General features: G+C 39.4%; 3 protein-coding genes across 3 annotated transcripts in view; all 3 read right to left on the reverse strand.

The window, feature by feature from the left end:
* The window catches only part of LOC104237615 (uncharacterized), a 4,034-nt gene extending 3,880 nt beyond the window's left edge, over nucleotides 1–154 (reverse strand). Inside the window, exon 1 of the mRNA XM_009791789.2 lies at nucleotides 1–154. This exon is cut by the window's left edge and continues 29 nt beyond it. Within this exon, the coding sequence (XP_009790091.1) occupies nucleotides 1–54 (54 nt within the window). The 5' untranslated portion in view covers nucleotides 55–154.
* A 21,737-nt stretch (nucleotides 155–21,891) lies between these two features.
* Nucleotides 21,892–25,958, reverse strand: LOC138868679 (uncharacterized). The gene is made up of 2 exons (XM_070146245.1): nucleotides 25,302–25,958; nucleotides 21,892–22,026 (listed from the first exon to the last, which is right to left on the reverse strand). The coding sequence occupies exons 1-2, from the start codon at nucleotides 25,956–25,958 to the stop codon at nucleotides 21,892–21,894; spliced, it is 792 nt and encodes a 263-aa protein (XP_070002346.1).
* Nucleotides 25,959–71,854: 45,896 nt separating this feature from the next.
* The window catches only part of LOC104233195 (uncharacterized), a 720-nt gene continuing 485 nt past the window's right edge, over nucleotides 71,855–72,089 (reverse strand). Inside the window, exon 1 of the mRNA XM_009786551.1 lies at nucleotides 71,855–72,089. This exon is cut by the window's right edge and continues 485 nt beyond it. Within this exon, the coding sequence (XP_009784853.1) occupies nucleotides 71,855–72,089 (235 nt within the window).

Here is a 72,089-nt window from a genome sequence, read left to right on the forward strand (position 1 = left end):
TAGGAGGAAGGGATAGAGCGGATGCGCTTTCCATATGAATACGGCTATACACATGCTTTCTTGCCAACTGACTGCACTTTCTGTAATTGCAAATCCTAGTCAACTCTCCACGAAGTGGCAAGTGAGACCGACAATATTTCTATAGAACGCCACGTTTAAGTAAGAGTAATTTTCTTTTTCGGCTAAATATATATTTGTGCTACGTTAAAGATAAGAGCGACAAAAATGAAATGTTTAAAATTTAATTATTTCCAAATATAGTAATGTGTTACTCCCTCCGTTCCAGTTTACGTGAACATATTTCTTTTTTGATCCGTTCAAAAAAGAATAACCCCTTTCTAAATTTGAAAACAATTTAGCTTAAATTTTCAATTTTACTCTTAATGAAAAGCTTTTATAACCACACAAATATTCTGGGTCACTTTGACTTGTTTAGGACCGCAATTTCCAAAAGTCTTCATTTTTTCTTAAACTTCGTGCCCAGTCAAACAGTTTCACATAAATTGGAACAGAGGAAGTATTTGTTTTGTACAGATTAATAAGAAAAGTGTGTTATTTAAATTAAAACAGAGGGAGTATTAATTATATAACCATCTAACACTCCTCTCAAGTCGGTGCACACAAATCATATGTACTAAGCTTGTTACATATGTAACTAATACGAGAATCAGTGAGGGACTTGGTGAAAACATATGCAAGATGATCATTCAATTTTACAATCATGGTAGCAATATCTTCTAAGAGTATCTTTTCTTCACAAAATGATAATCAATCTCAATATATTTAGGTCATGTAATATAAAAGGTAGCTTGATTATTACACAAGTTCCAATTAGCTGATCTCACCAAATTTCAACTCCTTGAGCAAATGTTGATCCAAACTAGCTCACATGTAGTCATTACTTGATAATCTGCTTCTGCATTGGACCGGGCAACCACATTATGTTTCTTGCTTTTCTAAGACACTAAATTACCTCCTACTAAAGCATAATTTCCAAACGTATAACGTCTATCAAAAAGTGATCTTTCTCAATCAACATCTGAGTATCACACGATCTGCTCATCGCCTCAATCCTCAAACAATAATCATTTACCTAGAGTTGATTTTATACATAGAAGAATGCGGACAAGTGCATCTCAATGATGTAACGACCCGATCGGTCATTTTGAGTGTTAGCATGTCGTTCGGCGATTTGAGACCTTGAGTAGCTTCACATTAGGTATTATGACTCGCGTATGTGGTTGGTTTTGATTTCGAGAGATTCAGAGTTAATTTGGAAGAATAATTCTCAATTCGCAAGCTCTAAGTCGGAAGAGTTGACCAAGGTTTGACTTTAGAGCAAATGACCTCGGAATCGGGATAAGAAGGTTCCTATAGGTTCGTAAGGTAATTTTATACTAGGGCGTATGTTTGGGTTGAATAGCGGGTGGTACGGGAGCGATTCAGCACTTATTGTTGAAAGTTCGCTATTTGAAGATTTTGGCAACTGCAGATTTGCCTTCGCGATCGCGGCTATGCTTCCGTTATCATGTAGAGGAACGAGTGGGCAATGTATAAGTTGCAAAATCAGGACTTAGCTCATTTCATCTCATTTCTCTCACTTGGAGCCAATTGTGAGGTGATTTTAGATGGCATTTTCATTATCTATCACAAGGTAAATAATTCTTACTTATTGTGTACCAATAACATGGATTATATATGGTTTTAAATATGAAAATTTGTAGAAATTGTGAAATTTTTGAAAGAAATCCTAAAATATTATTTTTGAGTTTTGACCATGCAATTAGGCATGGAATTAAGAATAAATTATATATCTAAGTTCGTGGTTCTATGGGTAATATTTATCTTCGAGAATTTTTGGAATCCAAGCACGTGGGCCCGGGGGGTTGACTTTTATTGATTTTCGTGTGGGGTTGAGGAATTATCTCTAATTGTTAAACGAGTCTTTGAGTATTTTGATTGGTTTGCACATTCTTTGGCTAGTTACAGATTGTTTGGCATTTGTTTGAGATGTTTGAGAGGCGTTGGAGCCGATTATCAAATTTCAGAGCAAGATAAGTCTCTTCCCTAACCTTGTAAGAGGGAATTTACCCTGAAGGGACTATATTTGCTACGTTCTATGTGTTATAGGAGTTATGCACGTATGAGGTGATGATCATCCATGTGTATGCTAGATTCTTGATTTGTTCTGGTTAAAGACTTAGACTCACACCATGCTTTAACTATACTACTTGAGTTATTCCTACTTGTTTAAATGCTTTAATTTATGTGTTAGCCTAAGACTAGACTTGCATAGAGTATTAAGACTTATTATTTAGGCGCGTTGTACTTGATTAGCCAAGGAAAATTATACTTGCTCTTACGAATTACTCCCGTGTTGTACTTATTTGTCCGAAAGATTCTTGATTTCATAACTCGCATATATATATTCGTGAGTTGGTTTGATGACCCATCAAAAGTTTCACTATTCTTATGGGATCAGGCTGAACGCCTCATCACTACTTTTATGGATTGGGCCATACGCCCTCGGCAGTATTATGAAATATCTCTATGGATAGTCTCGACAGTATTATGAGATTCATCTATGGATCGAGTCATACATACCTCGGCGATATTATGGGAGCGATCCGTACGACCATAGCGAGATATTGTACAATCACTCTTAGGGATCGGGCCATTTGCCTCGGCATAATCATGCATAATATTTCGATTGGGAGTCGATGCATATATGAGTATCTTGACTTAGATTCTATGACGTTTACACCTAACATTAGTCATATATATTCCATTCGAGGTAGTATTCGATATTTGAGGATTTCATATTTATTCTTCTTTTGAGGATCATGTTATACACATATATCTATTTTTGTTGCTTTTTTAGCTATGCTTGATCCTAACTACTTTTATTGTACTTTAATTATTGAAACACTAGTAAGTGTTGTTATCGACTCCTCGTTACTACTTCTTCGAGGTTAGACTAGATATTTACTAGGTACACATTGATATTCATACCCATATTATACTTCTGCACTAATTGTGCAGGTAATGAAACATGTACATTTGATGGTCACGCGGGCGTGTGGGCGCAACTGCTGAGGAGACTTTGTGATGAGTTGCTCTCTATGTTATGATCCATATCACAAAGATTTTCCGTCCTATTTATGTACTGTATTATGTCCATTTTTTATTCTAAACAGTTATTGTAGTAGTAATGTTTATTTCAGTAGATGCTCATGCACTTGTGATACCGGATTTTGGGAATTCAAATTTTTGTTCTTGGTTGCATTTTTGTTATGATATCAAATTTATATTTCGACCACGTTCCAATATTTAAGATAATATCAGTAATTTACTATGAAAATTGAATAGTTTTGCTTATTTATTTCATCACTTGTACTAAATCTATTATGGACAATTGTTAAGCATGTCAATTAATTGTTGGCTTGCCTAACAGCAGCATTAGGTGCCATCATGGCCTATGGTGGGAATTGAGTCGTGACAGCTTTGTATCAGAGCACTAGGTTCACTTAGGTCTCACGAGTCATGAGCAAGTATAGTAGAGTCTTGCGGATCGATATGTAGACGTCTGTACCTATCTTCGAGAGGATACAAGACTGTTAGGAGAACTTCCCATTCTTCATTCCTTATCATGCGACTTGATTTTGGTTGAAGCTTATATCTTTAGCTCCATCCTACTCATTCAAATGCGATATGGAGCACTTGATATCAGTTGGGCATCGACGAGTTGATTCTACAGGTGTGGTTGATGATGTTTTTCCCTGTGCTATAAGGGTAGACTACTATCATTTCCTTGTAAAGGGTTGTTCAATCATTTTGTCACAATGTTGGCGTTGCCCACGGGTTCAAGGCTATACATAGTGTATTGCAATAATTCACGTATTGTTATCGCACAGTGTTGATGTAAATGGTAGGGTGTTTATTGATGTGTCGCGGTCATGAATGCTTCAACAGGAGGATTATTCGGTTCACGATTGGGAGGTTGGTGTTTATTCAAGTACGGGAGAGGCATTTGGGCTATTAATGTTCCAGCTTTGGTCGACAAAGTTGCTAGATTCGGCATTTTTGAATTTGGTAGAGTTCTTTCTTGTCTTGTTGTGTAGTTGTCCTTGTTCGATCGCACTAAGGCTCGTCACTATGATTTCTTGTCCTTGGAGACACGGCATGGCGAGGTGGTGCATAAGGAGAAAATATCGAAGATGACGGTGTGTTGCGACTTCAGGGTTGAATCTGTGTTCCATTTTTGATGGTTCAAGGGAGATGATCCTTGAGAAGGCTTAGAGTTAATGACATTCTATTTGTTTGGGTGCTACGGAGATGGATAGTGGTTTGAGGCTGCATTATTGGTTGCAGAGGATTAAAAGGATGTTGTTGAATGTGTCTCGTGATGGTTGAATTATTAGCAGATCGAGTATGAGGAGCATAGATCGAATAGTTGCCTAAGAAGATGTCTAAAATGGAACGAAAGTGGGAGCGTATCATCATGGATATTGTGGTAGGATAGCCACATGCTTTGAGAAAGCTTAATGTAATTAGGGTCATTGTGGACAAATAACTAAGTCTATGTATTTTATTCTGGTAATGACTTGTACACTTAGAAAGTTCGAATACCACGTAAATAGTTTGCTTGGAACGCAGAGGAAATGTGAATGCTTATATCCTTTTAGAGTGCAATATAGTCTCGAGCTTTGAACGCGTTGATGTGCCTTCAGTTTATGTTAATGGAATGAATGGTTTCTTACAACTGGTGGACGAGTGTGGACTCGGGAGGATTAACGAATTTCATAGTGGATATAACTATGGAAATGTTGTTGGAGGATGTCAATATAAGGTTATACACAGGTGGGATATCTCCTATGAGAGTTTGCCTGATTTCTTATGAGGTTCCTATAAAGAGTTTTACCTTCTATCCAATGAGAGGCATGTACTACACTGTGTGTCCGAATCGCTTGAGGAAGATGGCGTGACTGTCATGAGGTCGAATGTGTATTTGGGAATGATAACTTGGATTATGTGATTATGGCTTAAGGCCAAGTGGGGGAGCCTACTATCAATATTTGGGTCGCATGGTCTTATGTGGTTGTAGTTTCAGAATTAAAGGACGCGGGGTGGATTATTTATGACTTTGAGGATGATTTGAGCAAAGAATTGGTGGGTGCGTGTTATATTTTACCTTATTGATTGTGGAGTTTGCAGGATGACTCAAATTTGATATTCCTTGTGGATGTGATGTGCAAGAGGAAGTATTCACTTGGGTGCTTCTTTTGGAGTATTCATGTGCTAATGGAGCATTAGTTATTTGCTTGTTTGTTTATCTATTCAGGACTAGCTTACAGTGACCGACTCTCAATAATGATTTTGTGGGTTCAAGATTCAAGGTGTGGTACCTAAGGATTTTCGAATTTGTGTGTGACTAAAGGTTCGGAATTTGTGTTGGTTTGTGAAAGATACTTGGAGTATTTTTATATTATTTTGGGGTCTGTGAGATAGTGTTAGAGAGATGGAAGAAACAACTTCAGATTCACAAAAGGTATCTTCGTAACGGATGTATTAGTTGGAGGTAATATTGAGTGCATGAGATGGTATAAAATGGCTTATGGTATTGAGACGACGTGGTCTTTCGATTTGGGGTCACTCAAGGTGAGTGTTGATTGAGATCCAACATGTGCTGGTAAAAAGAGGTGTTATTTTTAAGGCAAGTCAATAGTAAATCAGAAGAAGTAGTGTCACTTTGGTAGTGGCTTCGATTAGCATAGTAAGGGAAATGATCGGTTCTTTTAGTATGAAGGCTATACATGTGCTTCATAGCAATACTTGCAGGCTTGGAAGTCTCCATGATTTGGTTGATTTAGAGGGATTCAATCCTGATGGTTTGATTACGTGCAAATGGGTCCCGAAGAGTTATGTTAGTTTAGATCATGACTTGAGATTGGGTTTTCTGCGGTCATGGCAAGTTGGTTACTTGTTGCAATTTTTCTCCTAAAATGAGTTAAGTGAAAGGTTTCTAACCGATGGAGTGATTATTCTACTTGTGATTAAGAATTTATAAAGGTATTCTCATATTTTCATATGATAGCATGCTGGATGCAGTGAACTGTACAGAATTAGGATTTGAGGGGTCAAGGTTGTGGTTCAATTTTGACTGGAATGTCATGAGTTCAAGATAGCAGGGGAGATTTCAGATGTTCAGAGTATACTAATACTATTTAGTATCGCTTGATAGTGGTGTGTTTTGTGGAAGATGCATTGTGTATTGATTTGTGGATGCTTGGCTTGTACTACAGAAACTTCATGGTTGGTGACCATTTATGTCCAGGTTCTGCTACTTGGTGTAGATGGTTTTGGGAGTATCTCCTAGGGGATGGTTGTGTATGCGTGACATGTCAGTCATTTAAGTGGGAGAGTTTGAGATCAGGTATAGAGATTTTGGTACTATCGCAGATTGGAGAGTTTATTTCTAAGAGGTAGGCTATTCCTCTAGTTGCGGACTATGGAAGTTTGTTCAAAATTTGACAGTTGATTTGTATGTATCATGGATAAGGTCACTGTGGACTTATGGAAGGTTATTGACCTATTTTGGTATGATCCGAATCGGTTTGGAGGCCCATTGGTAGGCCTAAGGTGAAGGTGTATTCTATAATAGCTCGAATCTGTTTATTCACCGCAGTATTTGTCTATAGAGGAGTCATCAGGTATAATGGACGTTATTCATGCCATCATGTGCTGTTGATACCCAATTTTTCCCTCATATATTTTAAAATGCATATATATTTTCAAAATAGTGCATGAGCATCAACCAGTATTTTTTCATAATTTTCTGTAATTTTAAAAGAATTCTAATTAATTTATTCCAGCATTTTATTATCTAAATAATTACTAATTGCATAACAAATAATTTTATAATGATTTATTACTTGATATTTATCATTTATATTTATATTAAGCTTTAATTATTTTATGCATAAATATATTTCTATCTTTATGCATAATTACATTATTTAAATGGAAAATGACTTTTTATATTTTTATAATATTAAATAATTATTTTAAATCATTTTCATGCACAAATGACATTTTTATCATTTATAAGCTATTTAAATTAAATGGGTATTTAAAACATAGCCCTTTTTAATTAAATTTTCGGACCTCCCAACCCAATACTAGCCAACCCAATAACCTAACCCAATTACCCTACCCGTCTAATTAAACCCACCCCAGCCTTAAATTGATCTTGGTCGTTGATCTTAGAAGATCAACAGTCCAGGATCCACCTTCCTTTTTTAATATATCAAAACCCCCCAAACCCTATCTCATTTCTCCCAACCCGCCGCCTCTAGATCCATTCTCTCATCTCTTCTCTCTCTCAAACCCCTCTAACCCTAGCCCGCCGTCACTGATATCCCCCTTGATTCATGGGGTTTTCCTTCGATTTCATGCCTTATTAGGCCTCACCTCTCTATTGGTTATACGATTTCTATGTTTCCTGATGTGAATCTCAAGAGACCCGAACCAAATCTAGTTCAAAGTCTCTTATTTCTCGATTATTCCGTCTATTGTAACGACCCGACTGGTCGTTTTGAGCAATTGCGCCCGGATCGGCAGTTTATGGTCTCGAGCAACTTCATAATATGTGTATCGACTTGGGTGCGTGGTTGAATTCAATTAACGGATGATTCAAAGTCAAATTGGAAGAAAGAAACTACTTTTGGAAATTTAAACGGTGAGAATTTGACCGGAATTGGACTTTTGAGAAAACGGCCCTGGAATGGGTCGTGGGTGATCTCAACAGCTTCGTGTGGTGATTTTGGACTTAGGCGCACATCCGGATTCGGATTTGGAGGTCCGTAGGATAATTTGAGGTGTTTCGGCAAAAGTTGGAAAAGTTGAAGTTTGAAAAATGGACAGGTTTGACTCATAGTTGACTTTTGTGATATCGGGGTTGGAATACGATTTCGAGAGTTGGAACAACTTCATTATGTCATTTTGGACTTGTCTGTAAAATTTGGCATCATTCTGAGATGATTTGATAGGTTTCGGCACGAGTTTTGGAAGTTGGAAGGTTTGGAAGCTCCTAAGTTCGATTCATGGTGTGATTCATCGTTTTGGCATTGTTTGATATGTTTTGAGATCTCGAGAGAGTCCGTGTTAGGTTATATGTCTTGTTTGTGTGTTTAGACGGGGTTCCGGGGGACTCGGGTGTGTTTCGGGTGTGTTTCAGATTATTTTGGGCTACTTTGGATGTTGATTATCTTATATCTGGTGTTGTTCTTCGCGTTCGCGAGGAGCCTCTTGCGTTCGCAAAGAAGAATTTGGCTTCTGGAAGTTTATTTCATCGTGTTCGCGAAGAGACACTCACGTTCGTGAAGAAGGAAATCTCGGTTGAATAGGTGTGACTTCGGAAGCTCATATCTCACAATCTATAAGGAATTTGGAGATGATCCAAAAATGAAAGTTGTAGCCCTTTTTGTCCAGCTTTCAGAAAGATAAATGAATTGGCAATTAGATTTGTGTACAAAAAGTTATGGTAGTTAAACTATAGGCTGTCCGGGAAGAGTTCGAAAATCTCTGATGCACAGGGTTGACTTTGGAAGCTTATATCTCGCAATGTATAATGACTCAAGAAATGAGAGACCTATGAAACAAGTAGCCCTTGGTGTCTAGTTTTCAGAATATCAAACCATTTGTCATTTGGGGTTGCGTGCAAAACATTATGGCCATTATACTAAAGGCTATTTGGAATGAGTTTGGAAATCGCTGGCGAGGAATTTACTCATCACGAATGCGAGATAAGGGTTGCGAGCAAGAAGAACAGCCCCTGGGTTGGCAGAATATATTCCCAAATTGAGGGTTAGACCATTTTATTCATATCTTGACTTGTGGAGCTCGGTTTTGAGCGATTTTTGAGGGTTTTTTCTTACAAATCGATTGGGTAAGTGTTCTTCATATAGAATCTAATATATTCCATGATTTTATCTTCTTTTTTATCATTTAATTTGTGTTTTGGGTTGGGAGAAATGTTGGTTTTTGAAGGAAATTTCAAAAATAAAAAATCATGATTTGAGGGACCAAATGGTATCGGAATTTGATAAATTTTGTATGGTTAAACTCGTATCGGAATGGTATTCAGTTTTTGTAAAATTTGTCGGGTTCCGAGGTGCGGGCCTAGGGGTTGACTTTTGGACCAATTTTTGGATTTTGTGAAAGATTGAGGCTTTATGATCCGTAATAGTTTCTTATGTGTTTTATTTGTGATTTGAAGTTAATTTGGTTAGATTTCAGCCATCCGGAGGTCTTTTCACACGAGAAGTGCATTTTAGGGTATCGGTTTATCGTCTTTGAGGTAAGTATCTTCCCTAACCTTGTGTGAGGTATTTCCCCTTAGGATTTGAGTCTTCTATGCTAATTGTAGTCCGTGCATGCGAGGTGACGAGTGTATGCTCGGACTTATTTGTAGGAAATTTTCTCTAGGGTTCTTAGGTCCTTATGTTCATTATGTGGAAAGTATCCCGTTATGATTGAGTTTAATAATTTCTTAAATTGCCTCTATATGCCCCATATGATGTTGTTAGCTTTCCTATAATTCTTACGTGTTACATTGACCCTTAATTGCCTTAATTGAAGTGATTGCCTTCCTTATTGTTTGATACTTCTTGATTGTGAGTTCTTCTATGACTTCGTACAAATATGTTACATGTCCAATTATTGTGGTTACCTGTGTAGTTATCACGTGCTTATTATGTCTTGTTGTTTTGTTGAGGTTATCATGCTTCTTGGTTTTTCCGTGTCCCTTGTTATGTACTTGTTGATTCCCTTGGCGGGATGTTATTGCTTATGATATTGTTTCCCTTGCCGGAATATTCTTGTTATACTATTGTTCCCTTGCCGGGATGTTATTGCTAATGAAATTGTTTCCCTTGCCGGGATATTGTTGTTATACTATTGTTCCCTTGTCGGGATTCTTTTGTGATTGGTGTTGATTTGTATATTGGGATCGGGTTGCACGCCGCAACAATATTATATGGGATCAGGTTGCATACCGCAACAAGGAGTAATAAGGGTGGATAGATGTGGTCGAGTTGCACGCCGCAACATCATTATATGATTGGGATCGGGTTGCACGCCGCAACATCATTATATAATTGGGATCGGGTTGCACGCCGCAATAGTATTATATGATTTGGATCGGGTTGCACGCCGCAACAAGAAAGAACAAAAGTGAATATTGATTGCATGGTAAGGATTGAGAGTTAAAGCATGAAGGGTGATGTTGTGCACTTTCTGTTGTTGTGTTTATTTGTTGTTATCAATTTAAGTGTTCTAACTGTTTAAATTCCTTTATTGTAGTGATTCCTTGTATTGGAACCTACAGTGTTTTAAATACTGCGCTGTATTTATATATATACATTCCAATACTTCAAACTTCAATAATTGTTACATTTTTAATTCAATTAGTTTCTCAATTATAACCCCTTAAACAGTCTGAGGTTGTATTTTACTTATAAAGGAATTTTTACTAAGTTTTAAGTTATTAACTCCCATGTTAAAGGTAATAATCCATTCGATGTTGTATTTTAATTGAAAGGGGTACTTTCTTTACTCAAATGATTTCAAAAGAAACAACCTTATCTTTTCTCGCTAGCTTTCCTAATTAGTTTAGAAATTGTAATTTACTTATATTAGTTAAATGAGACTTCTTAAACATCTTCAGTGCATTTGTACGGACATTATGTATTGTATAGCATGTGGATTTTGTTGTTAAAAGTGAGTTGGAAAATATGGGGGCACGAGGTGCCATGTGGGCTGAAGGCTCGGAAGTTGATATTTTGATATGAGAAACCGAGAATTGAGATGGTCGGGATTGTATATTAGACATGATGTGATTGATTGAGTTGGCATCACCTTCTTTATTTGAATACATTCTTACTTGTCTCTGTTCTTGTTATGTCAGTGTTGATTTACATGGTTATCTGATTTAATTGATTATCTAATTTACTTGGTTATTGTTCATTACTACCCGTGTTCTCCTTGTATTGTTCCTACTGTTTGTATTTTTTATTTCTTTCCATTGTTGATATTACCTCGTTATCTTTATGTCGATATTTATTATCATATCCTGTTCATTTCATTTGACCAGTAGGTGTCTTGACTATTCCTCGTCACTACCCCATCGAGGTTAGTCTTGATACTTATTGGGCACCGCCGTGGTGTGCTCATACTACACTTCTGTACATTTATTTGTGTACAGATCTAGGTATTGATCGATAGTAGCTGTGCGGGTCATCGTAGTAGAGACTCACGGTAACCTGTTACTGCATTCGCATGCCTCGGAGTCACCTTCGTTTGTATTTACGTTCCATTGATTCCTTTTCGTTCTGGAACAGTGTTGTATTTATTTTGTATAAGTACTCTTAGAAAGGCTTGTGACTTGTACCACCGGTTTTGGGAATTGTGATTTATTGAGAGTTGTTTAATTTAAAGTCAGTAAATATTAATGTTATTTCAGTAAATGTTAGGCATACCTAGTTTAGAGACTAGGTGCCATCACGACTCCTTTGGAGGGATTTTGGGTCGTGGCAAGTTGGTATTAGAGCTCTAGGTTCATAGGTGCTACGAGTCATAAGCAGGTTTAGTAGAGTCTTGCAGATCGGTATAGAGACGTCTGTACTTATCTTCGAGAGGCTACAGAACTGTTAGGAAATTCCACTTGTTTCATTCCTTGTCGTGCGATATTGATTCAGCTCGAAGTATATGACTTATGTCCCTTTACATCCGCTCATGTATAATATTACGCTCTTAGCGTTCGCTATGTGCCAGTGGTTCGTGATACCAGAGATAGTCTACGAAGGAGTCAGGGATGCTCAGGCATTGTCTCAATGTGTTGTCCAGAATGAAAATATAGAGGTAGTGAGAGACTATTCAGTTGTTCGTATGAAGGCGTAGTGGTTTCCGACATCTGGTTGATGAGTGCGAGCTTGGGAAGGTTTAATTGGTTGACTAGTCGTTGCGATTATGGCAAGGTCACGAGGTGGGTGTTGATTTGGAATTGTTGGTGGTATTGGAGTACCTTGTGATTTGTGTTGTGTGAGCTATGAAGGTTAGTTTTACGGATCATCAGATGTTGTTTTCTATGGCTTTGCGTCGAGTGGAGGAGTCCAATAGCGACATTCCAATTGTAGAGTCAGATTTATATCAGTTTCAGCCCGAGGTATGTGTATATGTAGTATTGGTAGGTTCCCGGATTTGGGTTATGACCAGGGTCTGAGATCTTGGACGAGATGATGTTGGGGCTTACAGTATTTCTACGTCAATAATGGATCTACATTTCAGCATCAAGGGGAGTCAGAGGAACAACTTCAAATTCACAGGAGGTCTATTCAGTGTGGGTATCGTGGTTGCAGCAGAACTGGGTGCTTTAGAGGAAATGCGGTGGTTTATGAGCTTCTGGCTACATGGTTCGTGTTAGGATCATCTATATTAGGATTATTGCATATCGACTATCCGAATAAATGGGTTAGCTCAGTAGTGTTGGGTCAGCATAGTAATGGAAGTAATTGGTCCTTTTGAATAGGAATTCTCTACTAGCATTTGTGGCAGCACTCTGGTATTGGAAGGTTTGTGTGACTCATTTGATTTGGGGAGATACAGTCCTAATGACTTAGTTGCGTGCGAGTGGATCCTAGGGAGTTCTCGATGGTTTAGGCAACAGCTTGATTTTGCTGGCTGCTAGGGGCATAAGGAATATGTTGCACATTGTGGATTTCTTCTAAATAGGTATCAGAAATTAATAGGGTGTTGGCATTTTAACTGTTATATGTGAAGAGTGTGCATTTTTTGAAAGGACCTTGAGTTTTGGTTTGTAGTGCGTGGCTGGTAGCATGGTGATTACTGGGTTTTGAGGCTTTCGAGGTTCATGTTTTGTTACGCGGCCAGAAACTCTATATGAGTGCTTCAGTAGAATGATAGGGTGTAAGTGATATATCGGCCATTTGATTTGCAGAGTTGAGTTTGGGTATGGAAATTTTGGTATTCCTGAGGTTTTGGGGCTAGATGCCCTCATATGTGGACCATTTCCTGTTTGCGAATTGTGAAGAAACATTGAGGATGAGGTAGTTAATAGCATGTATAATTGATAGGTCGCTGTGGATTTTATAGAAAGGATATTTACCTATGTGGAAATAATCAGTATTTGGGTTGGGGGCTATTTGAAAGCTCAATGAGAATATGTATCTTGTATCAGGTCAAGTTTGTGTGCTCCTGTGAGATAGTCATTATGGTTATGTTATCAGGCAGAATGGATATTATTTGTACCCCTAGCCTATGAAATGTGCTACTCTTTTATGCTGTGATAGGCGGTGAGGTTGTATGATTATTCCCCACGCATATAGTAATTCTGTGTAGGCCTTATGGCGATGTGGACGAGATAGCCCTCGTGATATTGATTTGCTCATGGCACCTTAGTTGTGCTTGCTTCTTTCTTGTTTTAGCACTTTCATTCATTTTCCCACAGTTTTATTTGTGCACTCTGTTGTACTTGATATCAGTATTTATGTAATCAGCGAACTAGAGCATTTTGGCTCGATGAGCATTTGGGAGCGGGTTGCATGCCACAACGGATGTTATGTGGGATATCCTTTCCTTGTGTTTATTTGGTGTTGTATTTTCCCTTTACGGGACGATTTGATGAAGAACTACACTTTTGTTGTTACACGTGTTGTACTCGTTAGATAATTCTTATACTTTGCTTTTCTTTACTTGTGTTGCATAATTGAGATATTGTTGGTTTGGTGTACGAATGGTGTAATGTGAGAATCTGTGTGGTTCCGTGATGAGCTGTTAGTTGGGTTGCTTGTATTGGCTGAGATGAGGTTCGTAGACCTAAGATTAGTAGTATGGTATCGGGGGTGAGGAGCGTTTGGAAGTATGAGGGTGTTTCTGCTAAGATTTGGGTGATGGACCTTGGCGGGCGAGAGAGCTTCTTGACTTGTTGTCTTCATGGGCGGCTACGAGTTCCCGCACGTTTCTTTATCATGAGCAGTGATGTGGAGGTCTGGAACAAGGTTATATTAAATGTGAAGTGTATTGTTGGCATCCAGGATGTTATTGAGCGGCTATGGTGGTCAGAGGTTATTGCTTCGGGCATTTGAGTTGTGTGGAGCAGCATGTGATTCTATTCTGGATTGGAATATTGGCTCGGTTTAGCTTGTTAAGGTTCTTGCAGTGTGATGACGTGAAATTCGGATCGTATGGTAAATTTTAGATAAAGAGGTTTGGGGTTCTGTTATAAGGTTATGGGCTAAGAAGATGATGAGACCTTAAGTAAGTTGCATTGTCAGTTCTGCTTAGGCTGGGTGATGGGGAATCACCCTGGGTGTATGTATGGTGAGCTCATGCAGTGGTTCGAGGGCTTTGAAACGATTCCGGGCACGTTCGAGGACGAACGTAAGTTTAAGTGGAGGAGGATGTAACGACCCGACTAGTCATTTTGAGCAATTGCACTCGGTTTGGCAGTTTGAGGTCTCGAGCAGCTTCATAATATGTGTATCGAATTGCGTGCGTGGTTGAATTCAGTTAACGGATGATTCAGAGTCAAATTGGAAGAAGGAAACTAGTTTTGGAAATTTAAACGGTGAGAATATGACCGGAATTGGACTTTTGAGTAAATGGCCCCGGAATGGATCGTGGGTGATCTCAACAGCTTCGTATGGTGATTTTGGACTTAGGCGCGCGTCCGGATTCGGATTTGGAGGTCCGTAGGATAATTTGAGGTGTTTCGGAGAAAGTTGAAAAAGTTGAAGTTTGAAAAATGGAGAAGTTTGACTCATAGTTGACTTTTGTGATATCGGAGTCAGAATGTGATTTCGAGAGTTGGAACAACTCCGTTATGTTATTTTGGACTTGTCTGCAAATTTTGGCATCATTCCGGGTTGATTTGATAGGTTTCGGCACGAGTTTTGGAAGTTGGAAGGTTTGGAAGTTCCTAAGTTCGATTCATGGTGTGATTCGTCGTTTCGGCATTGTTTGATATGATTTGCGATCTCGAACGAGTCCGTGTTAGGTTATATGATGTTTGTGTGTTTAGACAGGGTCCCGGGGGACTCGGGTGTGTTTCGGGTGTGTTTCGGATCATTTTGGGGTACTTTGGATGTTGATTATCTGATATCTAGTGTTGTTCTTCGCGATCGCGAAGAAGAATTTGGCTTCTGGAAGTTTGTTCATCGCATTCGCGAAGAGACACTCGCGTTCGCGAAGAAGGAAATCTTGGTTGCACAGGTCTGACTTCGGAGGCTCATATCTCACAATCTATATGGAATTTGGAGATGATCCAAAAATAATGTTATAGACCTTTGTGTCTAGTCTCTAGAAATGTAAATTAAATGGCATTTAGATTTGTGTACAAAAAGTTATAGTAGTTACACTACAGGCTGTTCGGGAAGAGTTCAAAATATCTGCTACACAGGGTTGACTTTGGAAGCGTATATCTAGCAATATATAATGACTCAGGAAATTCTAAACCTATGAAACAATAGCCTTTGGTGTCTAGTTTTCAGAACATTAAACCATTTGTCATTTGGAGTTGTGTGCAAAGAGTTATGGCCATTATACTAAAGGTTGTATGGAATGAGTTTGGAAATCGCTGGCGAGGAATTTACTCATCGCGAACGCGAGAGAAGGGTCGCGAACGCAAAGAACAACCCCTGGGCAGGCAGAATATATTCCAAATCGAGGGTTAGGCCATTTTATTCATATCTTGACTTGTAGAGCTCGGTTTTGAGCGATTCTTTGAGGGGTTTTCACACAAATCAATTGGGTAAGTGTTCTTCATCTAGAATCTAATATATTCCATGATTTTATCTTCTCTTTTATCATTAATGTGTGTTTTGGGTTTGAAGAAATGTTGGTTTTTGAAGGAAATTTCAAAAATGAAAAATCATGATTAAAGGGACCAAATGTTATCAGAATTTGATAAATTTTGTACGGTTAAACTCGTCTCGGAATGGGTATTCGATTTTTGTAAAATTTGTCGGGTTCCAAGGTGCGGGCCCGGGTGCCGACTTTTGGATCGATTTTTGGATTTTGTTAAAGATTGAGGCTTTATGTTCCGGAATAGTTTCTTATGTGTTTTATTTGTGCTTTGAAGTTAATTTGGTTAGATTTGAGCCGTCCGGAGATCTTTTCACACGAAAAGTGCATTTTAGGGTATCAGTTTGTCATCTTTGAAGTAAGTATCTTGACTAACCTTGTGTGGGGGACTTCCCTGTAAGATTTGAGTCTTCTATGCTAATTGTAGTCCGTGCATGCGAGGTGACGAGTGTGTGCTCGGACTTATTTGTAGGAAATTTGCTCTAGGATTCTTAGGTCCTTATGTTCATTATTTGGAAAGTATCCCGTTATGATTGGGTTTAATAATTGTTTAAATTGCCTCTATATACCCCATATGATGTTGTTAGCTTTACTCTAATTCTTACGTGTTATATTGACCCTTAATTGCCTTAATTGAAGTGATTGCCTTCCTTATTGTTTGATACTTCTTGACTGTGAGTTCCTCTATGACTTCGTGCAAATATGTTACATGTCCAATTGTTATGGTTATAGGTTGTCACACCTCCGTTTTCCTACCCCGAAAGGGTATAAGGGAATTTTGTCCAATTAAAGTGACAATCGAAACGGGATTATTATTTAAGAATCAGAGTCGCCACTTGGGATAATTTATGGTGTCCCAAGTCACAGGTTTGAAATCCCGAATCAAGGAAAGATTGACTCTGTTTTATAGTCCGCAAACATAGATATTCGGGTAAGGAATTCTGTTAACCCGGGAGAAGGTGTTAGGCATTCCCGAGTTCCGTGGTTTTAGCACGATCGCTCAAACTATTAAAATTGGCCTAATATCTGATTTTAATTACACATTTTAGCCTATGGTGCATTTTCAACTTATTAACCGCTTTTAACTATTTGAAACACTTTTAGGAAGATTTAGCGTCATTTAAAACATGCCTTGAACCACGCCACATGAAATGCACCTGCGACCCACAACACATTCTATTTAACGTTGTTGAGAGTTGAAATTGGGTCTCGTGAAATACACACCCAAATTTAATAGATAAAGGAAATCAAATTAAATTTCGCGCCTAAAGCAACTACAAAATTTCAAATTAATAACAAGGTTTGCGAGGGCCATGGAAAATTCAATTAATGGCAAGCCCCGATTTGAAAGAGTTAGTATTAATTATCTGAGGGCCATGGGTTATCTAATTTTGCTTATGGCACACCTCGAGTCTAATTTTTAAAGGCTGTTTGAACTAATCTTTTGAGGGCCATAAATTATAGCTTGCTTAATATGGCACGCCTCAAGTCTAATTTCAAAAGGTTCTAATTGATTAATTAAAAGATTTAAAGGAATTTAAAATTATTTTTATGCTAATGTTTAAACCAAACTTAATAATTAGCGGAGTAGTGTTGAAAGAGGTCAGATACTTGGTTGTTTGAAGGGCCTAAATTGGCAGTAGGCCCCAATATCTTTTTGCAAGCTTCCACATCAAAGTAAAAGGGGAACTGGGCGCCAACACAAGCCCAAAGGGACTGTAGGGCCGCAAATCTTCCCATTTCGGAGCGGCTTCAAGGTCCATGCCCAAAAGGGACCCAAACCTCATGCAAATCCAAGGATGAGGAGCATGAGACTCGAGATCGAGTCCTCACCAAAACGTGAGCAGTACTTGAAACTCAATGATACCACTGAGCCCACTCGACTTTCATCAATACTCAGCAACATGACACAAGAGAGAAAAAGAAAACTTTAAATGTTATCACAACATACTACATGCCTAAGAGTAACATTATTTGAATTGAATTGCACTAGTGACATGAGAGGCTAAGCCGTACGATATTCATATTTAAATCAGTCCTAAGATAGCCTATAGACAATTGCATGAAATTCAAACCTTAATTAAACCCCTTTTTGACACACATATTAGCAACAAAAACCCCATGAGATTGTCATATGACAAAACCTAAATCTAAACATCAAGTCAAATTTATACATACTCGAACACAGACCAAGAATAGTTCAACATAAGGCTTAAACCCTTACTGCAAATGACCTGGAGCATTCCACCCGCCCCATAGCAAGTTTAAACCAAATTAACAACTAACAAGAGACTTAGAGATCTTAAATTTCAGTTTAACACTAGGACACTATATCCATAACATGAAATAGACTAACAAAATGCACCTAGAACCAAAATATTACAAGCCATGAATAAGATTGAAGAATAAGAAATACAATTCAACAAAAGACACTGATGTTCATCATATTTCCATATTCAAATTCCATATTACACTTCATGTCTTATCCATAGTCCAAAAGTTACCTGGAAATCAAGAGAAAAGCAATGAGAGTGGGGGATGAACAACAACAGTGAATCAGCTCAGCAAACTTAGCAAATTCAAGTTCTTTCAAATCATTTTTTTTGAACCCAGATCAGACAAGAGGTTTTTGAGGTGTTAAAATGACCCTAATAGTGTATCCCACAGTGTAGTTCCAAGAAGTTTTTGACCAAGAATAGTGCAGTATTTATAGGGTGTGAGTGTGTATGCCAAGAGTGAGGGGAGGTCCTTACTTATTCAACAGAAATCTGTTGTATGCCCTCCAAGGCAAAGGAATGGAATTTTTCTAAAATGCCACTCACAAGGCATCTTTTCTTAACAGAAAATGGACAGTTGTCTTTTTCTCATTGGTCTCAGCACTTCAGCTAACCAAATGAGGACATATGTCCTGTAATCTAGAACCTTCCAGCTGGTTCTTATCCTATTACACTTGCCTAATCGCTCAAACAGACCCCTCAAGTTTCCTCTTTGTGCAATTAAGACCCTAAAAGTTCCTATCAATTAACAAGCTAGGACTAACACAAAAATCCAAAATCAAAGGAAAAGTGAAGATCAAGAAGAAAAATACTGATTCACTCTAAACCTATAACTAAATATGAAGTAATGAACTTGAAATTAAACACACACAAGAACATTTAAATCTAAAATGAGTCCGGAATTCTTGGCCAAAGGGCCATCCCTAGAGAATTAAACCTAGTCCGGGGGCCAATAACAACAAACAAATAACATGCAATTTTAATTTTTCCTAATAAATAAACCATTAAGCAAAAAAAAATCAAAACTAAAATTCACTAGAAACAGAATCTAAACATGCTGAAAATCAATCACAAATAATGAAAACAAGACTTGACAAATTGGTGCCCTAAGCATAACGTATCCTAATCACATGGAGCAAATAAATAAACAATCATTTAGATGAACAGAGGTTGGAAACTAAAGAGATAGCCGGAAAACAAAACAAAGACAATAAAAAGAAAGACCCCGAGGAGCAGAGGAATATGAAGAAACAATGGCAGAAAAATAAAGGAAAATGAAAGAAAGAAAGAAACACAGAAGTAGGCAGAAACATAAAAGAAAGAAAAAAATACCTAATTAACTTGAATAATCACTGGACACTCCGAACCAAAACCAATGTTAATCGCTTATTCTTTGTCAAGAACAAACGAACAACATTAATTTTGATGTTAAATCAAACCTTCGAAACTTTGAAAACTCAGAGGTCTAAGTCTTGCATGCTACAGATTCGAGGGTAAGACGATTTTGGGGTTTTAAGGCTTGGGTCTAAGATCTGAAATTCGAGGCGAGGGAGAAGGATTTGAGGGGAATTAGTTTGGGATTTAGGAAGAGGAAGGGCTGGGGGTTATGGGGTGTAGTTTTGGAAGCGGTTTGGGGTGGCGCCGCCACCGGAGATGGTGGGGAATTTAGGGCGGCGCTAGGGTTTAGTTTTAGATGAGGAAGATGAAGTGAGACCATTTGGAACTGGGTGGGGGGGGGGTAAGGGTCATTCAGACACATATATGAGAAGCTAATGACCAGTTCAGGGTCGTCTGATCAAATGAAATCGATGTCTCCGTTGAAAAGGGTTGAAAACGGGGTCGTTTAGTTAGATAGGGGTTTGGACCGGGTTAGGGGCATGGTTTGGGCTGGATCCGGAACGGGTTTGGGGGAAATTGGATTAGGCCTGGGAAAATTCAATTGGAATAGGCCAAAAATCAGCCTTTCTTTGGATTCTTTTTCCTTTTCTTTTCAATTTCCATTTTTTTTTTCAAATTAAATTAAAACCTAAATTAACTCTTAAACTAAATTAACTTACCTATTTAATCTAATTACTCACTATAATATTTACAAAAATTAATTAACTCTTATATTAAAAGAAAAACTATAAAATTCAAAATTAAAGAGTTAAAATGCAAAGTGAGTTATTTTTTATGATTTTCATTTTTATAAAATGACTAATTTACTAATTAACCTAAAAAAATGTAAAAATAAATCCTAAATGCAAATGCAGATTATTTTTGTATTTTCATGAATTAAACTAAAAATTAAACATGCACAGAAAAATGCAAATAATTAAGAAAATTCCACAAAAATTTCTAAAATGGCAAATAATCAAAATAAAAATCTATTTCTTTGGGATTCTGTAGGAGTATTTCATATAGAGCAAAAATCACATGCTCACTGCTACCCCTCTTTGCTCGAAAACACGAAGAGTTTTCGTGCAAAGATAAAGTGAGCGGATACGAGCGATTTTTGCCCATTTGAATACTCTGTGGAAAGCATTTTGAAAAGATTTGACCGCACCCTGCTTCCGAGGTTGCCTACATATCCTTGGCTATAAAGGAATTAGGTTAGTGTAGTTCGGGAAGTTTTGGTAGCTGGAACTACCAGGAAGCTGTGATTTCACTGTTGTTGCTGCTGCTACTGCTTGCTGAACTCCTTATTACACCAAGACAAAATAAAAGAAGCTAGACTAAACTATGATCTATGAATTACAAGAATCCTATCTAATCTTCAAACTTGATCTTGCAATTTATGTTGCTCTATTGACTTGTACTCTCCAGGTGAAATTCCTTTGTTGCTGACCTGAATCGTATTTTGAGGTGCTTTCCCTTTGTTCCCCAGGCGGGTACCTGATTGCTGAACTTGAACCGTCTTCCTTCGAACATTGCTGATTTCCCTTTGTTCTCTAGGTGGGCTCCTGATTACCAACATTTGAGTTATTTTACTTTCCTCCGACGCTTGACTTGTTTTCCAGGTGGGCGCCTGATTGCCGAACTTGTACCGTCTTCCTTTGAACATTGTTGCCTCCCTTTGTTCTCCAGGTGGGCTCCTAATTAACAATACTTGGATTGCTTTCCCTTTGTTCTTCAAGAGGGTGCCTGATTACCAACATCTGCACTGTTCTTCCTCGAAACTTGAACGGCTTCCCTTTGTTCTCCAGTGAGCTCCTGATTACCGACACTTGAATTGCTGCTTCCCTTTGTTCTCTAGGTGGGCTCCTGATTGCCGACACTTGAATTGTTGCTTCCCTTTATTCTCCAGGTGGGCTCCTGATTACCAACACTTGAATTGTTGCTTCCCTTTATTCTCCAGGTGGGCTCCTGATTACCAGTACTTGAATTACTTCTCCCTTTGTTCTCCAGGTGGGCTCTTGATTACCAACACTTGAATCGCTCTCCTTTTGTTTTCCAGGTGGGCTCCTGATTTCCAATATTTGAATTGCTCTCCCTTTGTTCTCCAGGTGGGCTCCTGATTTCCAACACTTGAGTTGTTTTTCCCTTTGTTCTCTAGGTGGGCTCCTGATTACCAACACTTGAGTTGCTTTTCCCTTTGTTTTCCAGCTGGGCTCCTGATTACCAAAACTTTAACTGCTCTTCCCTTTGTTCTCCAGGCGGGCTCCTGATTACTGAACTTGAATTGTATTCCTTTCCTTTGAAACTTGAACTGTTTTCCCTTTGTTCTCCAGGTGGGCTCCTGATTGCTGAACTTGAACTACTTCCTCTTGCGACTGTCTTTCCTTTGAACTGTGTTCCCTTGTTTCTCCAGGTGGGTGCCTGATTGCTTGAACCTGAACTGCTTTCCATTCTCGAAACTCGTGTTGTTTTCCCTTGCTCTCCAGGTGGGCGCCTGATTACAATAGAATAGACATAACAAAGGAAATTTTCTGCCCCAGTTTGGTAGCTGGGCACATCTGTTAATTGAGTCATATTACCAAATATCTCTAAGAATTTGAAAACTTGATCCCATTATCTAGGAGGGTCCTGAGAATTCCTAGTTAACTGACAGTTTTTAAAGCTAAATGATATTTCCTAAAGATATGACTTCCGCTAAATCTTGTTATCTGTGAAAAATCTTAAACTAAATCTCATTATCCAAGAGGGTCCTGAAAATTAAAATCAAATCTCATCTTAAGAGTGACAACTTTTAAGGCTAAATTATATTTTCGTACGGCAGAACTTACGCTAAATCTTGTTATCTGATAGAGGTCTTAAATCTAAGTCTCATTATTTAGGAGGGTCCTGAAAATTTCTAAGAATGAAACTTCAAAGCCAACTTATATTTCCTCAAGGTAAAACCTACGCTAGATCTTGTTACGCATGAATGTTTTGAATTTTAAAACTAGGTCCCATTGTCCAGGAGGGTGCTGAGAATTTATGGTCGAACCTGTCCTGTACTTGCTTTCCTTACGGAGGGTTTCTCCAAAACAAACAAAATTTTTTGCCCTTGTTTCAATCAAAGAAAAATCTTGTCAGTTTAAAATGTGGTGGTTAGTTTGTGGCATTCTTGCTGAAGGCGGCCTCTCCGCTGCCGTGCTTTTCTTTGACTAGTTGACTTGAACTGGCCAAAAACCGTTTGACTTTATGACTGACTCTCAACTACAGGACCTTGGATGACCTGAGTGTTCTACACCCAAACTGTTGTTTTACATTTCTGACCTTTCTACCTGAACCTCTATATTTACCACAAGATTACTAAACCATTCGTCCAGTGGAACTTTCACTGACACCTTATTTCCCACTTTACATCATGCTATCTTTGGTATGCTTTGGCCGCACTTTGCTTTGTGCAATTTTGGAAGTTCGTAGTAAGGTTTGAAATCCCTTCTCTCTTGCTCAAACAAAACTGACATCAGAAAAATCTTAGAGAAATAAACCCAAAAAAAATGAAATGCAATGACTTCGAGAGTTAGGAATAAAGAAGAAAATCTAAAACTAGATGACTGTTTGAGGGGAAAAAAGAAAAGAGACTTATCTGAGCGGAACAACTGGCACCAATGATCATGACATGCATTTCAGATTAATCAGCCCAGCCTATTAAACCAACCAACTTTTAGTCATCATACTTTATGCCCCGAGATCTCAAAAACCCAATTTCTTCACCAAATCACTGACCCTGCTCGGCCTGCGGTGCACTGAAGGGTTTTCACCAACAAACCTCTCTCATTTGTTCATCTCTCAACTCACTGTCGCCTTATAGTGCTCGTGAGGGTTTTCACCAATAAAACTCTCTCATTTTTCATTTTCTTGCTCAGAACGGAGTGTTGCCCCTGATATGAGTCACCTCTACTTGATCGACTCGGCATCTCTTGAAGACTAGTCGGAAGGTCTTTCTTTGGACCGTAATGTGGGATTTTTGGATAGGGTTAGAAAGAAGAGTATCTCAAAGGCTCAAAACAACTTGAATGGGTTCCAAATTACAACTTTTGGAATCAGATTTCTTACAACAACCACAACTTTCTGCCTCAGTTTCTTTGCTTGGGGAATTTTTGGATTTTTATTTTGATGGGACCGAACTGTGAGGCTGCCTACGTATCCTTAAAAGGAATCAGGTCGAACGTTGTTCATGACATAAGAATTATTTTGTTGTTGTTACTTCTCTTTTCCTTTTCTTTCTCTTCTTTTTTCTTTCTCTCTTCTTCCTTTCTTTCTTTTTTTTCTTTTCTATTCTCTTTCTTTCTTTCTTTTCATTCTTTTCCATTTTTTCTTTTCTTTTCTCTTCTTCTTTCCTTCTTTACTTACCTTTTGCATTCATGTTTTCTTAATTTCGCTACTGACTCCAAAAGAGGGGTATGAAAGGATATAAATAAGGCTTAAAAGGGTAATAAAAGATAAAGTGTTTAGATAGTATAACAAAATGCCTTCGTCATTCCAATCTCCAAAACATGCCAAGTACAAATAAACACAATTTAAACCGAAGAAATCATACATGATATCTTTTAACTGCATTAGAATTGATAGCCATACCTACACATTTGCCTTCTATATCTGTTAAATACAAAGCATCGTTGGACAACACTCTCGTTATGATGAACGACCCCTGCCAATTTGGGGCGAACTTGCCTTTTGCCTCAGCCTGATGTGGAAGGATGCATTTCAATACTTGCTAACCCACTTCAAATTTCCGTGGATGCACCTTCTTGTTGTATACTCTTGCCATTCTCTTTTGATACAACTGGCCATGGCACACTGCTGCCAATCGTTTCTCATCAATCAGACTTAGTTGCTCCAGACGGGTTTTGACCCACTCATCATCATCAATTTGGCTTCAGCAACAATCCGAAGGGATGGAATTTCAACCTCCGCGGGTATCACTGCTTCTATGTCATATACCAATAAATAAGGAGTTGCACCTACCGAAGTGCAAACAGTAATGTGATAACCGAACAATGTAAAAGGCAACTTCTCATGCCATTGCCTAGACCCCTGCACCATTTTCCGAAGTATTTTCTTTATGTTTTTGTTGGCTGCCTCGACTGCTCCATTTGCCTTGGGGCGATATGGGGTGGAATTGCAATGCGTAATCTTAAACTGTTGGCATACTTCTTTCATCAGATGATTGTTAAGATTATCCCCATTATATATGATGATCACCTTCAGGATTATGAACCGACAAATGATATTTGAATGAACAAAATCGACCACTGCCTTCTTGGTCATAGATTTGAAAGTTTTAGCTTCAACCCACTTAGTGAAATAGTCAATCGTCACCACAATGAACTTGTGCCCATTGAATGTTGCCGGCTCAATTGGTCTGATGACATCCATACCCCAAGCAACAAAGGGCCATGGTGCAGACATTGTGTGCAATTCGGACGGTGGAGAATGAATCAAATCTCCATACACTTGGCACTGATGACACTTGCGCACAAAACTGATACAATCTCGCTCCATGGTGAGCCAATAATAACCTGCTCGGATAGTTATCTTTGCCAGAACATACCCATTCACATGCGGTCTGCCGACTCCGAAATGCACTTCAATCATGATAGTCGTTGCTTGTCTAGCATCTATGCATCTTAACAATCCAAGATCTGGAGTTCTTTTGTACAAAACTCCCCCACTGAAGAAAAATCCACTCGCTAAACATCGAATTGTTCTCTTTTGATCCCCCGTGGCTTGTACTAGATACACCCCCATCCTGATATACTCCCTGATGTCATGAAACCATGGTTCACCATCAATTTCCTCCTCCACCATATTGCAGTAAGCATGCTGATCACGGACCTGAATATGCAAAGGATCAACATAAGCCTTATCTTGATGATGTAATATCAACGCCAAGGTAGCCAAAGCATCGACGACCTCATTATAGATCCTCGGAATGTGCATGAATTCTATTAATCGAAATCGTTGACAAAGATCATGTAGACATTTTCGATATAGTATAAGCTTTAAATCTCGTGTCTCCCATTCTTCTTGTATCTGGTGCACCAGAAGGTCCGAGTCCCCGAAGACCAAGACTTCCTGGATTCCCATATCTACAGCTAGCCTTAGTCCCAGAATGCATGCTTCGTACTCAACCATGTTGTTGGTATAGTAGAATCGCAGCTGGCCCGTAACAGGGTAGTGATGTCCTATTTCAGAAATAAGCACTACCCCTATCCCGACACCTTTTATGTAAGCTGCTCCATCAAAGAAAAGTTTCCAACCTGGTTTTTCAACCTGCTCCACCTCGTCAATATGCATCACCTCTTCATCGGGAAAACAAGTTCTCAATGGTTCATATTCCTCATCCACCAGGTTCTCGGTCAAATGATCGGCCAATGCTTGGGCTTTCATCGTTGTCGAAGTCACATATACAATGTCAAATTCTGTGAGCAAGATCTGCCACTTTGCGAGCCTCCCTGTGGGCATGGGCTTGTGAAAGATATACTTCAAGGGATCCAGGTGAGAGATGAGGTAATAAGTGTAGGACGACAAGTAATGCTTCAACTTCTGTGCTACCCGAGTCAGGGCACAACACGTCCTCTCAAGGGGAGTATACTTAACCTCATAAGATGTGAATTTTTTGCTGAGATAGTAGATGGCTTGCTCTTTCCTACATGCTGACCCAACACACAACCAAATGAATTATTCAAGACCGTCAAATATAGAATCAAAGGTCTTCCTGGTTCTTATGGGACCAACACAGGTGGGTTTGACAAGTACCCCTTTATCTTATCAAATGCTTCCTAACACTCATCAGTCCACTTGACTGCAACATCCTTCTTCAACAACTTAAAGATAGGCTCACAGGTTGTCGTGAGCTGAGCAATAAACCTGTTGATGTAGTTCAGTCTCCCTAACAGACTCATCACTTCGGTCTTGTTCCTTGGCGGGGGAAATTCCTAAATAGATGTAATCTTTAAAGGATCCAATTCAGTGCCTCGCCGGCTGACTATGAATCCCAATAGTTTTCCGGATGGGACACCAAATGTACACTTTGCAGGGTTGAGTTTAAGATTGTACCTGCAGAGCCTTTGGAAGAAATTTCTCAAATCTCTGACGTGGTCAGACTGCTTCCTGGACTTTATGATCACATCGTCCACGTAAACCTCGATCTCCTTGTGTATCATATCATGGAATATGGTTTTCATTGCCCTCATGTAAGTTGCCCCAGCATTTTTCAAACCAAAAGGCATGACCCGGTAGCAATATGTTCCTCGTGGCGTGATGAATGCCGTCTTTTCCGCATCTTCCTCATCCATTAAGATCTGATGATAGCCCGTATAGCAATCCACAAAATACCCAATCTCATGTTTGGCACAATTATCAATCATGTGGATATTTGACAGCGGGAAGTTGTCCTTTGGGCTTGCCTTGTTGAGATCACGGTAGTCAATACACACCCTGGTCTTACCATCTTTCTTTGGCACAGGCACAACATTGGCTAACCACGTGGGATACTGTGTGACTCGAATGACCTTTGTATCAAGCTGCTTTGTGACCTCTTCTTTAATCTTCACACTCATGTCGGTTTTGAACTTTCTCAACTTCTGCTTGACGGGAGGGAATGCTGGATCAATTGGAAATTTATGGACCACTAAATCGGTACTCAAGCCTAGCATGTCATCATACGACCATGCAAAATTATCCTTATACTTAAACAATGCTCTAATTATCTCTTCCCTGATTTGCGGTTCAAGATGGACACTTATCTTAGTTTCTCTGACATTATCTGGGTCCCCTAAATTGATTGCTTCTGTATCATTCAGGTTAGGCATGGGTGTTTCCTCAAAATGACTTAGTTCCTTACTAATCTCTTCAAAAGGCCTCATCCTCATCATATTCTGATTCATCATCACACTCTATTTCTTGGATTATTATTTTAGTATTAGATTGACTTTTAAGACTGGGCTGAAGATTCCTCATGCATGTCATGTCACTGAAACCAGCATAAAAAAGAACTGTACAGAGAAGAAAAGAAAAACAAAAATAAAACTATCAGGGATGATAGAAAAGGGAAATTGTATTTCATTGAAAATAAAGGATAACAGGGTTTGTACATCAACAAGCGAAACATAAAAGTTTGGGTCACAACCCTGGAATGACCCAGATAGAAAGGAAAACAAAACAAACTACCTAGACTCCTTCCGGGTAGGGAGATGAGTAACCATCCAATTGTTAAGTTTTACATTCGGCCCGACGAATTGCACGCCCGCTTTGCTAGAACCTTCTCCGACCTCTACCAGGTTCACATCATCAAACAACCTCTGGAACCTTTCAATTAACTCCTCATCAATGTCAACCACAGAACTTGGAACTGTTGTCAGTGGGTGTTTCCTAGCACCGGGCTTGACAAAAGACTTGGAGAGACGCGGAATAGACTTTGGAAGTACCCACGCCTTTTGTTTCAACCTTTTAGCCCTTTTCACATCTGCCGCTGTAGGTTTGAATCCATGACCGAACGTACCCAAATTCTTAGGGAGGGACACTGGCTGTATGATACCCTGCAGAGATGCACCCAAACCTTTACCGGACACAAAGCCATTTTTCAGCATTTCAAAAGCCACCATGACTGATACGGAGGTTATCTTTGGGTTTAGAACACATTTCCCTTTTGGAACCTTCTCTACCGACACTGTTTCAAAAACTTGATAGACCCAAGGCCCTTTGTCATCTTCAAACTCAATGAACGGGATATAGGCATCACTGTGAGCATACAAGTTATCTTCACCATGCACGACGATCTCTTGTCTATCCTATTCGAACTTGACCATCTGGTGCAGAGTGGACGAGACTGCTTTGGCGGCATGAATCCAAGGTCAACCTAACAGCAAATTGTAAGAGACGGTTACATCCAGCACCTGGAACTCCATGGTGAATTCCACCAGTCCTATTGTTAACTCAAGTACTATATCACCAACTGAATCTTTCCCCCCACCGTCAAATCCCCGAACGGAGATGATGTTCTTGTGATCCTCTCATTATCTACTTTCAACTTGTTCAAAGTAGAGAGTGGGCAGATGTTTGCACTGGATCCATTGCCAACTAATACCTTGGTAACCACAGAATGTTCACATTTTACCATAAGATAGAGAGCTCTATTGTGTTCAGTACCTTCCACATGCAACTCATTCAGAGAAGGTGATCCTGTTCACCTCAAATATTTTGTTGGCGATCTTTTCCAGATGGTTTACTGAAATTTTGTCGGGAACATGAGCCTCGTTAAGAATTTTCATCAAGGCCCGACGATGCTCGTCTGAGTGGATTAACAATGACAACAATGAGATCTGAGCAGGCGTCTTTCTCAACCGCTCCACGATGGAATAATCTTGTACCTTCATTTTTCTCAAAAACTCCTTGTCGCGCCCCCTTTTTCCCTCTTCACATCGGAAAATTAGGTTTATGACACTTTGGGTATGGGACAACTCATTCCTTTTGGGAACTGAGTTTGTATTTGAAGAGTCGCCACCTAATGATTTAAGGTGCATTAGGACACCTATTGGTTCATTTCTAAGTTTTTTTGATAACCATAGATAGGGTAAGGGCTCGAAATTATCTTAAGGGGAAGGTGTTTGGCACCCCTCAGGATCCACTAGTATGGTTCCCAGCAAGACAATTTTTGTGAATTTTGTACAATTAGCAAATAGGCAAGTATAGGCTCAAATAGTAGGGGATTTAAGTTTGAACACATAAGAGTTTAAAAACAATTATTAAAAGGCGAATTTTGAAAAGGAGTTGCAGTTTTACAAATACTTGAGAATATAAAAAAGAAAAAGGGAGTCCTAGGTTTATTTATAATATGTATCACATCAATGCGATACCCGGTATGACACTCCTCAGGAGAGGGGATACACGTGGTATTAGCGCACCGGTCATCATATCCATATCTACCCTTCCCCACCCCATTAAGGTATTAAAGCGCAAATTGGTATTAACCTCTATTGCATGCTATTACCCGTCCCATTCCTATCAGTCCCGGAGGAATTTAGGACTACTATTCCTATGAGAGGGAGGATTTTAGGTTGACTCTTAGGTTTAAAGGTTAATAGACTAGGCGACATACAATACACGTAGGACTGCATTTAGAGGGAAACATATAAGTAGTTATGAGGCTCATGTATACCTTCTCAAACAATGCATATAAATAGAATTACTTAAACACAATTAGGGTCACAATTTAAAGGTACTAACACAGGGTGTTTTAATTGTTGAAGCAGACCAATTTATTACATAACTCAGATAAGAAGTCCAAATCAGGCCTACCTGCTGGTTGTAGCCATTGCTAATTAATAAAGGCGGATTCAATTTTATCATTATTACATAGGCTTGCCTAAGTGTGTATTGGTGATGTAATATGAGCATGATATCTATTACTGATTAGGAATGCAGCAGAGCAGTAAACAGTTTTAAACGAGCGATTTGGATCCTATAGGAATGCTTTCTAAACCGTGTTAATAAAAGGAGTAGGTTGTTTAAACTGATTCAGAACAGTACGAGTCAAACTGATTTTTAACTAAACTAGTTTCAGATCCTATGTACATGATCTCTATTATTGCTGATTTTTATTCCTACAAGCATGGTATCAAAATATTAAAGGCTGATTTGGGTCCTATAGGTATGATGTCTAAGTGTGGAAGTAAAACATGCAGAATTTATTAAATAGATCCTATAGGCATATTATCTACCCTTCTAATAGCTAAAGCATTCATAATCACCCCATTCCTTTTCACTAGCCAGCCCCCAATATTTGTTACAAATTATTACAGACCAAAAATGACTAAATTACATCAGAATAGTGCAAAATAAGAAGTTACAACCATAGGAAACCTGATTCTTGACTTCCTCTCTGAGTTATGGAATAAACTACCTCAAATGCCAACGTTCTCAAAGCCTTTCTCAAACCTGAGTGTGTCAAAGTTCCCTAAGGGTCTCAAGGGACCCCGGCAGTGCTTACACCCAGGTTGCATACCCAGACAGAAATGAGTGTAGTGTGGAGGGGCTAACCCTTATGTGTCCAAATTCAGAGGGAGCTCAAGGGGTCCCAAGGCAAGGCTCACACAAGAGGGGCAGAACCTAGGTTCTAAGAATATAGTGGAAGTGCAGAATACAGAGATTTATTTAAAATAGTTTGGGAAATAGTAAGTGGCAGGGGTGATTTGAAAACAGTAGTAGTAAAACTCAAACTACACAGAATCAGCAGTTACACAAAAGGGTCAGAGGTTTTGGGAATACATTGCATGAAACATATGACCCCAGAAAGGGTCAGGTTTGGTCATGCACAACAATAGATGATGCTGGCATGCCTACAAACCCGCCAGAGAACACAAACACATAGAGGGGATGTGGGGTTTGGGATTCATACACGTAGGAGATCATTAATTTAAAAGGGGAAGGGAACATATTTTGACATGCTAGTAATGTAACTTGATTGCAGAAACATAAGCAAAAGTAGGCAAGAATGAGTGAAGTTGGAACAATTAAAGAAACATGTTGTTGTTGATGCTTGAAAATTAACTAGGACGTACCAGTAGAGAAGCAAAGTGCAGAAAGGAAAAGTAAGCAAATTTCCACAGCCTAGACTTGGCTTTCAGTCGGCTAGACAAAGTAGTAGCACAAGTAATAGTAGAGAAAAGAGAGAAAGTTGTGAGTGTAAGCGTGTGTTCTTGAACTCAATTGTTCGTGTCTCTGAAAGAAGAGGGGGTGCAGGGTATTTATAGCTTTGAAAACTAGTAAAAAGTAAGGTAATAAGTAAAGTCTTAACACAAACATGGAAACAATCACAAGTCAGAATCAATTAACACAAGTGATTCTCTTTAATTAAGGAATAACTATTTAATGGGTAGTAGTAGGTTTAATTAAGGAAAGAAATTAATTTTGGGATAAATTGATTATTTCCATATAAGGGGGCAGTAAAAGCATGAAGTAAACAATCAAGTCTAAGTACAAAATATGCTTATTTTGGTAAAGGATTCAGCAAGGTAAAACATCACAGTAATGGGAAAGAAATCAATTAATTTTAAACAAGCGAGTGAAATTAGGGTTCATAAAAGAAAAGCTTTTGTAATCAGTCACAAGATCATGATCAAACAAGGAAGAAACTTCAATATATAAATAGAGTGAACAGAAGCACCAGACGCATTGGCAAAAAAGATAACACAAACATACAACAGTGGCAGAAATAAGCTAGGATTCAGTAGTAAGGAAAATATTCGAAGCACAGTAGTCAGGTAGGTCAAGTAGTCACATAGAATCAATAGTGAAGAAGAACATAGTAACAGGTAAAGAGAGTCAGAAAAAGGTAAAGGTCTCACAACAGTAATAAGTGAGAAAAACCCCTTTTAAGAAATTAGGGCTTCGACAGTAGTCGAGTTTGAGAGATGGAAAGAACTCAAATCAGATAAGTCAAAAAGGAGAAGAGAGTTAGAAACAAAGAACTTAAAATAAGCACACATTTAGACAAACAATTTCAGAACTCGGATGAGACTAAGAGGAACTAGGTTTTTTTAGCATGCTGAAATAGATAGAAGAACAACATGAGCAAATCGTTTTAAACATAGCAAAATCACAAACAACATTAAAATCAGAGAAGAGATCTTTTAAACTTAAAGGAAAACCCTAATCGTCAAAAAAAAATTCGTTTTGAAAGAAAAGTCGAAGAACCTTAGAGAAAACACTTAAGAGATTAATATATGGATCTAAGGTATATCTGAAGAAAATTGAAAGATCTTAAAAATTAGGGTTTAGGAAAACCTAGAAAAGGTGAGAAAGACCTTGAAAGTTACCGATCTAACCAGGAGAGTCAAGGATCTGACTCGAACGGCCATGGCTGGCCGGAGAAAGACTAGAGATGAAGGTTGGGCAAGGACTGGACCAGATTCCTTAGAGGACTGGCCATGAAACCACGGAAACAAACACCCAGGGACCATAAGAGGCCAATACACATCTCTAATGGCCATGAGAGACCATGGATTAGGCAGGGGTTGAGGTAGATTAGGGTGGGATTAGATGTCGGTGGCTAGGGTTAATGTGAAGCTTCAGAGAGAATTGAGAGAAGAGGGATTCAAGGGCGGTGTTTGGTGAAGAATGAGGTAGGGTAAGGGGTCGTTTAAGGTTAAAAATGGAAAGGGCGAATATTGGTCGTTGATTAGAATGATCAACGGGCTGGATTAAAGAGGGTAGGTAGGGGAATCCGGGTTGGGTCATTTAATTGGGTTAGGGGTCGAGTTTGAATGGGAATTGGGCCGGGGAAATTGGGTGTAATTTGGGGTCAGATTTAGGCTAAAATTGAAATGTAATTTGGCTATTATTTAAATAGCTAATTTCCCCCTTTTAAAATTATAAAAATAGTAAATTAATTTTTGGAAATAAATTGAAAGCACTAACATCATTTATAACGTATAATTAATAGTTTAAAAATACAGGACTTAATTTTATGAATATAAAACACAATTGAATCTTAAAAGGGCTAATATTGCAATTATATATAATTTAGCTAAAAAATACTAAATAAATTTGTAACAAATATGCAAAAATTGCCTTAGCTATATTTTAGCATAAATATAAAAGACCAATAAATGAATTACCAAAATAATAATTTTGGAAATAATTATTGGGTTTTTATGGATAAAAGAGGGAAATAAATTGATTTAAAAAACCTTTAAAATTATGAAAAAATAATAAAATATTTGGACATACTTATATATGTATATATATGTTATTTTGAAGGTATTTTGCATATTAAAAAATATAGGGAATAATTGGGTATCAACACTCCTTCGCCTCTTCTTCAGTCACTGCTTTCTTCACCAAAACTGGGTTATCTCTGGATGTTTTAGCTTTCCTTAACTCTTCCGGGGCAAAGCATCTCCCCGAACGAGTTAATCCCTGGGCCTCATTGACTTCTTCTTTCACTTCCTTTCCCTTATATGTCAATATCACTCATTCATAGTTCCATGGGATGACTTTGGTGCTGATTACCGGTAGCTGGGTTACAGGCTTGATGATGACGGGATCCATACGGGCAGATAGGCTTGTTTTTCACTCCCGGTACAACCACTTTTGACTTTTCTTGCTTCGCCGCAACATCACTAGGGGATCCTTCCTTGACTAACACAGATGATTCACCGTCCCTGCTTAACTTGTTCACTGATCCTTCAACTATTGATTTTTTAACTGGCTTGACCTTACTGAACTGAATCATCATGATGGTCTGTGAAGGCTTCTTGGGCTCCCCTCACTTATGTACTATCTCATTCATGTTTATTTCCTGATGGGTTGGTAATGGGTTCTGGTTGATGTTGGGTGCCTCTAGAGTTTGGACCTCAATCCGGTTTGTGTCAATAAGCTCCTGGATGGCATTTTTTAGGTGTCAGCACTTCTCCGTATCATGCCTTGGAGTACCAGAACAATATTCACAGCTTACAGAGTAATCAAGATTCTTTGGAGGGGGGGTTTGGCAATTTCGACTCAATTGGCCTCAGCATATCCAACTGCCTCAATATATGGAATAAACTGGTATAAGATTCTCCCAATGGGGTGAAAGTTTTCTTTCGCTGCAACCTCTCATTTTTGAATGCTGGATTGGGTCGAAAACTTGGGCCGACAGGGTTTCGGTAGGTTCGTGGGGGTGGGTAAGCATTTCGTGGAGCTGGGTAGGTGTTCTGTGGGGCTGGGGCACGCCATTGTGCGTAGGCAGGAGGTTGGGTATATGTCTGGGCGTGGTGGATAGAAATATGAGGGTTTGGGGACGGGAAGTAGTGTTGGGGTGGATTATATGAGGTTTGAGTGTAGGTTTGGTGATGGGGTCGAGGATGGGTATATTGGTGTGACGGGCCCCTGGGTCTAAACCATGATCCTGAATCAATTATTGCCACATCTTCTTTCTTCTTCTTTCCAATCACTCCCCCAGTACCGTTTTGAATGGCTTGGGTAGTTGCCTTGATAGCCGAGTAACTCATGATTTTACTTGATTTAAGCCCCTCTTCCACTATGCCACCCATCTTTACTACCTCGTTGAACGATTTGCCTATGGCCGGTATTAGATGGCGAAAGTAAGTGGGGTCTAGAGCCTACATAAAGTACTTTACCATTTCGCTTTCCTCCATCGGGGGGGGGGGGTTAACTCTTTCCGCTTGTTCTCTCCAGCGGAAGCCATATTCTCTGAAACTTTCACTAGGCTTCTTCTCAATCTTAGTGAAATTCAAATGGTCTGGAACAATCTCAATGTTGTACGGAAAATAACGGGCGAATGCTTGGGCCAAATCTTCCCAGGTATACCATCTGTTGTGATCCTGACGAGTGTACCACTCCAATGCCGAACCACTCAGACTCTGGCTAAAGTATGCTATCAACATCTCATCTTTCCCACCAGCTCCTCTCATTTTACTGCAGAATCCCCTCAAGTGGCCACCAGGTCTCCGTGCCTGTCATACAAATCAAACTTCGGCATCTTGAATCCCACAGGCAACTGAACATCGGGTAATAGACACAAATCCTTGTAGGCTACGCTCACCTGGCCTCCCAATCCCTGCATGTTCCTAAATGACTGCTCCAGACTTCTAACCTTCCTGAACATCTCTTCCTGCTCTGGTTTCTTAGGTGGTTTCTTAGTCTCGACAGGGAGGTCGAAACGAGGAGTATAGGAGCAAGACTCTGGGGCCTTGAAAGTAGGCTCTGGGGGTAGTATTGGTTATCCTGGGTCTGGAATAAGGGCCTACTGGAGGATCGATGAAGTGTAGCGGGTGGGGGTGCCACGAAAACAGGGGTGGCTAGTGGAGGGGGGTATGAGACTGGTTTGGGTGGTGGAGCTTGTAGGGTTTGGGAAGTAGTGCCTTGGTAGTGGTGGTAAATGGGAAAGCCTGGAGATAAATCAACTGTGGAAGGTTCTTGGGACTGAGCCAGTGGCGGGACGAAAGCAGGGTTGGTTGGGTAGGATGGTGGTGGATGCCCTTTTACCCATGCTTGGTACTTCTCTGCCATATGTTGTTTCAGCTTATACAACTCCTCTTTCAGATTAACATCGGACTCTTCCCCCTCTCTTGTCGGGTCAATAACACTTGCATCCAGTTTTTGGTTAGCCATGATCAACTTGTCTTTGGACCTGGTGTTGTACGGGTGAGTTGCCAGAATGCCAAACAAACTAACCACCTGCCTGGACTTGATGACAACAACAATCTTGTTAGTGATTAGGGCTTAACAGATAGGCAACCGCACGTTAGGGATGCAATGTACCTAAGTAGTTAACCATTTATACTATGTATTTGATCGGTTGCTTGCGTCATCCCGACTTTCCATAATTTTCATTTTGCAACTCCTCTCTTTTTTTTCACTCCTGCTTTTCTTTGCTTGCTTCTTGTTTTTCTTTTATTCCCTCATTTTTCTCCCGTGTTTTGCTATTATTTCCCTTCCACAATTCTCTTGTTTTCTCTCTTCTTCTTTTTTTTCATTTCATGGTTATGATCGAATCCTATGGGAATTGCCTACGTATCATGACGCCGCATGAATCAGACCAAGTGTAGTTCTTGGGATAGGTGTAAAAAAATATTTTGGGGTTTTAAATTTTTCATAAAATAAAAACATCTTGATTACAATGACTCGTCCTACAGAACTAATAGACTCGAAAAAGGGGACTAACAGACTCCAACAAAAAGATGAAAATACAGACTCGAAAATAGACTAACCGACTCCAACAAAGAAAATGAAAATATAGACACGAATGAAAATCATGAATACATCAATGCCTCAACTGCTCCAGGGGCTCGCGGGACATCAGTCGGTTTCGCCATGGGCTTATGCGCAAGATCCCCTTGAAGATGCTCCAGGACACTCATTGTTTGACGAACAAAGGTCATTACCGTGGCAAAGAAGGTGGTTCTGGTTATGTCTTCACATTCATGGCACTTCATGACGATGTAGTCAGCAATTGCTCTAACCCTCTCCCTGATGATACCCTTTTCTTGGAGCAAACGCCCTATCTACTGAGACCTAGCTTCTAGCACCTGGGCATCATGATGGTTTTGACCTTGCAACTGTTGCATATCTTCCTCCAGTTGGGACATTTATGCATAGCAATGTTCCCTTTATGCTTTAAAGTTCTTATCTTGCTTGGCCATCTCATTTTCGAGGGTAGTTAGCCTCTTCTTCAACTTGGTGGTTGTTCCCTCGTATTTCCTTTTCAACTGTCGGACAAACTCTGCTCGCCCCTCTGCGTTCTTCACTAACTATGCCCGGGCTTTCGCCAGATTACCCTCGGATTTTTCCAGATCATCCTCACACTCAGCTATTTTCCTCTTGAGGCTACTTATGAGTCTTTCATCCTTCCGGCTCCTTTCCTAATTTTCAGCAGCTATTCTCATTTTTCAGATCTGTGCTCGAAGTGCCTTTTTTCTTGAACCAATTTCTTCTTCTCCCCTTCATCATCCGCGGCTTGTACACTTTTGTCAAATTTAAGATCCCGGATCAGTCCCTCCAATCTGCTTATGGTAGCTCTGTAGTTTTCCTCTTTTGCCAACCAATCCCATTGCTCATGCGCTCTATCAGTGAATTGTTGGACATAGGGCCTTTTTGCGGGTCGTTCGGGCTCTAGATGGATTTGGGACCTTTTACCATACCAAGCTGCGTAACTAGGCTCCAGCTCACCTCTGGATAGATCTCGTACCTGAGTCTTTGGCTCTAAGAACCTACATTGATGCCAAATTCGACGCACCCTTTCTTCTGGGAAAGCAGCTTTTGGTTCCAATTCAATGACCTGCCGACTTAAATCCTCATCATGTGGGATGGTCTGGTACCTGCCTAACTGGCGTAGAACTTTGTGCGGGGCATAGGGCTGAATGCTCCGGAGACCCATCGATAGAAGAAAATACACCTCGACCGACATATAAATGACTTCATTGACCAAGAGCCACCCGAATGTCCATTCAATCTTGTTTGCAGTCAGGGAGCTCAAGTGTGCAAACCATGCTTCCGTACCATCCGGGAACTCATAGCCCTCCACCCGTTGTTCATGTTTTTCAATGCATTCAAGACCGGCCATGCCATAGTTCATGTACCCTAGACGGTGGCAAAGATGTTCCTCCATCCAAAGCTATAGGAGTATATTGCATCCTTCAAAAAACTTTCCTCCTTCTCGACATATGGTTAGAGCTCGGTAAATCTCCTCCAAGATCATTGGTACAATGGTGCCATTTGCCTTTTTATTCATGAAGTCGGCTATTCCCACAAGCCCAAATTTTATGTTTCCATCCTTTCTTGGACAAATAAAAACACCCAAGAATGCCACTATAAAAGCCAATCCCCGCCGAGCTTCCCACTTTTCTTTGTTTTCCGAATGAGTAAGATCGGTATCTGGCATCTCTAAACTGCAGGGATTCCCGTAAAGTCGGTACAAGAAATAGAATGTGCAGAATCCCTTAGCCAAGTTTCCGTCTTGAACTTCCCGACTGATGCTTAGTAGATCCAGAAACTTATGGGGAGTCACTATTCTAGGTTCCACCAGGTATTGATTTCTGAGATTCCCACTAAAACCAGTGTAGCCCGTTATTTCCTCCAGCGTAGGAGTTAGCTCAAAATCAGCAAAATGGAACACATTGTGTGCTGGGTCCCAGAAGGGTATCAAAGCCTCAATTACATCCTTCCTCGGCTTAATCTTCAGAAGCCCAACAAGACCACTCAAAGCTTTTATTATAGTTTTCCTGCTGACTTCCCCCAAATCATGCCACCACATATGTAGTTCTAACGGGATTTCCTCGCGGATTGTGAAAGGTTCATTTTCAATTGTGCTCATTCTGCACATTTCTTTAAGCTGATTGATTAAAAGACTGTGGTTTACTTTGACTCAAGATAAAAACACCCATTTTCACAAAATTTAGAACAAAATATTCTTGCGAATACAGCCCTTCAGCACCTCAAGAGAGAAACAACAAAAAAAATGTTTTAGGGCTATCTTTGTTAACCAACCAATTTTTTTTTGAAAAAGGACCCTAAGTGGCTATTCTTGCAAAAACAACCTTCCGGCGCCTTTTGGGGCATTTCCGGCTATGTTGGACAAGAATGACGCCACCTAATTTATTTAAGACAAAACAGCGACACTTCAAATTTTGGGGTTATTTTTGCAAAAGGAGTTGGACCCGATGAGGGTTGCCTACGTATCCCACATCCGGTGGGAATCAAACTTGCGTAAATCGGCCAATTTTGACGCAACAAAAAAACACAAACTTTTGAAGTAGCTTTTTTTCGAAAATTTCGGCAGAGTTTCGGGGTATTTTGGACACCAGGTTTTTCACATGCGGGTAATTTCCTCTCTCTCACCTCAATTTGGTTTTTCTCCATTTCTCCCTTATTCTAGAAGCCGGTCAACATGCAACCCAAATCAAATAAATGCGCAAGTAGCAAGAAAAATGCATCAGGATGGTCTTTTGATTTCAGGTGCACCTGTCCTAGACGGACCCAACCTCTGTGTTGAGTCCCCAAAGTCAGAATGCACATGATGCAAGCAAGCGTTCCTACTAGGGATCCGGCATGAGGCTGAGTTATTCTAGGTTTAAAACTTGGGTGTATTTGTTCTAGACCTGGCTCACCCGAGCGGGCAGCTCTAGCCGAGGGGGTGCAGCGTACCGGGAATACAGAAGCTTCATCGGCTTTGCAACTTGTCCGAACCTTGTTCTAAAGTTGGGATATGAATCTAACAGAAAAGAAGTCACACGAAGTGCACACTTCCCAGATGATTTAGAAGACTCAGAGAGAGGAGAGATTCATAACAATTTATATACAGTTCAACAATATCAAAGCGGTAAAAAGCAATATTTAGCACATTAGGCCCAAGCATGTAAATAAAACCAGATAATAAATAAATATAAATATAACAATTATTCTAAGCTCGAATTCTTGAACCCTGAACCAGAAATTCTGGGTTCTTGTCCCTAGCAGAGTCGCCAGAGCTGTCACACCTCCTTTTTCCTACCCTGAAAGGCTATAAGGGAGTTTTGTCCAATTAAAGTGACAATCAAAATAGGATTATTATTTAAGAATCAGAGTCGCCACTTGGGATAATTTATGGTGTCCCAAGTCACCAGTTTGAAATCTCGAATCGAGGAAAGATTGACTCTGTTTTACTGTCCACGAACATAGAAATCCGGGTAAGGAATTTTGTTAACCCGGGAGAAGGTGTTAGGCATTCCCGAGTTTCGTGATTTTAGCACGGTCGCTCAGACTATTAAAATTGGCCTAATATCTGATTTTAATTACACATTTTAGCCTATGGTGCATTTTCAACTTATTAACCGCTTTTAACTATTTGAAACACTTTTAGGAAGATTCAAACTCATTTAAAACATGCCTTGAACCACGCCACATGAAATGCACCCGCGACCCACGACACATTCTATTTAACGTTGTTGAGAATTAAAATTGGGTCACATGAAATGCACACCCGAATTTAATAGATAAAGGAAATCAATTTAAATTGCGCGCCTAAAGCAACTACGAAATTTCAAATTAATAACAACGTTTGCGAGGGCCATGGAAAATTCAATTAATGGCACGCCCCGATTTTAAAGAGTTAGTATTAATTATTCGAGGGCCATGGGTTATCTAATTTTGCTTATGGCACACCTCGAGTTTAATTTTCAAAGGATATTTGAACTTATCTTTTGAGAGCCATAAATTATAGCTTGCTTAATATGGCACACCTCAAGTCTAATTTCAAAGGGGCTGATTGATTAATTAAAAAACTTAAAGGAATTTAAAATTTTTGTTAGGCTAATGTTTAAACCAAACTTAATAATTAGCGAACTAGTGTTGAAAGAGGTCAGATACTTGGTTGTTTGAAGGGCCTAAATTGGCAGCTGACCCAAGTATCTTTTTGCAAGCTTCCACATCAAAGTAAAAGGGGAACTGGGCGCGAACACAAGCCCAAGGGGACTGTAGGGCCGCAAATCTCCCCATTTCGGAGCGGCCTCAAGGTCCAGGCCCAAAGGGGATCCAAACCTCATGAAAAGCCAAGGCTGAGGAGCATGAGACTCGAGATCGAGTCCTTACCAAAACGTGAGTAGTACTTGAAACTCAATGACACCACTGAGCCCACTCGACTTTCATCAATACTCAGCAACATGACACAAGAGAGAAAAAGAAAACTTTAAAAGTTATCACAACATACTACATGCCTAAGAGTAACATTATTTGAATTGAATTGCACTAGTGACATGAGAGGCTAAGCCGTACGGTATTCATATTTAAATCAGTCCCAAGATAGCCTATAGACAATTGCATGAAATTCAAACCTCAATTAAACCCTTTTTGACACACATAATAGCAACAAAAACCCCATGAGATTGTCATATGACAAAACTTGAATCTAAACATCAAGTCAAATTTATACATACTCGAACACAGACCAAGAATAGTTCAACATAAGGCTTAAACCCTTACTGCAAATGACCTGGAGCATTTCCTCCCCCCTAGCAAGTTTAAACCAAATTAACAACTACCAAGAGACTCAGAGAGCTTAAATTTCATATTAACACTAGGACACCACATCCATAACATGAAACAGACTAACAAAATGCACCTAGAACTAAAATATTACAAGCCATGAATGAGATTGAAGAATAAGAAATAAAATTCAACAAAAGACACTGGTGTTCATCATATTTCCCCTATTCAAATTTCATGTTACACTGCATGTGTTATCCATAGTCCAAAAGGTACCTGAAAATCAAGAGAAAAGCAATGAGAGTGGGGGATGAACATTGTAAGCACGTGATTTTTGCCCTATATGAGAATTACTCCCAAAAAAATTCAAAAAAATAAAAGAATTTTCCTTGGTGTGCAATTTTGTGATATTTTGTGATATTTTGAATAATTATTTGTATTTGTCTGTGCATGTTTATTTGCTAAATTAATAAAAAATACAAAAATATGTCGCATTTTGCATGTAGGATTTAATTCTACAATTTGTTAGTAATTAAGTTTGTTTACAAAAAAATAAAAATTTACAAAAATAGGCATCGTTTGCATTTTTAGCATTTAATGTCCAAATATACAATTTTATGCTTAATTATTACTTAATTGTGCGTTAATTGTTATTGGGAGTTAATTTGCACTTTTATAACTTAATTTAGTTCTTAATAATAAGTTAAGTATTTTTATAATTTAGTTTTAGAAAAATAAAAGAAGAAAAGAGAGCAAAAAATAAAGAAAGTCGGAATTGGGCCTCTTCTTCTAATTCAAGCCACAGGCCCAAAAAATGGCCCAATCTTCCCAAACGACCCAGTCCATTTCAAACCGGGTCGACCCAATCCATACCCAAAGACCCAACACCCCTAATATCTTACATTTTTACAAAACAAAACAAAAGAAAACCCTAAAAAAGATCTAAACCATCCGCCCCCCCCCCCATTTTCCTTCTTCTTCCTCAAGCTCCCCTCCTTAGCATCAATGGCTACCCTCCTCTTCATCACGCAGCCATGGATTGCCCGCTGCCTCCGTCTCCGACCAAACGACCACCATCACGGCTTCATCTTCGTCGTTCGACGTCAAGCTCGAGTTTGAGCTCGACATCCATGGTTGCCTTCAACCTTAAGTCCAAACGACCAGCTGCTACATCCAGTCATCGACGACGAATGGTTCGTCGACCTCCAGCTCCTCCGTGCTTCCGTTTCTGCTTCGCCGCTGCTACTGTTCTGCTTCCTTCTCCAACTGCTTCCCACGGCTTCTACATGAAAATTCCTACTGTATCTTCTCCTCTTATTCCTATTCCTTTTTTGTTAATTATCTTTATTTGGTCGAGAATGAAAAATCTAAGATGATGATATTGTCCCTTTTTCGTTGATGTCTGACAAGTCGTATGGATAATATTTTAGCTTCGGATTGTTGATCATTTGATTTATTTGCAACTAGTTATTTTTATCTTCAGCCATGAAAGCCAAAATGTAAGTAAGCTTCGCAAGTAATTAAGCTTGGATTCAGGAAAGGCATAGTTGGTTTTGAGTTTTATTTTTGTCCATATTTCGTTTTTATATTTCTCGAAGTAAAAAATCGATAAATGTTCGATCCTTGTTTTGTTCATGTCTATCGTTTGAATTAATTTTTAGTTTGTTCATGTGTTTTGTTAATTTAATTTTCAGATTCAAATGGGAAATTAATTAGTTGTTTTTCATGTTTATTTCATGTTAATTTTATTCATTTTTGTAAAAAAAAGGATTGTTAGTTTAATGTTTGTTAGATTCAAATTGAAGTTTTAATTGATTATTTCTTCAATTTGTTTCATGTTGTTATGTATTTTCCAGAAATTATTAATGTTGTTTGAGTCATTTAATCCGTCATGTTTGTTGTTTTAAAAAATAGATTCATTCATGTTCATACTTTGTTTGGTTGATCTTGAATCCGAAATTTGTATAGTTTGATTTCTTGTTTATCACTTATGATTATTTCTTGAATTTGTCTCATAATCTTATTTAAAGTTTAATATAGGAATTGTTTGTTGTAATGTTGTTAGAGTTGATTTTAAGTTCAATATTATTGAATTTAGAAATCTGAATATACTTGTTTGTTATTGTTGTTGTTGAATCTGAAAATAGGATTGTTTGTTGCTAAAAAAATATTGTTCAATCAAATTTTAGTTGTTCTTTGTTGTTCAATTTGTGTTCATGTGATTTGTTGTTGAAATGTTGAAGAAATCATGTTCATGTGATTTGTTGTTTAAATTTGTGTAGAAATTGGTCATATTGGCTATATTTTGGTTGAGTGTGATTAATTGATTTGTTATAGCTGATGGGGTAGTTTGGTAATTTGCAGTACGTTCAGGGGTAGTTTGGTAATTTCAGTAAGGTCGGAGGGGTAGTTTAGGAATTGTACATTTTTGTAATTTTTTTATGTGAAGCATGGGGGACAAAATGTAATGGGGTGGGTTGTGATATAATTGTTTAATATAAAGGGGGGACAAGACAAAATTTAGTGGGGAGGAATCTTGTATTTGTTTAGTGAAGCATGGGGAACAAAATATAACGGGGTGGGGTTGATATATTTATTTAATGTAATGGGGATGAGTGAGAAGATAATGGTTTTGGTAGGAGAAATTGATTGATTTTAATTGATTAAAGGGTCAGGGTTATATATAGAGGTCTTGAAGAAGATTAAAGAGAGATACAAAAGAGGGAGGAGAACAAAAAAGAAAATAAGAGAGAAAAAAAGGGCTGAACATTTAAGAGAGAGAAAATTCCGAAAAATATTTAAACTTTCAAAAAATATAAAAAAAACAAAAAAAAATCTTCTGCTTTCTTTCATTGTTTGAAATTAGCATTAATTTGTTGTGTCATCAAAGCTTGAAGCTTTTGTTTTGGGATTAATACTCCACCGGTTTGCAAACTCTGTTCCTGGGTTGTTACTGCTGCTGGACTATTGTTGCTGTGCTATATTGTTATTACTGCTGCTGATTCTCATCTTCATTTTCTTTTGCTTCCAATATCAGGTACACAACTGACACGCTGATTATTGTAATCTGAAATATGAAGCATGAATACGAAAAATGAAGAGTTTAAATTCTAAATTTGTTTTAATTATATTCTGAATTTTATTTGTATGTACAAATTATTTAACTTGCAAAAAATCAGAATCATGTAGTTAGCAAATGGTGTAGTAACTTCGTCGAGTCATCAAACGAATAGGCCATCTAGTAGGAACTGGGTAGTAATATTGTTTAGTTAAATAATATTGGTTAATTTCAGCATGTAAATGGTTTAGGATTAAAATTAGATTGCTAAGTTTTTTTTTAATTTGACAAACTGAGAACATGCCTCGTATAATGTAACTGGGTAGCAACATGTGAATAAGACGGCCCAGGTCTAGTTTTAAGTCATACACGTTAGGCCTGGGCCCGCAGTAGCAACAGACTGTCCGGTTTGCATCAATTTCAGATTTATGAATCATATTCAAAATCCATCTATAAAGTATGTAAATAATTTAAGATATTTTCTCTTTTATTTTGTAGAGACAAATTTAATAAGAGAAAAATGTAGGCATTTTAGGATTGTCCTTTAAAAATAAAATGAGATGAGCCTCGCCCAATAAAATGCACCAATTGCGGGGCCCTCAATAAATGTTTAATTGAGTATTTAGAATTCGGGATGGACTGTTTAGTGAATTCCACGGTCTTACCCATAAATAATAATACGTTAATCGCTTTAGGCACGATGTTAATAATAATACATTCTTAAACACGGGTGCGCATTTTTGCGACCCAAATCCAAATCCCAAAACATTGAATAAAATGTGTTCCGGATTGCGGGTGCATTTCATGTGACGTAATCCAAAGACATGTTTTAAACAATGTTCACATTCTTGTAAAAATAATAATAATAACAATAAAAGCGGTTAAAAGTTAAAATTGTACTATAGTTTTTGAACATGTATTAAAATCAGATATTTTAGCCATTACAACAGTTTAAGCGACCGTGCTAGAACCACGGGATTCGGGGTGCCTAACACCTTCCCTCGGGTCAACAGAATTCCTTACTTAGAATTTCTGGTTCGCAGACTTCATTTGGAAAGTCGAATATTTTCCTCGATTTGGGATTAAATTGGTGACTTGGGACACCCTAAATTTCCCAAGTGGTGACTTGAAATAAATAAACAAATCCCGTTTCGATTGTCCTTTAATTGGAAAAACTCCCTACGCCCCCCGCGGGGGCGGAAAAAGGAGGTGTGACAAACATCAGTAGTGAATCAGCTCAGCAAACTCAGCAAACTCAGCAAATTCAAGTTCTTTCAAATCATATTTTTTGAACCCAGATCAGACAAGAGGTTTTTGAGGTGTTAAAATGACTCTAATAGTGTATCCCACAGTGTAGTTCCAAGCAGTTTTTGACCAAGAATAATGTAGAGAATTTTTCAGTCATTTTAGGGTGTGAGTGTGTGTCCCAAGAGTGAGGGGTGGGCCTTACTTATTCAACAGAAATATGTTGTGTGCCCTCCAAGGCAAAGGAATAGGATTTTTTCTAAAATTCCCCTCACAGGGCATCTTTTCTTAACAGAAAATGGACAACTTTCTTTTTCTCATTGGTCTCAGCACTTCAGCTAACCAAATGAGGATATATGTCCTGTAATCTAGAACCTTTGAGCTGGTTCTTATCCTATTACACTTGCCCAATCGCTCAAACAGACCGCTCAAGTTTCCTCTTTGTGCAATTAAGACCCTAAAAGTTCCTACCAATTAATAAGCTAGGACTGACACAAAAATCCAGAATCAAAGGAAAAGTGAAGATCAAGAAGATATATATCGATTCACTCTAAACCTATAACTAAATATGAATTAATGAACTTGAAATTAAACACACACAAGAACATTTAAATCTAAAATGAGTCCAGAATTCTCGGTCAAAAGGCCATCCCTAGAGAATTAAACCTAGTCAGGGGACCAATAACAACAAACAAATAACATGCAATTTCAATTTTTCCTAATAAACAAACCATTAAGCAAAAAAAAGTCAAAAATAAAAATCACTAGAAATAGAATCTAAACATGCTGAAAATCAATCACAACAAATGAAAACAAGACTTGACAAATTGGTGCCCTAAGCTTAACTTATCCTAATTACATGGAGCAAATAAATAAACAACCATTTAGATGAACAGAAGTTGGAAACTAAAGAGATAGCCGGAAAACAAAACAAACACAATAAAAAAAAGATCCTAAGGAGCAGAGGAATATGAAGAAACGACGGTAGAAAAAGAAAGGAAAATGAAAGAAAGAAACACAGAAGTAGGCAGAAAAATAAAATGAAAGAAAAAAAAATACCTAATTAACTTGAATAATCACAAGACACTCTGATTTAACCAAAACCAATGTTAATCGCTTGTTCTTTGTCAAGAACAAATGAACAACATTAATTTTGATGTTAAATCAAACCTTCAAAACTTTGAAAACTCAGAGGTCTAAGTTTTGCATGCTACAGATTCGAGGGTAAGACGATTTTAGGGTTTTAGGGCTTGGGTCTGAGATCTCAAATTCGAGGCGAGGGAGAAGGATTTGGGGGGAGTTGGTTTGGAATTTAAGAAGAGGAAGGGCTGGGGGTTATGGGATGTAGTTTTGGAAGCGGTTTGGGGTGGCGCCGCCACCGAAGACGATGGGGAATTTAGGGTGGCGTTTGGGTTTGGTTTTAGATGAGGAAGATGAAGTGAGACCATTTGGAACTGGGGGGTAAGGGTTATTTGGACACAAATATGAGAAGCTAATGACTAGTTCAGGGTCGTCTGATCAAATGAAATCGACGGCCCCGATGAAAAGGGTTGAAAACGGGGTCGTTTTGTGTCACGACCCGAATTCCCCACCATCGGGAGTCGTGATGGCGCCTACTGTCGGAGCTAGGAAAGCCAGCCTTAACATACCTTTTCAACTAATTTTCAACAAGATAATAATAAAAACAATAAATTCAAGCGGAAGTCTTAATTTAATATTAAATGAACGAAAATGCGGAAAATTAACATCATCCTCTACCCAAGATTTAGTGTCACAATACTCACGGACTACTATAAGATACTACAAATAAGAGTTAGAAAGAAAATAAACAAGGAGTCTGCTTCGATACAATGAAAACAAACAGAAATGAAATAGATGAGACTCAGGACCCACGAACGCCAGCGAACTACCTAGGAGTCTCTGGACTGAAGGCACACTCCCAATCTACTGCTACTGCGGTCCGTAAGCTACTCCCGAATCTGTGCACAAAAAGGGCACAGAAGTGTAGCATCAGCACAACCGACCCCATGTGCTGGTAAGTGCCTGGCCTAACCCCGGCGAGGTAGTGACGAGGCTAGACCGGACCTACCACAATTAACCTGTACAGATATATGTGCAACAACGGAAAGATATACAGAATTTAAATAGATAATAGGGAGGGGACATGCTGTGGGGTATAACAATTTAGATATAAGACCAACGAATATAGTGCACGGCATCACGCTTCGTGCTTTTCCTCATATAACTCTCACATCAAGGCACGGAATGACCCTTCGTGCTCAAATAATTAGAGACATGGCACGGAAAGACCCTTCGTGCATAATTATTAAAACATGGCACGGAAAGACCCTTCGTGCATAATCGCTCTTCCTCACCCAATCATCAGTCGCAACCAATCGGGGAAGGGAATATACAACAAGATTAAACATCCCAGCAAGGGAGAACAAATCAACAATAAGTCCTGGCAAGGGAAAAATACCACACTTCCTTCTTTAACTCATCCGCTTCTCAACTATCACTTCATAATTATATTAGCAAGTAATTAACTCAACTGTTTCACATCTTTCGAATTAAAAAGCAACTATGACTCACGGTCATGCTAGAATCCGGTGCATAGATAACCGTCACCATGCCTATACACCGTACTCCACAGTTAACATATAGCAAATAACATCCAAATCCTAATCCCTCAAGCCAAAGTTAGAACAAACACTTACCTCGAATGCTCCAAACTCAACTCACGCTTCTAGTATAGCTTTACCTCTTGATTCCACCACCAATCCGCTCAAATCTAGTCATAAGTTACTTAATCACATTAATAATTACTAAATGAATCACTCCCCATGCATGAAAATAAATTTTACAAGGTTTTTCCCAAAATGGTCAAAAACACCCCCGGACCCACGTGGTCGAAACTCGAGGTTCGGACCAAAACCCGGTTACCCATTCTCCCACGAGTCCAAATATATGATTTGTTTTGAAATCGGACCCCAAATTGAGGTCCAACTCCTCAATTTGTAGAAAACCTAGGTTCTACCCAAAACACCCAATTTCCCCCATGAAAATCTTTGTTTTGAAGTTGAAATCATGTTAAAAGATGTTAAGAAGTGAAGAAAATGAGTTAGAATCACTCACCAATCGTTTTGAAGAAGAAAAGTTGTTTGGAAAATCGCCTCTTAGGTTTTGGGTTTTTGAAAAGTGGAAAAATGACTAAAAATCCCGAATTTATACATTTTTCTGGGGGTTGGCGCGGACCTCACAGAAATGCGCCGCGGCCTCGCCGAGGGAGGGGAGAAGTGGGCTCTCTCTGTACCCACCCACCGCGGACCGCACTGATTTGGTGACCGGCTGCGCTGTTCGACCCTCTGAACCCTACCAGACGGACCGCTCAGAAAAGCATCGCGGCCGCGTGGCTGCCAGCGCGGACCGTGCGGAAATGGCCGCGGCCACGCTGGGCCTGCAACATCTGAACCTATATATTTTTCTAAGTCTAAGACTTCCCGGGCCCTACTCAAAACTCACCCGAGCCCTCGGGGCTCCAAACCAAACATTCATATGATCTCGAAAACACCTTACGGACTTACTCGTGCGATCAAATCACCAAAATAACATCATATACATAGAATCAAGCCTCATAATACATGATTTTATTTCAACTTTCATAAAAACTCAAATTCCCCATTTTAAGTCCGAAACACGTAATATGACATCCGTTTTTAGCCAAACTTTACAGATAGTGCTTAAAACATATTTAAGACTCGTACCGGGCGTCGAAACCAAAATACGAGCCCGATACTACAGTTTTCTGATCAATCTTCTTCTTCATTTTCCTTAATTAATTTCAGAAAATAATTTCACACAAAAATTCATTTCTCGAGCTTGGGACCTCGGAATTTAATTCCGGGCACACGCCCAAGTCCCATATTTTTCTACTAACCCTCCGGGACCGTCGAATCACAGGTCCGAGTCCGTTTACCCAAAATGTTGACCGAAGTCAATATTATGCGTATTAAATATCAAAATTCATCAAATTTCTCGCAAAATCCGCATATTTCAACATAAAAGCTTTCCGGCTTCGCGCCCAGACTGAGCACGCAATATCGAGGCAACTAAAAGCGAGGTTTTCAAGGCCTCAGAAGCACGGAACAAGGAAAAATTACGGTGATGACCCTTTGGGTTGTCACATTCTCCACCTCTAAAATAACCGTTCGTCCTCGAACGGACAAAAGAAAGAAGTACCTGAGTCGGGAAATAAATGAGGATAACGGCTCTACATATCGGACTCGGACTCCCAGGTAGATGCCTCAGGAGGCTGACCTCTCCACTGAACACGCACCGAAGGAAAACTCTTCGACCTCAACTGTCGAACCTGCCGGTCTAGAATAGCCACTGGCTCCTCTTCGTATAACAGATCTTTGTCCAATTGGACAGTGCTAAAATCTAACACGTGCGATGGATCTCCGCGATACTTCCGGAGCATAGATACATGAAACATGGGATGCACAGATGACAAGCTAGGTGGCAAGGCAAGTCTATAAGCCACCTCTCCTACACGATCAAGAATCTCAAATGGACCGATGAACCTAGGGCTGAGCTTGCCCTTCTTCCCAAACCTCATCACGCCCTTCATAGGCGATACACGGAGCAATACCCGCTCACCAACCATGAAAGCAACATCTTTGACCTTGCGGTCTGCATATCTCTTCTGTCTGGACTGAGCTGTACGAAGTCTATCCTGAATAATCCTGACCTTGTCCAAGGCCTCCTGAACCAGATCCGTACCCAATAATCGAGCCTCTCCCGGCTCAAACCATCTAACTGGAGACCGACATCGCCTACCATACAACGCCTCATACGGAGCCATATGAATGCTGGACTGGTAGCTGTTGTTGTAAGAGAACTCTGCTAAAGGCAAAAACTGGTCCCACGAGCCTCCAAAATCAATGACACAGGCTCGGAGCATGTCCTCAAGAATCTGAATAGTCCTCTCGGACTGACCGTCCGTCTGGGAATGAAATGATGTACTCAACTCAACCTGGGTGCCCAACTCTCGCTGAACCACTCTCTAGAAAAGCGAGGTAAACTGCGTACCCCGATCCGAAATGATAGATATCGGCACCCCATGAAGGCGAACAATCTCCCTGATATAAATCTCGGCTAACCTTTCGGACGAATAGGTGGCTGCAACAGGAACAAAATGCGCTGACTTGGTCAGCCTATCAACAATGACCCAAACTGCATCAGACTTTTTCCGAGTCATCGGAAGTCCAGTAACGAAATCCATCGTAATCCACTACCACTTCCACTCGGGAAGTGCAATCCTATGAAATAGACCACCAGGTCTTTGATGCTCGTACTTAACCTGTTGACAATTCAAACACCGAGCCACATGCACAACGATGTCTTTCTTCATCTTACGCCACCAATAGTGCTGCCTCAGATCCTGATACATCTTCGCGGCACCCGGGTGAATAGAATACCGAGAACTGTGGGCCTCCGCTAAGATCAACTCTCGAATCCCATCAACATTGGGCACAGAAACTCGCCCCTGCAATCTCAATACACCATCATCATCTAAGGTTACTTTCTTGGCACCTCCACATTGCACCGTGTCTCTCAAGACACACAAATGGGGATCCTCAAACTGCCGCTCGCGGATACGCTTTAATAGTGAGGAACGAGCAACCGTGCAAGCTAACACTCTGCTAGGCTCAGAAATATCCAACCTCACAAGACGATTGGTCAAGGCCTGAACATCCAAAGCAAGCGATCTCTGGCTGACTGGAATATAAGCAAGACTACCCATGCTGGCGGACTTCCTGCTCAATGCATCGGCCACCACATTGGCCTTCCCCGGGTGGTATAGGATAGTAACATCATAATCCTTTAGAAACTCTAACCACCTCCTCTGCCTCAAATTCAACTCTTTCTGCTTGAACAGATACTGAAGACTCTTGTGATCAGTGTAAACCTCACACGTCACGCCATATAAGTAATGCCTCTAGATCTTCAAGGCATGAACAATGGCTGCCAACTCGAGATCATGAACCGGATAATTCTTCTCGTGGATCTTCAACTGCCTCGAAGCATAGGCAATGACTTTGCCTTCCTACATCAACACTGCATCAAGCCCAATACGAGACGCATCACAATAGACCGTATATGGCCCTGAACCTATGGGCAAAACCAATACCGGTGCCGTAGTCAGAGCCGTCTTGAGCTTCTGAAAGCTCGCCTCACACTCGTCCGACCACCTGAACTGGGCACCCTTCTGGGTCAATCTGGTCATAGGGGCTGCAATGGATGAAAACCCCTCCACGAACCGACGGTAGTAACCTGGTAACCCTAGGAAACTCCGAATCTCCGCAGCTGAAGCTAGTCGAGGCCAGTTCTTGACTGCCTCTATCTTCTTCGGGTCTACCTGAATACCTACTGCTGATACGACATGACCCAGGAATGCGACCGAACTCAACCAAAACTCGCACTTTGAGAACTTAGCATACAACTGACTATCTTTCAGGGTCTGAAGAACCACTATGAGGTGCTGCTCATGCTCCTCCTGACTGCGGGAGTATATCAGAATATCGTCAATGAAGACTATCACGAACAAGTCCAAATAAGGTCTGAACACTTGATTCATCAACTCCATGAACGCTGCTGAGGCATTAGTCAATCCGAATGACATGACAAAAAATTCATAGTGCCCATACCGAGTGCGAAATGCTGTCTTAGGGACATCAGACGCCCTAATCCTCAGCTGGTGGTAGCCAGATCTCAAATCTATCTTTGAAAACACCCTCGCACCCTGAAGCTGGTCGAACAAATCGTCAATCTGCGGCAGTGGATACTTATTCTTTATCGTCACCTTGTTCAACTGCCGGTAATCAATGCACATCCTCATCGACCCATCCTTTTTCTTCATGAACAACACTGGTGCACCCCAAAGTGATACACTGGGTCTAATGAAACCCTTATCAAGCAAGTCCTGAAGATGCTCTTTCAACTATTTCAACTCTGGCAGGGCCATGTGATATGGCGGAATGGAAATAGGCTGAGTGACCGAAGCCAGATCAATACAAAAATCAATATCCCTGTCGGGCGGCATACCCGGCAGGTTTGAAGGGAAAACCTCGGGGAACTCCCGAACAATAGGAACAGAGTCAATAGATGGAACCTCTGCGCTGGAGTCGCGAACATACGCCAGATATGCTAGACAACCCTTCTCGACCATACGTCAAGCCTTGACATACGAAATAACACTGCAGGTGGCATGGCTTGGGGTCCCTCTCCACTCAAGTCGGGGCAAATCTGGCAAGGCCAAGGTCACGGTCTTGGCGTGACAATCCAGAATAGCATGATACGGGGACAACCAGTCCATCCCCAATATAGCGTCAAAGTCCACCATATCTAAAAGCAATAAGTCGACACGGGTCTCAAGACCGTCAAATACCACCACACATGAATGATGCACTCGGTCGACCACTATAGATTCACCAACCGGTGTGGACACATATACAAGAATACCCAAAGCCTTACTAGGCATGATCAAATAGGGTGCAAAATAGGATGACACATAAGAATACGTAGATCCCGAGTCAAATAACACAGAAGCACCCCTACCACAGACCAGAATAGCACATGTAATCATAGCATGTGATGACTCGGCCTCTTGCCTGGCCAGCAAAGCATAACAACGGGGCTGACCCCCACCTCCCTGAACTGTGTCTCTGGAGCGATCGACTGCTGGCTGACCCCTGCCTCTAGCGGTCCGAGCTCCACCTCTACGGTCTCTCCCTCCACCCCTATGATCCCTACCCCCGCCTCTAGCTGGCTAGGCGGCCTGTGGATCACCTGCTGCCTGAATCGTAGGGCGAGGACCCTGTTGCTGAGAACTACTCGAGGCTCGGGGGCAAAACATGACAATGTGACTCGGGTCACCACAACTATAACATGCCCTCGGCTGCTGGGACTGCTGGCCCTATCGACCTGTATGTCCTCCCCTGAAGCTCTGAAGTGGCGGTGCACTGATGGGGGCTAGTGGTGCGCTGAAGGTCTACTGATCCGAATAATACTGCTGAGGACCACCACCGCTTGGAGTACCATGAGAAACCTGAAGTGCCGACTGGAAGGGCCTCTGAGAGTGGCCTCTGTCATATGAATCCCTGCCTCCAGATGAGGCACCACTGAACCTACCAGAATGGCGAGGCCTCTTATCTGAACCCTGACTACCTCCTCGAACAAGTGCCATCTCTACCCGTCGGGCCGCATTGGCTGCCTCCTGAAAGTAAATATCGCTACCAACTCCCATGGCCATCTGAAGGCGGATCGGCTGAATCAATCCATCAATGAACCTCCGGACCCTCTCTCGCTCTGTAGGGAGTATCACAACTGCATGGCGTGCCAAGTCAGTAAATCTAGTCTCATACTGTGTAACTGTCATATAGCCCTGATGGAGGCGCTCAAACTATCTACGAAGTGCCTCCCGCTGAGTGATGGGGAGAAACTTCTCCAAGAACAACTCCGCAAACTGATCCCATATCAAAGATGGAGACCCTGCTGGCCTAGATAGGCAATAATCTCTCCACCAAGTCTTGGCGGATCCTGCAAGCCTGAAGGTGCAAAAATCGACCCCATTGGTCTCCACTATACCCACAGTCCTGAGGATCTCATGACAACTGAATAGAAAATCCTGGGGATCCTCCGATGAAGTACCGCTAAAAGTGGTGGTGATAAGCTTGAAGAACCGATCAAGTCTCCACAAAGCATCCAAAGACATGGCCGCTCCATCCCCGGCCTGTGCTGTAATACCTGTCTGAGCTGCCACTGCGGGCTGAACCACTGGAACCTGAGTCCGAGGAGCTACCTGCTCCGGAGTACGCGTAGCAGGAGTCTGAACCCCTCCTCCAGCCTGGGACGTGGATGGTGCTACTGGCAGCAAACCCGCTCTAGTGACACTGTCCATAAAGCCTGCTATACGAACGAGAGCATCCTGGAGGTCTGGGGAGAACATAACCCCTCCTGGGACCTGAGCTGGGCCCACTGGAGCTGCTGGGGCTGGAACCTCCTCGTCAAAGTCAATATGAGGCTCCACCTCTGGAACTGCTGCATGGGGTTGAGCTTTGCCCTTACCACGACCTCTGACACGGCCTCGTCCCCTGCCCCTCGCGGGAGCTGCTGCTGGGAGCTCGGGCTGCTACGCGGTAAAAGAAGACGCACGTGTTCTCGCCATCTAGGAAAGAACAGAGTAGAACGACAATCAATATTTGAGAAACTGAATCGCACGACAAGAATGAACAAAGTGAAATCTTTTGTTCCTAACTCTGTAGCCTCTGGGGGATAAATACAAACATCTTCGTACCGATCCCTCAGACTCTACTTATCTTGTCCGTGAGTTGTGAGACCTAAGTAACCTAGGGCTCTGATACCAACTTGTCACGACCCGAATTCCCCACCATCGGGAGTCGTGATGGCGCCTACTGTCGGAGCTAGGCAAGCCAACCTTAACATACCTTTTCAACTAATTTTCAACTAGATAATAATAAAAACAATAAATTCAAGCGGAAGTCTTAATTTAATATTAAATGAACGAAAATGCGTAAAAATTAACATCATCCTCTACCCAAGATTTAGTGTCACAATACTCACGGACTACTATAAGATACTACAAATAAGAGTTTGAAAGAAAATACACAAGGAGTCTGCTTCGATACAATGAAAACAAACAGAAATGAAATAGATGAGACTCAGGGCCCACGCACGCCAGCGAACTACCTAGGAGTCTCTGGACTGAAGGCACGCTCCTAATCTATTGCTACTGCGGTCTGTAAGCTACTCCCGAATCTGTGCACAAAAAGGGCACAGAAGTGTAGCATCAGCACAACCGACCCCATGTGCTGGTAAGTACCTGGCCTAACCCTGGCGAGGTAGTGACGAGGCTAGACCAGACCTACCATAATTAACCTGTACAAATATATGTGCAACAACGGAAAGATATACAGAATTTAAACAAATAATAGGGAGGGGACATGCTGTGGGGTGTAACAATTTAGATATAAGACCAACGAACAGAGAGATGGAAACTGAATAATTAACATCTATGAAAGAGAGCAAGTGAATCAACAACTGCACGGCACCAACCTTCGTGCTTTTACTCTCAATTCTCACCAAAACTGTCAAATATAGTGCACGACATCACCCTTCGTGCTTTTCCTCACATAACTCTCACATCAAGGCACGAAATGACCCTTCGTGCTCAAATAATTCGAGACATGGCACGGAAAGACCCTTCGTGCATAATTATCAAAACATGGCACGGAAAGACCCTTCGTGCATAATCACTCTTCCTCACCCAATCATCAGTCGCAACCAATCGAGGAAGGGAATATACAACAAGATTAAACATCCCGGCAAGGGAGAACAAATCAAAAATAAGTCCCGACAAGGGAAAAATACCACACTTCCTTCTTTAACTCATCTGCTTCTCAACTATCACTTCATAATTATATTAGCAAGTAATTAGCTCAACTGTTTCACATCTTTCGAATTTAAAAGAAACTACGACTCACGGTCATGCTAGACTCCGGTGCATATATAACCGTCACCATGCCTATACACTGTACTCCACAGTTAACACGTAGCAAATAACATCCAAATCCTAATCCCTCAAGACAAAGTTAGAACAAACACTTACCTCGAATGCTCCAAACTCAACTCACGCTTCTAGTATAGCTTTACCTCTTGATTCCACTACCAATCCGCTCAAATATTGTCATAAGTTACTTAATCACATTAATAATTACTAAATGAATCACTCCCCATGCATAAAAATATATTTTACAAGGTTTTTCCCAAAATGGTCAAAAACACCCCCGGACCCACGAGGTCGAAACTCGAGGTTCAGACCAAAACCCGGTTACCCATTCTCCCACGAGTCCAAATATATGATTTGTTTTGAAATCGGACCTCAAATTGAGGTCCAACTCCTCAATTTTTAGAAAACCTAGGTTCTACCCAAAACACCCAATTTCCTCCATGAAAATCTTTGTATTGAAGTTGAAATCATGTTAAAAGATGTTAAGAAGTGAAGAAAATGAGTTAGAATCACTCACCAATCGTTTTGAAGAAGAAAAGTTGTTTGGAAAATCGCCTCTAAGGTTTTGGGTTTTTGAAAAGTTGAAAAATGACTAAAAATCCCAAATTTATACATTTTTCTGGGGGTTGGCGCGGACCTCACAAAAATGCGCCGCTGCCTCGCCGAGGGAGGGGAGAAGTGGGCTCTCTCTGAACCCACCCAGCGCGGACCGCACTGATTTGGTGCGCGGCCGCGCTGGTCGACCCTCTGAACCCCACCACGCAGACCGCACAGAAAAGCACCGCGGCCGCGTGGCTGCCAGCGCGGACCGCGCGGAAATGTCCGCGGCCGCGCTGGGCCTGCAACATCTGAACCTATATATTTTTCTAAGTCTAAGACCTCCCGGGCCCTACTCAAAACTCACCCGAGCCCTTGGGGCTCCAAACCAAACATTCATATGATCTCGAAAACACCTTACGGACTTACTCGTGCGATCAAATCCCCAAAATAACATCATATACATAGGATCAAGCTTCATAATACATGATTTTCTTTCAACTTTCATAAAAACTCAAATTCCCCATTTTAAGTCCGAAACACGTCATATGACGTCCGTTTTTAGCCAAACTTTACAGATAGTGCTTAAAACATATTTAAGACTCGTACCGGGCGTCGGAACCAAAATACGAGCCCGATACCACAGTTTTCTGATCAATTTTCTTCTTCATTTTCCTTAATTAATTTCAGAAAACAATTTCACACAAAAATTCATTTCTCGGGCTTGGGACCTCGGAATTTAATTCCGGGCACACGCCCAAATCCCATATTTTTCTACGGACCCTCTGGGACCGTCGAATCACATTCCGGGTCCGTTTACCCAAAATGTTGACCGAAGTCAATATTATGCGTATTAAATATCAAAATTCATCAAATTTTTCGCAAAATTCGCATATTTCAACATAAAAGCTTTCCGGCTTCGCGCCCGGACTGCACACGCAATATCGAGGCAACTAAAAGCGAGGTTTTCAAGGCCTCGGAAGCACGGAACAAGGAAGAATTACGGTGATGACCCTTTGGGTCGTCACATTTGGTTAGATAGGGGTTTGGACCGAGTTAGGGGCATGGTTTGGTCTGGATTCGGAATAGGTTTGGGGGAAATTGGATTGGGCCTGGGGAAATTCAATTGGAATAGCCCAAAAATCAGCATTTCCTTGGATTCTTTTTCCTTTTCTTTTAAATTTCCAATTTTCCTTTTTTTCCATATTTAATTAAAACCTAAATTAACTCTTAAACTAAATTAACTTACCAAAATAAGCTAATTACTCACTGTAGTATTTACAAAAATTAATTAACTCCTAAATTAAAAGAAAAACTATAAAATTCAAAATTAAAGTGTTAAAATGCAAAGTGAGTTATTTTTTGTGATTTTCATTTTTATAAAATGACTAATTTACTAATTATCATAAAAAATGTAAAAATAAATCCTAAATGCAAATGCAGAGTATTTTTGTATTTTCATGAATTAAACTAAAAATTAAACATGCACAGAAAAATGTAAATAATTAAGAAAATTCCACAATAATTCCTAAAATGGCAAATAATTAAAATAAAAATCTATTTCTTTGGGATTCTTTAGGAATATTTCATATAGGGCAAAAATCACATGCTCACACCGGTGTAGTTATCACGTACTTATTATGTCTTGTTGTTTTGTTGAGGTTATCGTGCTTCTTGTTTTTTTCGTGACCCTTGTTCTGTACTTGTTGATTCCATTACCGGGATGTTATTACTTATGATTTTGTTTCCCTTGCCGGGATATTGTTGTTATACTATTGTTCCCTTACCGGGATATTATTGCTTATGATATTGTTTCCCTTGTCGGGATATTGTTGTTATACTATTATTCTCGTATCAGGATTGTTTTGTGATTGGTGTTGATTTGTATATTGGGATCGGGTTGCACGTCGTAATAATATTATATGGGATCGGGTTGCACGCCGCAACAAGAAGTAATAAGGGTGGACAGGTGGGGTCGGGGGTCGGGTTGCACGCCGCAACATCATTATTTGATTGGGATCGGGTTGCACGCCGCAACATCATTATATGATTGGGATCGGGTTGCACGCCGCAACAGTATTATATGATTGGAATCGGGTTGCACGCCGCAACAAGAAAGAACAAAAGTGAATATTGATTGCATGGTGAGGATTGAGAGTTAAAGCACAAAGGGTGATGCCATGCACTTTCTGTTGTTGTGTTTATTTGTTGTTACCAACTCAAGTGTTCTAATTGTTTAAATTCCTTTATTGCTGTTATCCCTTATGTTGGAACCTACAATATTTTCAATACTTCGTGGTATTTATATATATGCATTCCAATACTTCAAACTTCAATAATTGTTACATCTTTAATTCAATTAGTTTCTCAATTATATCCCCTTAAACTGTGTGAGATTGTATTTTACTTAAAAAGGAATTTTTACTAAGTTTTAAGTTATTAACTCACATGTTAAAGGTAATAATCCATTCGATATTGTATTTTAATTGAAAGGGGTACTTTATTTACTCAAATGATTTCAAAAGAAACAACTTCATCTTTTCTCGCTGGCTTTCCTAATTAGTTTATAAATTATAATTTACTTATATTAGGTAAATGAGACTTCTTGAACATCTTGAGTGCATTTGTACGGACATTACGTATTGTATAGCATGTGGATTTTGTTGTTAAAAGTGAGTTGGAAAATATGGGGGCACGAGGTGCCATGTTGGTTGAAGGCTCGGAAGTTTAAATTTTGATATGAGAAGCCGAGGATTGAGATGGTCGTGATTGTGTATTAGACATGATGTGATTGATTGAGTTAGCATCGCCTTCTTTATTTGAATACATTCTTACGTGTCTATGTTCTTGTTATGTCAGTATTGATTTACATGGTTATCTGATTTAATTGATTATTTGATTTACTTGGTTATCTGGTTTACTTGGTTATCGTTTGTTACTACCCGTGTTCTCCCTTTATTGTTCCTACTATTTGTATTTTTTATTTCTCTCCGTTGTTGATATTACCTCATTATCTTTATCTCGATATTTTATTATATCCTGTTCATTTCATTTGACCAGTAGGTGTCTTGACTGTTCCTCGTCACTACTCCACCGAGGTTAGTGTTGATACTTACTGGGCACCACCGCGGTGTGCTCATACTACACTTCTGTACATTTTTGTTTATAGATCCAGGTATTGATCGATAGTAGCTATGCGGGTCGTCGCGGTAGAGACTCACGGTAACTTGTTGCTGCGTTCGCAGGCCTCGGAGTCACTTTCGTTTGTATTTACGTTCCATTGATTCCTTCTCGTTCTGGAATAGTGTTGTATTTATTTTGTATAACTACTCTTAGAAAGACTTGTGACTTGTATCACTGGTTTTGGGAATTGCGATTTATTGAGAGTTATTTAATTTGAAGTCAGCAAATGTTAATGTTATTTCAGTAAATGTTAGGCTTATCTAGTTTAGAGGCTAGGTGCCATCACGACTCCTTCGGAGGGATTTTGGGTTGTGACATCTATGTTCACTCCGATACCTATGATTACAAGTATCTTCGTGTTTTTGGGGTTTCAAATCTCTGGTTCAAACCAGATTTGATTCGCTTCTGTGTATTTTCATGAACCTAGCTATTTTTTGGTTGAATCCGTTTAGATCTCTTTAGATCTGAAACGATTTTGTGTTTATTTGGTATTTCTCCCTTAAATTTTCAGTTTTTACTATTATTATTGACTGATTTCATTTACCCTAACAACTATGGTTTTTATTTCTGATGGATTTCTGCAAAAAGGGTTTTACCGTTTAAATGTTTTTATCTCTGATTTTCTTATTTAATTTTTGGACCAATTTTTACTTGATTTAATCAAGCTCCATCTATATGTCTTTGTATTTCCTAGGGTTTCGATTACTTGACTATTTATTCTACTGTCTTTTGCTCGTTTACCTTTAATTCTTTCAGTTAATTGTTAATTAATTCTATTTACCTAAATTAGAGTTTGGGAATCAACTTTCCTTTTAGTACCAGTATTTCCTTATTAAGATTTACTTGTTCTTACCTTATTTATGTGATTAATTATCCGTACTACCGGCTTGATTTTGTGTTCTGACTCGATTTTGGAATTAGTTCTTACCTTATTTAACCTTATTCTTAATTACTGATTGATTTCATGTGATATTTTCCCTAAATTAAGTGATACTTACTCAATTCTATCATATTAGTTGATTCATGCTGATTTTACTTGATTGTTAATTGATTTTCATATTTTATTTATATGTGACTGGCTCATTACCTTATTTGTTTTACTCTATTGTATGCTATAAAAGTCCTTCCCTTGTCCTGATTTTAGACATACATACACAGACACACTGAGACACTTACACACTTTACAACTTAAAACTTTCAAACTCTCTGCTCTCAAAAACTTGAGCTTTCTCTTTCTATTGTTCTGATTTCTGCACTATTTGGCCAGCTGAAAGCCAAGGCCATAGTCTCTGGATTCTGACTGTTATTGCATTCCTATTTGCTTTCTTCTCAACTGGTATGCCTTAACTCCTATTATTATGTTCTGTTCTATCTGCTTTACTCGATTAGTCTATTTAAGTTTTCAGCATGCTTCTACTTTCCATATGACTACATGACCCCACTTAGTGATAATGCTAAACTAAGTTACCTTCAATAATGTGAAACCCTTTCTAATTCAGCTGTATGTTCCCTATTCTGACTATTGTTAAATACTATAAGCATGTAATGTATGGCTAATTCTGTATGTTAGTTCAAGTATCATTGCTTTTGTGATTACTTTAAATTTTGGTATGAGTATCTCGTCTGAACAAATATCAACTTATTTGAACTATATGCTGAACATCAATTTTGTTTATTCTTTGGTGTAGTTCTGTTACTATTCTGTATGTGGTGATTTCTAAACCTGTTCCCCCTTACCCCTATGTACTAGTTTTCAACTTCTACTCTTAGTTATCTAGGTTCCTACCAACCTTAGTATGAGCACTGCCTAGGGTCCTTGAGACTCCTTTGAACTCTGACACATTGGGGCTGGTTCTCTAATCTTTTTATGAATTCTGTGTTGAATGTGTGGTTCTAGTGTGAGCATTGCCCAGGGTCCCTGAGGCTCTTTAGGAACTTTAACACACTAGAAGCCTGGTTTAAGGTGTTGTGAATGGATCACTGCTATTTTTCAGAGTTGTTGTGTTTGAACGCCTGGTTCCCAGGTTTATATTGGGCCTACTAAGACTCCTTATAGTATAATAGATATTGTTATTCATTCTGGGTTGTGATAAACAGATCTGGAGTTTATTAGTAAAAGCTGGGGGCGAATTTCTATATGTTTGTTAAACTCGGGTAGAAATCCTGCCTATAGGTTTATTGGTTTGATTATGTGAATATTACTACTTGTTTAGAGATCATGCCTATAGAATTCTTCTGGTTGTTTGTATTTTCGCATTTTTGGCATGCTAGAGATATTGCTTATAGGCTTTCTGTTAATTCTGCATTAGAAATCATGTTCATAGGATCTACACATACTTCCAACCCAACGTGAATTAGTGATCATGTATATAAGATTCAATTTGTGGAATTAACAAACTTTCCTGGCAATGTACTTAAAATTCCGCCCACATATGATTAATAGATATCATGCCAACAGGAAATAAAAATCAGCTTCAACTTTGGCCTATAGGAATAAAAGAAATCAGTTTCAAAACCTAGAAATTATGTCTGTAGGATTTAAACTGATAGATATCATGCCTATAGGAGACAAAAATCTATTTCAACTTAGATATCATGCCTGCAGGGTGGAATTAATTCTGAAGCTTAAAGATCCTACCTATAGGGGTTTAAATATATATATATATATATATATATATATATATATAGCAATTAGAAAGCATGCCTATAGGATTTAAAGAGTTAAAACCTATCTTTATAAGTTAAAATCAATAATTTGCTTAGAAACCATATTATAGGCCTATAATTAACAGTTGTAGATACCAGGCTTATAGGATTCTACTAATTACTTAGGCAAATCTATAGGGTTATTAATGATTCTAGGATTTAAAAAACTGATATTTTACTGCCTGAAAATGCCCAAATTCAAAGCTCTATAAAATCAATAGGCAAACTAGTAGGTCCTGATGTTCGCCTCAATAAAACTGTTGTCTTGCGTTATGTTCTGCTCATCAAGATATCCTGCCTATAGGATCCTAAATTAACAAAATCTGTTGATTTAACTGCGTGCATTTGTTGTGTAATTGTGGAGGTTAATATGAGCCCTTATTTGCTCCTTACATGATAGTCCTATTTTAATTTTGTTTGTCGCCTAGATTTTCTCATTTTAAGCAACATAGGTCAGTCTAGAACCACCCTAAATAGAGGTGCTAAATACCTCCAGGACCATAAGTAAGGGATGGGTAGTGCACGCATAAGGCACGAGTTAGAAGTTACTAGAACGCTTAGGTAACAACTGAAAGATAGTAATTGGGTAGTAAAGGAAATGATAGGCCATGCACTAATGCTATGAGTGAAACCCCGACTTGAGGGATTTGCAAAGCATTGCATGGAATGATCCTATAGGCTAAAACACTTAGGATCATCCCCCTATATTCCTTTGTAAAAAATAGGTTGAATATTTTATCTGTCTAATTTTTTTCTCCCCTTTTAAGACTAATTAGCTTAATTTAAGTTCGAACGGGACCCACAGTTGTGGACTTCGAGGGGTGCCTAACACCTTCCCATCAAGGTAATTTTGAGCCCTTACCCAGTCTCTGGTGATGTAAACTGGTTTCATGAGTTAACTGCTCTAGGTGCCCTAACGCACCTTAATCCATTAGGTGGCGACTCTTCAAATCCCTTACCCTATCCCAAAGGGAAAAGAGTTGTCCCAGAAAATATCGAAACCCGATTTCGTGAGAGAAAGGGGGCGCGACATATGTTTCATGCGTTAATCTTTTATGCTATATGGGTTGTGAGGCAACTTGGTTATTCACACGCAGGTGGTAGTCCTATGTACGCCATGCGGTGATATATGAGCGAGATGGCTCTCGAGATGTTGATTTGTTCATTGCACCTTATTCGTGCTTCGACTTTTTGTAGCGCATTATGCTATCTGTCTCCCTAGGGTTATGTTTATTCACTTGGAGTGCTTGTTGTTGATGTACGTGTGTCTAGTGAGTGTGAGCATTTTGGCTCGACTGGTATTCCCATGTAGAGTGTTATGTGTGGATCGGGTGGCATACCGCCACAAGTATGATGTAAAAATTGGGTTGCAAACTATAATGGTATCATGTTTTGATCGGGTTGCACGCCTTAAATTTAAATCAAGTTGCAAGCCGCAGTAGTATCATGTATGGATCGGGTTGCACGCTGGAACGGTGAGAGGTTGGATATGATTCCTTGTACTTATTTTGTGTGTTTTGCTTCTCTTTCGCGGAATAGATTCATAGAATTTTATTTGGTTGTTATATTTATTACATGTGCTGGGTAGTTCTGGTACTTGGGTTCCCTTTCCTTATGGATCATGTTCGAGTTGTGGCTTGCTATCGCATGGATCGCATTGTATGATATTTTAGATGGTTTTTGATGTGTCTTTTTAGCCGAGAAGCTTACAGTGGGTGAATCGAGGCCATTGGGCCTAGTATTGATGCAATTAGATCTAGATAAGGTTTCTTAGAAATTAGGCTACCAATAGTTAGCTCATAATTTGGTAATGGTTCTTGTCGGACGAGAGAACTCTATGACTCATGGTTCTGATAGGTGGTTATGAGTTTCTACACGTAATTGCCATCATTTGTAGTATTGTGAAGGCTTGGCACATGGTTTTGTGCAATAAAGGATATGTTGTCGCTACCGTGTTCGGTAAGGAGTAGTTGTTGTAGGAAGATTATGGTTATGTACATATATGAGTTATGCGGTATATCGTGTGTGTAAGGCCCCAAAAAATTTCGCTAAGTAATTTAGGTTTTATGGTGCCAGGTAAGCTAATTAAAATATTTTGCGTGCTATTAACATGATGGACATCAATTGGATTTGCTAAATAAGTGTATAAGTCATATAATAAGTAATGTGGGGTCTAATGGGAGGCCTATGTCTAAGTCAAGTTAGAAAATTTTATAATGGGCTAAAATTCCAAATGAGTTTGCACAAGTCTACACTTTGGACAAGCCTATCTAAATATATATAAGGTTTATGTGATGAAAAACCTATAAAATGAAAGGTCTTTGAGTTTAGTTTCTAACATTTCAAACCATTCGTCATTTGGACATTCCTACACAAAGTTATGATCAAATTACCAAAGGCTGGATTTGCGATGAATTTCGCGATCGCAAAACGACTCTCGGGCAAAAATTATGTTGTCGCATGTTGATTATGCTGTCGGATAATTGATTATGCTATCGATTATGCTATCACATAATGATTATGCTGCAAGTTTGCTGCCCACATATCGATTATGCTATAGCATAATTGCACCACATAATTGACTTTGGGGGTCATTTTTGGAAATTTTCATATCCGAACCCACTTTGATAAATAAGCTTTGGGGCTTTATTTGGGGCTATTTTATACAAAATCTAGAGAGAGGTGAGAACATTTTAGAGAGATAAGGAGGAATCCTAACATTATGACCATTCAATCTTTCATCAATCTTCAAGAATCAAGGAAACCAATCACAAGATCTTCATCTAAGAGGTAAGGTTCTATACACTAGACTTTAATTTCAAGTTTGGGGTATAAGATGGGTTATTGAGGTATGATTCTTGGGTGTAATAGTATTATGTATACATTCATGTACAAATTATGTTTGTGGGAAGATTGTTGGACACAAATAAGTAAAGATTGGGTTGGGGAGTGAAGGAAATCTTGTAGAAGAACTTTGAAATCAAGGTGCATAACTAGTGTTTGATAAAATGCTCAAATGAGCTGAATCCATGAATATCTTCCTAATTTGTGTTAGATTTTGTTATGTCTCGAAGTAGATTGGGATTGCTAGAATTTTCGGAACGTTGTAGTAACTTAAGGAAAGCTTAAACAAGGTATGTTGGCTAAACTGTCTCTCTTATAATCGAACTCCATAAATGTTTTCATAAGTTCAAGCATGGTTGGCTGAAAGTTCATAAATCTTATATTTCGGGCTATTACCCATAAACATGACTATTCCGAAATGATATATATATATATATATATATATATATATATATATATTAAAACGTTACAGCTTTGAGTCGTGTTTCAAATAAAGGCTAGTATGCCAAATTGTGTGAGAAAATTTGATATGATTGATACTCCTAAACGCTCTCATGTGTACCAAAGTATTTGATTGATTGTGTCTAGTTGTTGGTAATCTGTAAAGATATTTGAAATGAATTAAATGAATTTGGGAAATAGAGTGTGGCCAACGTGCTGATAACTTGAGTTATAATTGTGCCTGGTGATGCCCATGACATGAGAAAATGTGAATAGATTATGAAATGAGCCTCGATTTAACTGTTTTAAGATGACTTCAAAAAGTAGAATTTGCTTAAAAGCTCTATTGAGGTATGTACGGCTAACCCTCTTCTTCTTATAATTGAACTCTTAGTGTCCGAATAATTGGTGTAAGTTTTGACTTGATCCTTCTAGAATTGATTGTCTTAATGTGTTGGGTTGAAAGATTTATGCTCGGTAATTGTTCTAAATGTTTACCATGTAATCATGCTATTTGAGAACGTGGTTATGATTTCCAAGCTCTTTTCCTTATGCGTGCAATGCCTTATGTGATAGAACTTAGTAACATGAATGATACTGTTATTCAAACAAATAAAAAGGGAAATACTTGAATTATAAAATCTGTCCAATTGCCAAGAACTACTTAATAAATGGGGCTGTTTGTGCCATGTAATGCAAGATGGAAAGAAATGTGAATTAAATGGATAATTGAAAGAGGTTATGTTCCAAGTGAGATGTCTTAGCCGGTCGGGACGAGACTGGACTCCGTGTAAGAACTCATTGGCATTGTGGATGAAATTGTGAATATGGTTATGTCTCACTTGAGACGGCTTAGCCGATCGGGCCGAGATCGGACACCATGTTGTACACATGGTGGCATTTATGTTGGATTTGTGATTATCATTGTGAATTTGGATATGTCTCACTTGGGATGGCTTAGCCAGTCGAGCCGAGACTGAACTCCGTGTAAAAACACGGTGGCATTATGGGTTGTGGAATGTGGCACTAAAGATTATTTAACCTAAAGAGATGAAAAGATTGAATCGGAATGATATGGTCCTTATTTAGTGTTTCCTTGCAATCCTGTGAAGTGCTTATTGATTATTTTAACTGCCTTCTATTTGTTTTCACTATTCATTCTTTTAAGATTTGTGTTTGCCTTACATACTAGTATTATTCGACGGTACTAACATCCTTTTTGTCAGGGGCGCTACATCTTTAAATGGATGTAGGTGGTTCCATAGCATATAGTGTTGGTTGCAGCTGGTGGCGCATCCTCTTTTTAGCCGACTTGGTGAGCCCCACTTCATTTCTGAGTCATGTATCATTGTTTATCATGTACTTTATATTTTGAGGTATAGCTGGAGCCTTGTTGCCGGCATTTCCATATTCCCCTTCAATTGTATTTAGAGGCTCCGTAGACAGGTTGTGGGTGGTGTTTGGTATTAGATATTAAATTAAAAATATTTGTATTTGACAAATATATTTTTTCTTCACTTCCATAAAAATTGTAATATTTTGGATATTATGGTTGAAACTGCTAACGGAAACAAAATAGAAGTTGTTAATGAAATGTTTACAAAGTATGATAGATGGAGTTCATCTCCTCTTTATTCATGAATAGTTTGGGTAGAATGAAACCTAACAGGCTTACTCAGTCAGGTTTACTCGGTAGATCGTCGGTCATGCTCCTCGGTTTTGGGGCGTGATAGTGTGATTACATCTTATGTGTATAATTATGCTTTATTATGGTTCGTTGTGATTGATATAGTGCATGTATGCAAAATTCAGACCTTATAGGGAATTTCGGATGTTGGAATTTGGTTCTAAGGCTTGTGGGCTAAGGTCATAGGAAAGATCTTTAGTTAGAGGTTTGGTAATGTGCTTGTATGGAGTGAGGTGGCGCGAGTATGTGCATTATGAGTTATACAGTAATTCGGCAGCTTGAGAACGACTCTTGGCACGTTCGAGGACAAATGTAGGTTTAAGCGGGACAAAATGTAATGACCCGACCCGTCATTTTGAGTTTTAGCATGTTGTTCGACGATTTGAGATCTTGAGTAGCTTCACATTAGGCATTATGACTCTCATATGTGGTTGGTTTCAATTTTTGAGAGGGTCAGAGTTGATTTGGAAGAATAATTCTCTCTTTGGAAGCTTTAAGTTGGAAGGGTTGACCAAGGTTTGACTTTTCAGTAAACGACCTCAGAATTGGGACTTCAAGGTTCCTATAGGTTGTAAGCTATTTTCGGATTTTGACTTATGTTCGGACTGAGTATTGGGTGGTCCGGGAGCGATTCAATGCTTATTGTCGAAAGTTTGTATTTTGAAGGTTCTTGAATTGGCCAAGATTGACTTGGAGTGGACTTTAGCGTTAATGGACTCAAGGTGGTGTTCGTGGATCGTGAATAAGTTCATTTAGTTGATTGGAACTTATGTGGTCGTAATCTGGAATAGTTACGCGTGATTTGGATGCATTTTACAAAGTTTGAAGATTTGAAAGTTAGGAGAAGGATTTTGATTGTCGATCCTTCGTTTTGATGTTATTCATGGCATTTGGAGCCCTTGGATAAGTTTGGATAAGGTATGGGGAATTGTTGGTTTGATCGGACGGGGTTCGGGGGGGCCTCGGGTGTGTTTCGAGATTATTTTAGACCATTTCCCTTTGACTTACAGTTGCTTGTTTCTGGTGTTAGTGTTATCATCGCGATCACGAGAACGTCTCGCGATCGCGAAGTGTTGTGTGGAGCTAGAGAAGAATTGTTCTTCGTGATCGCGTTTGGTGGTCTGGTTGTTCTTTGTGTTTGCGTTGTGAGGGTTGCAAACGTGATGAGTTAGTGGTGTTGGCCTGGATTAGAAGGTTGCTCATCGTGATCGAGTGAGGTCATTCATGATCGCGTAGGAAAAGGTTTTGAGACTTGAAGGATTGGCCATCGCATTCGCGGATCTAGGCTTGCGTTCGAGTAGGGTTGGCCGGCTTAGGTTCGCAATTGCGGGTGGTCCCTTGCGTTCGTATAGAAAGGTATTTTGGCAGTTGCAGATTTGGCCATCGCGATCGCAAGTGTGCTTTTGCGATCACGAAGAGGATCAAATGGGGCAGTGTATAGGTTGCAAAATTAGGACTTAACTCATTTCATATTATTTCTCTAACTTGGATCCAATTTTTGGGCGATTTTGGAAGGCCCCTTTCATCATCTATCACAAGGTAAATGGTTCCTACTTATTATGAGCCAAACATGGATTATATATGGATTTAAACATGGAAATTAGTAAATATTATGGAATTTCTGGAAGAAAACCTAGAAATGATATTTTTTTGACCACGAAACTGGGAATGAAATTGGAAATAAATTATATATCTGAGTTGTGGTGCTATGGGTAATATTTATTTTCTCGAGAATTTTTGGAATCCAGACGCGTGGTTCCGAGGTTGACTTTTATTGACTTTCATGTTGGGTTGAGGAATTGTTTTTAATTGTTAAATTACGAGTCTTGAGTATATTTTTATTAGTTTGCACGTTCTTTGGCAAGTTACAGATCGTTTGGCATTGGTTTGAGGTGTTAGAGAGGCGTTGGAGCCGATTATCAAATTTCGGAGCAAGGTAAGTCTCATGTCTAACCTTGTAAGAGGAAATACCCCAAAGGTACTATACTTGCTACGTGTTATGTGTTATGGGAGCTATGCACGTATTAGGTGACGAGTGTCCATACGTGTGCTAAATTCTTGATTTGACCGGGTAGACTTAAACTCACACCATACTTTAACTGTACTACTTGAGTTATTCTTACATGTTTAAATTCTTTAATTTATGTATTAGCCTGAGACTAAAATTTCATAAAGTATCGAGCCTTACTATTTCAGAAATGTGGTGCCTACTATATTAGCCAAGAAAAATTATACTATCTCTTACAAATTACTCCCGCGATGTGCTTATTTGTATGAAAATTTCTTGATTTCATAACTCGCACATATATTCTCTTAGTTGGGTTGATGACCCATTAAATATTTTACTATTCTTATGGGATCGGGTTGAATGCCTCAACACTATTTTTATGGATCAGGTCATACGATCTCAACAGTATTATAAAATATCACTACAGATCGGGTCCTACGACCACAGAGGTATTATGAGATGCATCTATAGATTGGGTTGTATGACCTCTGTAATATTATTGGAGTGGGCGATACGACCACGACGGGATATTGTAGTATCACTCTTATGGGATATGGATGTTCGCCTCGGCAGAATCATGCATATTATTTCAATAGGGAGTCAGTGTATATATGAGTATCCTGACTCTGACTTTTTGACGTTTACACCCGACATTTGTCATAAATATTTCATTCGACGTTGTTTTTGGTATTTGAGGATTTTTTATTTATTCTTCTGTTGAGGATCGTGTTATACACATATATCTGTTTTTGTTGCTTTTATTTGCTATGATTCATACCTGTCTACTTTTATTGTACTTTGATTATTGGAATACTAGTATGTGTTTATGTCGACCCCTCGACATTGCTTCTTCGAGGTTAAACTAGATACTTACTGGTTACGCGTTGATTTATGTACTCATACTACTTCTGCACTAATTGTGAAAGTACTGGGATAGGTACATTTGGTGGTCACATGGGCGCGTGGGCGCAATTGCTGAGGAGACTTTGTGGTGTACTGCTCCCTATGTTACGATCAGCAACACACAGTGTCTCCTTCCCATTCATTTACCTTATTCTATCTATTTTCTATTCTAGACAGTCGCTGGAATATTAATTTTTATTTCAGTAGATGCTAATGCACTTGTAACACCGAGTTTTGGAAATTTAGATGTTTTTTCTTGGTTTCTTTTCTATTATGATATTTGATTTTATATTTCGACCATGTTTGAACATTTAAGATAATATCAGTATTCCTCTATGAAAATAAAATGATTCTGCTTATTTATTTCATCACTTGTACTAAAATGTGTTATAAACTATCGATCAGCATGTCAATTAATTGTTGGCTTGCCTAACGGTAGCGTTGGGATCCATTATGATCTATGATGGGAATTGGGTCATGACAAATAACTATCTATAAACTGACTCATAACACTCACAAAAAGGAAATGCCAAATCTAGTTATTGTGAGGTACTTTAATTTACCAACCAGCTTCTTATATCTTGCAGGATTGTTAAGCGGCTCCCCTGTCCTAGCAAAAGTTTAGAATTCGAATTCAATAGGTGTGACAAATCGATAGGTCGTTTTGTGTACTATCTCCATCTTCTATTATGTGAATTTTAAAGAAAATGTGATTTTTGACTTAAAATGAGGTTTGAGTTTACCATAGTCAACGTTTTTGGTAAGTGATCTCGGATCATTATTTTCCAATTTTGGTAGGTTTATACAATATTTTTGGACTTGTACACATATTTTTATGGGTCCTGGGTGACTTGATGGCATTTTGGCACATTATGTGAAAATTGGCAAAAATTGAGTTTCAAGTTGAAAAATCTTGAGTTTTAATAATCGATTCTTGATATTTGATGTTATTTTGATGATTCGAGGTAATGAGCGAGTTCGTATGATATTATTACACTTGTGTTGATGTTTGGATTTGAGCCCGAGAGGCTCGGATCAGTTTCAGGTGTGTTTTGGTTGATTTTGCAACTGTTGAAGCAAAGTAGTTGCGAGTGTGAACCTGCAGGTCTCGCATTTGGGAGAAACTGATCGCAATTGCGAGCCTCGCATTTGTAATGTCAAGCTTACAAAGGCAAAATTGGGTTGGTATTTAAGACTTCACAAATGCGAAGATAGGGTCGCAATTGTGAACAAGGAGGGTGGTCACATTTGCGACGTTTAGCAAGGGACAAAAAGCTTCACAAATGTGAAACTTAGTCCGCATTTCCGATGAAAGGGGTCCTTCGCAAATGAGAAGGATTAGTCGCATTTGCATCATATGTGGGACCGTGACACTGACCAGATTCGCGGTCAGTGGTTCTCATTTTCGGACATCGCAATTGCGAACATGAGTTGCATTGCAACACTTTTGTTTTTTTGAACATAAAAGCACGATACTTATATTACTTAAAACAAATTACAAGAGAAAGACATAGTCTCTAGGGCATTACCATTGCCCATACTTGCTAGGTAAGTGCAAACATCAGTAGAGATAGTTTTTATACTATTACAAAGTTCATGCTTGTTCTTTTGAACTTCTTCTTCAGCAAAAAAAAGGCGGACAAGCATGATAAACACATTTGTTACTGGGAGGATGTCTCATTGCTTCTTTAGCCAGTCGATGAGCCATATCATTTCCTTCTCTAAAATTGTGCTTCAGTATTCGGAGCCTCAGTTGGTGTATTAACCATCTGCATTCAAATATAATGTTACGGAAATTAGTACAATCTTCATGCATTAGTTTTATAACGTCAGTGCTATCAGTTTCAATTTCCATA

This window comes from Nicotiana sylvestris, chromosome 5, assembly GCF_000393655.2.
Source record: "Nicotiana sylvestris chromosome 5, ASM39365v2, whole genome shotgun sequence".
Lineage (NCBI taxonomy): Eukaryota > Viridiplantae > Streptophyta > Magnoliopsida > Solanales > Solanaceae > Nicotiana > Nicotiana sylvestris.

What these genes read in the sequence shown, in the direction of transcription:
- LOC138868679 (XM_070146245.1), bottom strand. Translation starts at nt 25,958, where the DNA reads ATGAAAGCCCAAGCATTGGCCGATCATTTGACCGAGAACCTGGTGGAT. An exon ending in TCAGGATGGGGGTGTATCTA is followed by an intron (nt 22,027 to 25,301) that starts GTACAAGCCACG and finishes TATTGTAATCAG; the next exon opens with GCGCCCACCTGGAGAGCAAG.